Source organism: Copadichromis virginalis, linkage group LG2, assembly GCF_057382275.1.
Source record: "Copadichromis virginalis isolate Kocher_CV1m ecotype Utaka linkage group LG2, C_Virginalis_male_GT1.1, whole genome shotgun sequence".
NCBI classification, from domain to species: Eukaryota; Metazoa; Chordata; class Actinopteri; order Cichliformes; family Cichlidae; genus Copadichromis; species Copadichromis virginalis.
The window spans coordinates 27,958,273-28,030,361 of NC_140619.1; the positions used below are offsets into that span (position 1 = coordinate 27,958,273).

General features: G+C 41.2%; 3 protein-coding genes across 3 annotated transcripts; 1 reads left to right on the plus strand and 2 right to left on the minus strand.

Moving 5' to 3' along the window:
• Positions 1-541: 541 nt before the first annotated feature.
• Positions 542-24,652, minus strand: abcb7 (ATP-binding cassette, sub-family B (MDR/TAP), member 7). Its single transcript, XM_085476894.1, has 16 exons — positions 24,503-24,652; positions 23,136-23,219; positions 22,970-23,047; positions 21,685-21,804; positions 17,892-18,024; positions 15,837-16,105; positions 15,143-15,231; positions 13,834-13,921; positions 11,551-11,725; positions 10,855-11,012; positions 8,625-8,788; positions 8,322-8,451; positions 7,686-7,857; positions 4,173-4,276; positions 3,359-3,466; positions 542-2,032 (listed from the first exon to the last, which is right to left on the minus strand). The coding sequence occupies exons 1-16, from the start codon at positions 24,650-24,652 to the stop codon at positions 1,814-1,816; spliced, it is 2,241 nt and encodes a 746-aa protein (XP_085333020.1). The 3' UTR covers positions 542-1,813.
• An 18-nt stretch (positions 24,653-24,670) lies between these two features.
• Positions 24,671-34,076, plus strand: uprt (uracil phosphoribosyltransferase (FUR1) homolog (S. cerevisiae)). Its single transcript, XM_085476921.1, has 8 exons — positions 24,671-24,735; positions 24,980-25,207; positions 29,404-29,446; positions 29,529-29,598; positions 29,792-29,854; positions 30,771-30,932; positions 31,631-31,729; positions 33,689-34,076. The coding sequence occupies exons 2-8, from the start codon at positions 24,981-24,983 to the stop codon at positions 33,793-33,795; spliced, it is 771 nt and encodes a 256-aa protein (XP_085333047.1). The 5' UTR covers positions 24,671-24,735; position 24,980; the 3' UTR covers positions 33,796-34,076.
• A 1,024-nt stretch (positions 34,077-35,100) lies between these two features.
• zdhhc15b (zDHHC palmitoyltransferase 15b) lies at positions 35,101-40,198 on the minus strand. Its single transcript, XM_085476907.1, has 11 exons — positions 40,024-40,198; positions 39,593-39,619; positions 39,384-39,478; positions 39,178-39,298; positions 38,767-38,836; positions 38,454-38,486; positions 38,245-38,365; positions 37,956-38,088; positions 37,682-37,808; positions 36,998-37,116; positions 35,101-35,987 (listed from the first exon to the last, which is right to left on the minus strand). The coding sequence occupies exons 1-11, from the start codon at positions 40,139-40,141 to the stop codon at positions 35,944-35,946; spliced, it is 1,008 nt and encodes a 335-aa protein (XP_085333033.1). The 5' UTR covers positions 40,142-40,198; the 3' UTR covers positions 35,101-35,943.
• Positions 40,199-72,089: the final 31,891 nt, after the last annotated feature.

Below are 72,089 nucleotides of genomic sequence, written 5' to 3' on the forward strand. Positions count from 1 at the left end.
ATAGCCTGCTTCACTTTCTGGCAGACGAACAAAAAGCCTGAATCCATTTTCTGTCACATTTGTACATGAACGTCGGCTAATCTCAACCCAGCAACACCTTTAATGAGTTTAGACACCTTAGATTTTAATTCATGATCAGATTTTATCAACTCCAGTTTGGTATTGCACTTAGATTCATGTTATGTGTTGCACGACTGAGAACTGGTCTGGCATAAAAACAGCTGCTAAACAAAACATATAACACATGTATATATTTTGTACTAATTAGACAAGACATGCTAATTTGCTGTAGCTTTAAACCACATATGATTTTAAACGTCTCTTCTAAACCTTTTGGGAAACAGGCACATTTCACAACTATTCCTTTAAAAAAGTAAAAATCAATGACTAAGAAATGTGCACTGCTCTGAGTGTCATCTTGTGATCGCTCTTAGACGTGTCAACCCCGATACCATGATAGAAAAAATAAATGCCTATAATCTTGTTTTATACATCGTCATAGCTCTGAAATTAAAAACAGAACAAGCATATGGAGCCGACATCATTGTTATTTAGAGAAAAGCCAACATTTATTAATCTGAATTGTACCAACACACCAACATAGTCCAAAGCACTATGAAGCAGAGTGTGAAAGACACCCAGTGATAAATTTCTTCATTTTTAGATAAATTATAGCAATGGTCCAAACAAAAAAATGCTTCGTAACTAAAGCAACCCTCAGAAAGAGAGGGTGTGTGTGCACTGTCCGTCTTTCCAAATCTACACGTAACCTTCACACGGAAAGAGTCTTTACTTTGGTCATACACTCAAAAAAATATCAATCTTCCCAAATAACTGCATCAGAAGAGGCTTGTCAACCAAGGCTAAGGGATATGATGGTTAAAAAAATGCTTTTAAGATGTCACCTGTAAATGAAGCTCAAATTGTAGTGAGACCCGTCCATGATTTATTAGAGTTCCTTCCTCTTAGTCTCAGTGTTATGCTTACATGAAAGTGACCGTGACATACGAGCAGTTCACGGGGGAGCTGTTCAGTGTTTTTTTGAGTGCCGCCATCTAAATGATGTACAAAGGCCTTGACGTTCCACAAGTCAGTTTTATCGTATAATTGTGTGAACAGGATAATGAACTTGTTTGCACAAAATAACTCGTGCAAACAAGATAAAAAATATACATATATCACCTTCTACTGGGATCAGATCATCTGCACATCTTCACATTTTCAGAATAAATGTCGAGAACAACGTGACGGGCAAACATACTGCAGCACAGCCTGCTGCACGTATACACCCTTTATATATAAAAACCAAACCCAAGTTTCATTCCTTTTGTTTTTAAAAATCATATCAATACAAACTGCATCATTATCAAGGCATATGAAAGTCATTACATGTACGCTCATCTGTTTCCAGAGCAGAGGAAGATGTCAATAAACCTGATGTCAAAAAAAAATAAATGAGGAGGAGGGGGCAACCATGTTGACTAACAGATGTCTTGCACGCACGTATGTGATATAAAAGGTCTCTTATGCTTTGCTTCAGCTGAGACAACTGGCATATAAGCTCTCTCTCTCTGGACATCAGCCAGTGCTAAACACTCTTGCTCCCTGTTCCTCCTGCTCCTCCTCCATTTTGGCGAGCGCTGGCCTTTATTTCCATGGAGAGGAGGAGAGATAGTCATAATAACAGGGTTTTGGCTGGAGTGGGTAGTGGGGTAGTGGGGGATGTACCCGCCTGCCCAATAGCACGCAGACCAGGGATTCCAGTGTAGGCCATCTGTGAGGGATGAACAAACATGGTGGGTGGCAGCTTCTCTCAACAGGAGCAGTTCCCACAGCCTTTCACACTGTTGAGGATCTCCTCCTGCAATTTCTTCCTCTCCTCCTCCTTCTGGGACAGCCGCTCGGCCCGCGGCTCGGCCGAGTTCTTGCTGCTGTTCAGGATTCTGCTGTTCTGAGCGTTCCAGAGGTTTCCGTATAGGCTGCCAGCGGTGCTGAGCAGAGCCTGGTGGGTGCCTCGCTCCGCCACTTTACCCTAAGCAGAGAAAAGGAAACCAAATTATATGGAAAAAATAAAGTCTAAATGGTGGGGTGGGGGGTTTCACAGGACAATAAAAAGGGCTGTTAACACAGAATCATAGCTAGCATCTCTTCACGGCCACTCTCTCTGCAGACACCCCCCCCCCCCCCCCCCCCCTCCAATAAGAATCCCTGCCGCCTCCCCAACAACTGTTGCATTCCTCTTGCAAAACACGCAGACACGCACGCAAATCCACACACATGCCACACAGCCCTCCCACACAGTCACACACAAATGAAAGCACCCCCCTCCCCCCACCGCCCATGAGCATGCAGAGGTGTTGGCATCATCTTTAGTGCACCCAGGATGAACATGTGACTGCTTCCGCTCGTTATTTTAATGAGCACCCCAGGCAGTCCTCTGCTGGTGACACTAGCAAACGCCGTGGCGACATCACACGCAAACATGCCTCCTCGCCACGACCCTCTGATCCCCGCCATCTGACTCGGGAAACACGAACGGCACAGGCTCAACTCGCCGCAGTTCAAAGAGAGCCTCTTCTCATTTTATCCCATCTGACTCGAGCGCTGGCGGAAAATGTCACTTCACCTGTGTTACATTTTATTTGAACTCTTTCTTTCCAGATAATAACTGACTTCACTGTGTTGTGCTCTGCAACGTCTCCGAGCCCAAGCAGCTGGGACAGCTCTGTAATGCAGCACACAATAGCAAAGCACACCAAGTATCGCTGCTCACCTCCACCCTGACTTAAACGCATCTGACCGAAAAACCGCATAAAGCCATTTGTATGGCGAGCGCCGCGGAAAGACATGTTTAGTCGTGGATAGGGCCTCATCAGTGTCTGGGAAGCTGGCCCATACATTATTAGTCACCGAGACAAACAAGACACGCCATCTGACCAAAACACCCAGTTGAGTCTGACTGGTTTAATGAGCCCTTATGGAGAAAATAATACATTCACTTCTACCAACAGTGTCCTGTTGTTGTTGAAATTAATGAGAGAAGCTAAACAAAGCATGTTTTTATCACGTACATTCAAGAAAGGTAAATAAATGAGTGCCAAAAAAAAAAGAAAAAGAAAGGAGAGAGACAGACGACTTGCTAACTTATTTCTAGTTGCTGGCACAAGCGGTGCACTGGGGGTCACGCAGTGCGGGTCATCATCCTTCAATGTAAAATCGTCTAATTGGACTGGCAATTAACACACTGTGTGTTTATACTTGGGCACACTCAGCAGTCGTATGAAATTGCATTACACCTGAAGATGTTAATCAGGGCAGAATGAGATCAAGTAAAAAAAATAAATGGCTGAGTTCTCACCTCATTGAGCACTATAATCTCATCTGCGTCTACGATGGTGGAAAGCCTGTGGGCGATAAACACAGACGTCCTGTCCTTCACCATCTCCTTCATTGAAGTCAGGATGTTCTGGATGCACACAAGGACAAATAACATTACTACACTGTTAAGCTTTACAAGAGTACCCCCGTAATCCAAAGGAAAATATTTCCAAGTTTGCAATAACAAAGGTCTGAAAAGAAAGGGAGGAGGGGGGGAAAAAAGAGAGCATGAATGACAGGAAATATATGAAATGTACTCGCAAACTTTGATTTGAAAGAGAAGCTAAGTCAACACAATATTGCTCAGCAACATCCACCTCCATATGCTTTTTTCTTTGCAGTGTTTACATATGATAATTTAAAAACACCATCATGACGAGAAGCAAGAGAGAGAGGAAATAAAAAACTCAATTAACAACCACGTCTACTGCCCCACTCTTTTCCCTGAAGTTCAGTGAGGGCGTGCTGAACTTTCTCATTAAATGTAACATTTACAAAGACTGTGTGGTTTAAGCTGAGCTGGAGCTTAAGTAGGAGAAAACAGTGGCAGGTGGCAAGGGAGAACATGGGGGTGGTATGCGTGCGTGTGTGTGTGTGTGTGCAGCGGGTGTATGTCGCAGCAGGTATGTGACGCAGGAATGAGCTGAATTATTGTGTACCTACAGCAGGTGACTGAGTGGGTGCTTGTTCTGTTAAATGTGTATGCAGACATGCTAATGTGTGCGTGCAGCCGGGAGCGGGCATTTGTGGGTATATTAGAAATTGGTGCTAGTGTCTGTCACTGTCAGACTGACCTCTTCAGTGATGGAGTCCAGGGAGGAGGTTGCTTCGTCATACAGGAGGATGGGCGGATTCTTTAGTATCGCCCGTGCGATTGCGACCCGTTGCTTCTCCCCTCCTGGAACAAACCAGACGTCATAAATAGCGAGGCGAATGCCAAAACCTTTGAAATACGCGTTACTGCAAGTCTCTGTCTGACCCTTCTCGCTAGATAATTACCTCAAACTGAGGGCCAACACCTAGACTATACCAATGCTACACGTTTCAGTCTGGTAAGAAAAGGAAGAAGAAAAAAAAAAGAAAGGAAAAAAAACCAGACCTGATTTAATTGTGAAGAAAAATCAGCAGGACGCAAAGATTTCTCCCGCTGTGCCTGACTTTGCCTTTATTACATATGAGCCGTGTGCGGCCACTTGAAAGCGAGCGGTGTTCGGGGAGAGTAAATACTGCTGGCAGTGGAGAACAGAAATGAAGAAAGTTAGGAGTCTGAGAGCCCAGACTGCCTCCTTCCTCGTCCCCCACCCCCCACCCCCCACTCCCTTCCTCCTCTCGCAAACTCACAGGCAGCTGTCACGTACAGCCGCAGTGAAATTAATGAGAAGTTAGTCACGTCTTTATTTTGTCCATTCTCTCACTCACTCTGTCACTCCACATAAAGAAATCTGTGCTGCCAGTAATTGCATCTTGAATGCTGAGTGAAAATGCTCACACTATGTGTGTTTACGTGGGCTAAATGAGTTGCACAGTGATGCTAGGAACCTAATACTACACAGTCATGTGTAGATCAAATGAGGGTGACTAACTGTAAGGCAACATGCCATTAAACAAGTTCAGACTCTAAATTGAAGAAAATGTTGAAGTAATGACAGTACAGCGAGAGATTAATCACAATTAAAACTATTTCAAAAAGCCATGCTCAGAGGCGACATGTCAGGAAAGTCAGCTCAGCAGCTATATGATACAATGCTCCTGGTTCATTCATGGTACTTTCATATAAACATACTATGCTGAAACTAATGTTTCTAACAATGTGCTCATTTCATTGAATTTGATAACAAAGACAACAGAATTTATTTGAAAGAAAAGCTACAACATGTGCAACTCTTAAATAACAATGAGAACTTATTGCTTCATCTCTTTATTCTGCCCTACTTCACGGTCAAGATGACCTGCTGAAGTTCAAACTGAGCAGCCGTTACAGTGAACGTGGCATGGCTGTTGGTGTCAAATGGGCTGGTCACAAATTGCTGATATATTGAGAATTTTCCCACATAACCATCTGTACGGTTTATAGAGAATGATCTTAAAAAAGAAAGAGCGAGAGAGAATATCCTGTGTTCTCTGGATGAAAATGTTGATGCCAGAGATAAGAGGGGAATAGTCAGACTGCTCTGAGGCAACGAAGAGAAGAGCAGCACAATCCTGACTCGTATCAACAGTTCAGGCTAGTGATGGGGTGAAATGGTGGCAGATTTTGGGCCTGCTAATACCAACACAGCATGGTTTAAAGCCACCAGTCTACCTGAGTACTGTTGCTGACTAGGGATGGGTACCGGTATCCGGTGCCATCTGACATAAACGGTAACCAGACTGAAAAGCAGCGCACATTTCGGTGCTTTATTTCGGTGCTTTTTTTTTCCTGAGCTGTGATACACTTTAGATTCTAGCCAATCATTTTACGTTTCTGAGGCTAGTAGGCGGGGCCAGGTACGTACGTTCTTTTAGAGCAGAGCTACAGATTAAAAATGACCACGGCAAAGCGGTCAAAAGTCTGGCTGTACTTCACAGCAAAATATGCAAACTCAGCAGCCTGTAACAAGTGCTTTAAGCTGATACTGTGATACTGTCAAAGGAGGTAACACCTCAAATCCGATGAAACACCTGGCGACGCATAGCGTTTTTTTTAAAAGCCGAGAAATGCGCCGTATTTGATAGCTTGCTGTGAGACCTCACACCGAGCTGCGGGTGTGGTGCCTGTTATCGGACCCGGAGTTAGCAACATCCCCCAAAAACACGAAGAGGAGAGTCCTGGCCCCTAGCCCTGCCAGTGTAGCAGAAATGATGACAGATGATGATGGCAGCAGCAGCAGCCGTTCTTCTCTGCGTGAGTAGCTTAATGTTGTTCGTGTGTAATTTACGTTGAGTATGCTAACCACGTTATTACATTAATGCATGTAAGGTGAACTAGCAAACATCATCATAGCTACATGCGGCTGTCTTCTTGTTTGACGGCAGATACTCCCTTCACCCTGGCCAAAAAGGCTAAAATGACCAAAGAAAAAGTGGAAAACAGTTAAACATGAGCGGTTTTTGGATAAAGTTTGTGTTTTTTCCATTGTTTAAGCACTGCTTCCAGCCAAGAGTGATACCATATATGCCCCATAGCTGCAGAAAAGGCTAACATTGTTATCTTTTTACAAAAAAACAGCTGAACATGAGAGGTTTTTGGACCGATTTTGTGTTCTCCATTCTTTAAGCACCGGTTTAAGCACCATTTAAGCACCGGCACCGTTTCAAAAGTACCGGTTTGGGACCGGTATTGGATAAAACCTAAACGATACCCATCCCTATTGTATCCGTATTGTATCCATCCTATGATGGCTGCTTGCAGCAGGATAACATGTGCCATGTCACAAAGCTCAAATCATCCCAGACTGGTTTCTTGAACGCGACAGTGATTCCACTGCACTTAAACAGCCTTCGCAGTCACCAGATCTCAATGCAACAGAGCACCATTGAGATGTGGTAGAGCGAGAGATTCCAATCATGAATGCACAGCTGAAAAATCTTTAGCAGCTGTGAGATCTTTTCATGTCAATATGGACCAAAATAATGTTTCCAGCATGTTTCTGAATCCATCCCATGAAGAAATGAGGCAGTTCTGAGACCAAAAAAAGAGGTCAAAGCTAGTACTAGCAAGGCGTGCCTAATGATGTGGCTTCTAAGTGTATATAGTCAGTTAAACTGTGTTACGTTTATATTTTCATCTTAGAAAAAAATCAATTTTTCGCTATTAATTAAACATTTATAAAGTTATACAATTTACAATCCAGTGAAATAACATAAACAAAAAGTAGTTGATAACTGATTAAGCAAAATAGGGCTCAAAACATGTATTGTTATAACATTTTCCAACAAATGGTTTCAACAATGGTTTTGATTTTGGACTTTTAGCTGTTTGAACATAAATAACTAAATAAGAAGCCCATTTTTTTTCTTCTTCGAAAATTCCATTTGTCATGAATCATTCTTTTTTTGTGTGATTTTAAAATAAATGAATGGAACCAGTGGATACTCCTCAGTGAAAATAATAAAAAGCAAACAAACAAGAGAAACAGCCAGTCTTAGATTTCTGTATAACTACTATATTATAATGTGGAACTATTAGCGCGCAAATTATTAAGAGAATGGGTGTGATTTTCTTTTTTCCAGTGTAGTATACCATCCAGAAAAAAGCAAAACAAGGCTTTTCCGTGGCTTGCATGGAAAGAGCGTACTTAAACAGCAGGCATAATGATGCAGCTAACCTGACAGCTTGAGGCCCCGCTCCCCAACCTGGGTGTCATAGCCATTGGGCATCCTGAGGATAGCGTCATGGAGGCCTGCTAGACGAGCTACTTGATAGACCTCCTCTGGCGTGGCGTTGATTTTCCCGTAATGCAGGTTGTAGAAGATGGTGTTGTGGAACAGAACGGCATCCTGACAGAAACACAGTTAAGAAAAAAATAAGGCTTCAGAGATTATTTTTTTTGGTTTTTTTTAATTGCAGCAGTGAAAGAAACAGAAGACTGCAGTTACAAAGAAGGAGAACGTGAAGGAAGCAAATGACAAAAATATGTGCATGTACCATCTGTTCAGATCAGCCTCTGAGCTCACTGCAGTGAAAACCAAACTGAATTCAGCTCATTTCTGAATGCTATTGTTAATGGTTAATGTTACATTGTTCTTTGCTGCCCCCTTGTTGTGCTTAATCACTAACAATATATTATTACCTTTACCACTTAGAGACAAAAGGTCCATGTGCTTCTTCTGAGGAGGAGAAGGTTCAGACCCCACCACCCCACCCCCGCCAAAAACACAAAATAAAATAAATAAAAATCTCTGTGTGGCTGATAAAAACACTTTTTCATTTCTGTTTATTTCTGTGATGGATTTTCTCATACCTGAGGAACAACCCCCAAAAGCTTCCTCAGGCTGTCAAGGCTGACGTCTCGGATATTCTGCCCCGCTATGTAGATGTTCCCCCGCTGGGGCTCGTAGAAGCGGAACAAAAGCCGCACAATGGTGCTCTTCCTGCAACCAGACATGGAACCAATCGTCAGCATCCTTCTGTCTGTGAGCTGGGGGAGCTACACCCCCCACTCTACTGATGATATGTGATAAGACTGTCTAAGACATGCAAATAAGATGACACGGGCTGGGTTAAAGGTTTAACGTACAGCGCAGATCTCGGAAAGGTTACCTACCCCGACCCGCTGCCGCCAACTATAGCCACCTTCTTCCCAGCAGGTACTTCGAAGGACACTCCGTTTAGGACTTTCTGGCCCTCCAGGTATTCAAAATAGACATCCTCAAAGCGGATGGTGGCCTCCTGTGGTGTGATGGTTAATGGTGGGGCGAGATCCTTCTCCTAGAGCGCACCATCAGAGGGTTAAGACAGGCAAAATGGAAAAAGAAGGAAGGATCCAGAACAGCCACTGGCAGAGAAGGCTTAACATGATGCAACATTACTCCAACACCTTGTAAAGAGGCATACTGCTGGAGCACGGACCCTACATGGACTGCATAAAGCGAGACATTCACAGCAAATTTGAGAGGTCGTTTCAAAAAGGCCGTATGAATCTTCACACGCTGCCCTTCACAGTGATTGAAGGATCAATAGGCGTGAAAACTTTTGGTACATACTGAGCTCAGTCACAGTGCGGCGATGCAGCCAAGGTCAGCAGTGAATAAAACGCTGTCCTTAGCTTCAGAGTAAAAGCATGTTCTGCTCAATGTCTATACCACCTAATAGCAACATAATCACACACTATCCACCTCAGTCAATTAATACAAATAACTCTCAGTCCATTAGTATAAACAGATGATAATTTCACACCCTGCGACATGGGAAAAAAGCCAAAATAATTTGTCTTTTATTTAGTGTTGCAGCTTCAAGAGAGGGAGACTTTTAAATTTTTTTTACATCTACATAATTGGCCAGTGTGTTACCAAAAAAAGACCCCAACAAAACCCCCACATACTCAGACAGTAATGGCCTGCTGGGCAGCGCCATTCCACTGGGAATTACAATGGAGAGGAATATTACTGATGAGAGAAAAGTAACTGGACAGATTCATTTCTCTGACTGTAATTACAGGCTGCAGATGAGAATGGCCTTTGTATTGTTAGGAAGGAGGTGCCCATTTGCACTTAAGTGCACTCTTCTGACGCAACATAGGCTGTCTAAAACAAAGAAAGGAAAACGATCCATACAATGAAACATCCCATGAAATAAGAAAATCAAATAAATATGAGGTTTGCAGATTAGAAATTGTACAAATGTTGGGCATTTTATAATTTAAAGAGCAGGATCTGTCTAAACGTTCCTAATTTCTATAGGATGAAATTGTGCACTGGTGGTAGATTAATCCCACAATTATTTCATTATTTTAGTCATTTTTCAGGAAGTACTGATAGAATTGTTATTTGCACCCTCAGCTGGCAGGGGAACAATAAAGGAGACACTGAGAAAGCTGCACTGCAGGCAGAAGTGGCTTTTGTTAACAACAAAAAAAACATTAACAAGGCAAAAAATTTACTTTAAGAGGCTGCCAGCTTCTTCAACCTCTCCTGTAACCACAGGATGAGACAGACCAATACCGTGCTTTGAAAGCGCACTCAGTAATCACTAATGACCAAAATTATATGAGTGTAGCAATTTTAACAGAAAGCCATTCACTTAAGTGCAGTTTGACCTTTCATTTCTCCCCACTGACACTCCTTTGTTTCTGTCTGTTTTGCTACCACTAGTCATAATCAATAATTGCGCTGGAACACAACACAAATATTAGGCAAGTTAACAAGTTTATCATTTGTGTAGTCCAACAGATAATTGCAACACAACAAATTAACTGAAACACTGGAGTGAAATTAACTATAAAAACAAGGCAAACAAGGCCTAGTTTTTTTGGAGGGGGTTTAAAGAAAGCTTTTAATATACTACAAAACTCAGACTAAATTATGGATGCTCTAATTAAAAAAACACTGAATAAATCACTAAGTAAGCAGCCGATAGATCCACAAGAAATTCCCATGATATCCCCAAACTGATCGCATTAATGCAGCGAGCAATGTCATGCACTACAAGTGGCAATAGACGAGGAAGCACCTGAGTCACATGAAGCACGTAATTACTATGTTTGACTGCAACCTATCATTTTTTTTACAACACGTGCATAGGTTAGTCATGCAGCAATAAGAGAAACTCAGTCTGCTGTTAAAATCTTTTACCGCTCGCTTCTTTTTTTAAAATCTGCTGGAGAAAATGGATGGGTAACAGGCTTCATCACATTTTGGACTTGCCTTTATCTTCAATTTTTAAGATTCAACTCTGTGGAGATTCATTTATTCTGCTCTGATTCACCTATTCCGTTCTCTACCGTCAGGAGGAGAAAAAATAAATGTGAAGAAGCGCGTGACAGGCCGATAAGTTACCTTTATCTTGGTGTCGACGTTGAGCAGAGTGAAAAGAGTGTTCATGTCTATAAGGGCCTGTCTGGTCTCTCTGTACACTGTACCCAGGAAGTTTAAAGGGAGGGAGAGCTGAAAGAGCAGCCCGTTCACCATGACCAGGTCTCCCACCGTCATCGTACCTATAGAAAAGCAACAGAACAGCTTACAGCGATGCACATGCTCTCGCTCTACTGTATCATGTATGCGTCTTTGGATGCAAGATCCAAAAAAATAAATAACAGCCAAACCTTTTTTTCCTCCTTCTCTTTCTTTCAAGCTGAGAAAGTAGACAAACCATCTCCACCCCCTGTGATTTCAATTTCTGCATCAAAGCTATTTTATATCCTATTCATGCCACTTTTTCATGCTTGCTGTGTTTTGTTCTCATTTAGTTTCTATTATGCAGTTCAGGCAGAGTTTACTTTTCTTTTCCAGTTTCATCGGTCCATTTGATTTTGTTTTGAGATGTTTAAACTTATTTATGTCTAAACCCTATTTCCATTGTGTTCTTACCACAAATCATTGGCATGAAGAGTTATATTCAGCTCAAGTCAGTCTAGCAAGTTTTTTGGGGGTTTTTTTACCTTTACACATGGATCCAATTCAATTTATGGCTCAAAAGAAATCGGAAGCCCACAACAGACATTTACGTATCACCTTTCCAAGCTCCACACTCACCTGCTGCAATGCCCTTGCTAGCGAGCAGCATGATGGCGGTGAGGCCGACGCTGAAGATGGCACTCTGACCAAAGTTGAGCATGGCGAGTGTGGACGTGGTTTTTAAAGAGGATGACTCATAGATCTTCAGGAATCCATCATACCTTTCAGCTTCGTACTTTTCATTATTGAAATACTGCAGCAGAGATGAGAAGTATTAAGACACAGAGCACAGGCCACGGAGACAATGAGAACATTCACAAAAGGAATGAAAGAGTAAGTCGAGAGTGAAAGAGGGAGAGACTCAAATATGGTAATGGTTAAAGGTTAAGGAAGCATGGAGAGCCGTGTCGGCCAGATAGACACTTTTGCGCAGCCTGCCTCGAGGCTGCATTTGTTCTCTGTGACCGCTCTGGGCATAGTCTGGGTCTCAGTTGGCCTCTAAAGCACTTTTTCATGTCTCTGTCTCTTAATCTGCTCCCGTTAGATTTTAAAGGATGTGGAAAGCAATACAGCTGCCTTATCTTTGCATGGTGAAGATTTGGCAGTAAAACAGTAATAGCAGAATCACAACAAATGTTACAACTATTCGACAACTGGAACAAGAAAAAAAAGAGAGAGAAAAGCCTAAACATCCCGTGCAAGTTAAACAAGAATTGCTGCAGATTTTTCATCACCGACATTGTCATCATCCTCTGTGTTTACATCTGTAGCAGCTTACACAGACACCTAGATTACTAACGGAGTGCACATAGCTCTTTTAAGTGTTACACCACACAAGCAGCACTAATTCTGATTAAGACATACAGCTATCGTTTAAAGGGGGGGGAAAAAGAAAGCGCCTCAGCCACCAGCACTCTCCTGCACATCTCTTAAATTCGGCACATAAAACAACAATATAATCATAACAATCCTCCTCAACTCTGCTGCCAATTACCTAATATTGTTGCTGCACGGCTGTTTGTTTAGCTTGCATCATTGTTTCTCTGCTCTGGTTAAGTGGGCGATTTGCTTCTCTAGCTAACGGCAGTGGTGCTGTGCGGACACAGACCTGCCACTGATTTGCATATAAGGAAATGCACCAAATAAGCGAGACTAGAAAGTAGCGCATGGAGGACAAACCGAAGCAGTGCAAGGAGCCGTATTCAGGTTCTCATCCAGCCCTTTGTGAAAGTGGAACGGATTTCTGAGTGGGCGGAGATCTAATTACATATGCACACTCACAGCTCAGAGTGATGCTAAATCCGGCCGCATTGACACAGATGACACAAAATAACACAGAACAAAACGTTAAGAAAAACAGGACGCAAAATAATACGGCAAAGAAAATAACATGGTATCCAAAATATATCTGCAACGGCCAACGAAGCAATGAAACGCGACACTGATTATGTTTGTGTTTGTGCTGTGTACTAAAAGATTGCCTAAAAAGAGATTTAAAACTGAACGAGATAGAGTTTTAAGGTAATGTGACCTTGAGAAAAGTTTACAGTAATCTTTACTGATCACATCAGGCAGGTGAGACTCTTTCTCACTCATAAACCACCCAGGACTTCAGATGACATTTCTATTATATTTTTAAAGCCCCCAGTGGCAGATACCTTTCAGTCCAAAACTATAATTGGGACACAATTTGGGCCATTGACTAAACCGTGAAAATAGTCCTGAGTGTCCGGTGATAAATGTCTCATTGTTTGTAGCTACTGAAGTGACATTTACAGAAATGGTGGACAATTTCATACTGAGAAGAAGAGTGCCGCAGAGAATTAAGAGGAAGAAATGAAGACAAAGAAATATGAGAAAAGTAAAAACACAGGAAATTATGCTTTTATAATGTGTTAGAGCTGAAAAGAAAATAGCTGATGGAATAACCAACAGAGAATTAATCAAATATTTTGATATATTCAAGTAGAAATGCAAAAGAATTCCAAGTCTATGAATTGGGATAATTTGAGGTTTTTGTGACAGATAAAAATGATTCTGAAATAATTAATCCATGTTTTACAAACATTCTGACCTTATACATATATACAAAAGCATGCTTTAAATCATTTTCCTGAAATTTCGTCTAACATAATAACAACCATTCTCCAAGCCAAGGTTTGAGTGCTTTTGCAGCGTTTTTCTTATTGCTGGTGTTTGGCCTCTCAGGGCCACTGTATTATAGACCTCAAATAGATAATATAAATATTTAGATGGTGACATACACATTTGTTAATATCGATGTGCCTGGTCAAAGTCAGCTCAAGGAGCAGATTTGGTAGGTGTGTACAGGTGCGTGTGTGTGGGACATTTAAAACTCACCTTAACAGTCTCGTAGTTGAGCAGCGAGTCAATAGCTGCATTGCCTGCTTCGTTGTCTGCTTTGTTCATTTCTATTCTGAAACGAGTCCTGTGTGCACAGACACATGAACAACATGGCAGTCACTTGCATCAGTACAAAAACCCGGGTCATGGACCTTTCCGGACTGTGACACTGGCAGTTGGAGCTCCATTGAAGTAAATATTTGAAATTTATTTGGTTAAGTAATTTACATGCAACAGTATCAATTAAATGTTCACAGGAGTTCTTTCTTAATAGAGTAGAGTCTTGCTGACTCTCTTCCCTGGGAGAAATCTTCCTACTTTGAAATAATAGCTTCAGTGTGACTGGTAATTCCAGTCCTTAATGTGAGTAATGCACAGTTTGTAAATTTGGTCTACTCATTATTGCCACGATGAAGTTGCTTTTGAAAATGAAATGCTATTACATGCATTTCATTATCGACAAACTGAAAATCAAAACAGTGACTGGATTTTTTTTTTTTCCTATCAAAAATGATAGAAAACGGGAGTTTGGTGCAAATTCTGGCGAATCCTTATGTGTAATGGGTTGGTGTTGCCACGGATCAGGCTTGTTTTAATACATCTCATGAGCATTCGAACAGACTGGGCTCTGAGAAGTTTTAAAAAGAGGCTCTTTGTCATGTTCTAGCAGTTAATGAGCAGTTTATCCAACGTGGGTGGACAATGTGAGGCCGTTACTATCAGACAGAGGTGCTGACAAGGAGGCTGTACTTGGCTGGTGGCAAAATTTAGGCAATTTGGGAAACCATCGACTATCGTTTGATGGCTTAGCCTCTTGGAGCAAAGAGCTAATATTTCATAGCTTTCAGTGTAGCCACAAAATATTCCAGTTGTGTGCTCTGGTCTTTGATTACCACTTTGTAGTCAGAGTCCTTTTAACCAACTGAATTTGTGCAGACTTTGTTTGCAAATAGATAAACATTGTCTGACAAACTGGTTGTAATTGGAAATCAAAAAGTTTCTGGTACCAAGAAACATTTTTTAACATATTCATCCAATTTCAAAAACATTCTGTAAGTGGTTGAGACTTTTCTAAGAAACAACCACATCGATGCTAGGACCCAAGGTCTCACAGCAGAACACTGCATTGTAATCAATCTTATGTAATTTGTCGATGGCTTTAATCGTGGCTGATTTGTGGATTTCAAAGTGAGCATTTTTACAATGCAGAGAGCCACAGAAATGTTAACCGAATCTCTTTGAAGCGATTACAAATCTGAACAACAGGCAGACACAGAAAAAAAAGCAGAAAAAACATCAATCCTACCTCCACTGTGTGACGAGAATTGTGAAAATGGTATACGCTGATAAGGTACCCAAGGCCACTGCTGCAAACTGTCCGCCACACTTGTAATACTGCAGAGGAGAAAAGCACAGGCAGGAAGAAGCATCTTTTACATGCTGTAATTCAACAGCACTGTGATAAAAGTCAAGAGACCACATCAGACCAATCTATTAGCGTCACACGGTACTTTCAGAGGGTATTGTTTTTGATCATTCCACTGTGAAAGCAATGGTTACAAATGAATAGGAAAAGACAAGAAGTACTCATGATGACGCTTTAGCTATTTGGCCAGTGGAGTCTGCACTTGTTACAGGCAATCTGATCATCCACAGTGGAGTAATAGCACGAACTAAAAGATGAGCCCATCTTTCAGTGGAAGAAGGGGCATCTGTTTAGGGCACACTCCACAGGAGGACATTAAGATGCAAGAAAGCTTTAGGTTTCATCATTAGCACTAATGGGCCCACCAAAAGTTCACAGGGATTCATATTCCATTTAAAATGTAAATGAGATAGTATCTGTGAAATTAATTTCCGGGAAATCGGCTATGAGGAGTGGCAAGGTGATGTTAACATCAATCACTGAAACAGCAACACCAATAAGAAGTAAAAGCTGAAAAAGAATGCATAAGCACACTGTGTGGTAGTTTGTGTCTTCATTTACACCTATAACTCACCAAAATGGCACTGACGAGGGCCATCTCAAAGACCGTGGGACCGAGATTGAAGACGAGTGCGCTCAAGACAAAAGAGATCCCCCGCGTGCCGCGGTCGATGGCCTTGGACAGCGCCCCTGTCTGTCGGCTGAGATGGAAACCCAGATCCAGATTGTGCAAGTGCAGGAAGACGTTCTTTGCTATGCGTCGGATGGAGCTCTGGGCCACCTTGCCGAACACGGTGTTCCTCAGCTCGTTGAAGAAGGCTGCACAAGCCCGTGAGGCACCATCTGGGATAGCGGAGGAGATGGAGAGTTTAGGACACCTGCTGTGAAAAGCAGGGAGGTTTAAACTGCAGAAAGTGAGAAACTATTGCCATCCTGAGCACGGGAGACTGTTAAAAGGCAGCAAAACAAGAATATGACCCACACTTGTCTTGTCCTATTAAACAGAACGCAGCACATTGAGGCACTTAAGACTAGACAGGTTTTAGGCTCATTGACTACTCTGAGGAGACGGATCGTATGAGGTGGCAAGACAAGTCTTTCGCATCATCTCTGGTCTGCAAGCCCTGCAATGCTACAGCAGCAGTCTCCCCTCTGTAATTACAAAGCAGAATGCTGTCTGAAGCCTCACTACTATAGCGGGCCAGCTCACTGCAGACTGAAGGGAGGGAGGGTATCCGAGTGTTCAGCAAGGCATTGAGCGTGTATACCGACAGAACAGAGCAACAGAGACAAGGTTTTATAAGAATGAAATGTTAAGGTGTGATCAAGTTGTCAATAAACAGGCTTAATTTGAATGCAGCGTCTAGACTTTCAGTGAAGGAGAGAAGTGGAAGCAAGCATGTCTTTATGTTAAAGAAATTATCCAATAATAAGATTTTTTTTTCAAAGGATCATTAATATACAGCAAGAAAACTGAGCTGTTCAGTCCGATAGCAACTCCAATTAAATACTAAAAAGAAAAGTCAGTTCATCTGAGCTCTCACACTGCTCATAAATTGTTTTACAAGCAGATGGCTAGCATGACTGTCACAAATTGATATTAGTCTGTGTTTGAATGACATGTGGTCTTCCTGTGGTGATTTCACTGAGTTGTGTGAATACATGGCACATCTGCTGAGACCAAAGTCAGGGCAATAATCGCTCTGTCTGCCGCTCTTCGTGGGGCTGTAATGTGGCGTTAAATAGAAATGCTCATCTAATGAACAATGTGTCCACATCTGACAAGGTAGGATGAGCACGGTGCACCCTTTTCAGCCAAATTACACCAGACACTGCAACCTACAAGCACTGTGTCCTCTGTGTCACAAAGAAGAATCTTAAAAAAATGAAATCTCCCTTTTGTAACAGCATCCTCATTTTCTTTCCTCATTCATTTTTCTTTGTCACCCCAATTCATCTCATCTTGAGCCCCCGTCATGTGCTTCAACTGTAGTATTAGTGTATAAGACCTAAGTGGGCTTATTAGAACAAGTGGCTACAGGGCTAGCATACAGAGCTTACAAGCTGATCTTAGTGAAGGCCACAGTGACTTACAGTGGTTGTTAGTATTGTCATGTTTATTCATTTTATACTGCTTTCCAGCAGCAGTTCCCAGAAATCCTACGCTAATCAGGAAGGCACGTCACATTCACATCTCACTCCTGACTTTTTTCTTGTACTCACAGAAGCATTTAGACAAAGAGAAGAAAAAGGTGACCCCAAAAAAAGAAGTGAAAGAAGCAACCCTGGCCTCGCCACAGCACGAAAAAAATAACTACCTAACCACTTTCAAAGGACATTGCAATTTCTTCTCCACTGCTTTATAAATCTATTCACCTCTGTTTGCCTTGAGAGCTCACAGGTATCATACATGATCGTCCTCAGCACTCACGAGAGGGTCGTGAGGATTAAAAGGAACTCAGACACAGAACGAAGCTCATAATGTAAATAATGTGAGCGAGTAGCAGAGGTTGTGCCGTGGCATTGATATGAATGTGATGAGAAAGGTCAGCCTGTAGATAATAGGCAGTCCCACAGTCCCATCTGATGAGCGCGGCACCTGCCAGTGCAATACAAGTCTGGGACTTACAGCCAATCAGCACGGCCGTTGCCATGGTAGCCACAGTGCTTGGCGCGTCATTTAGGTTCAGCATGTGTCCCGACATCTGGTTAAGCTCGTCCACTGCATACTTAAACATGAAGGGCACCATCACATTGGTGATCTGGGAAGGGAGAGAGAGAGGGACAAAACACTCAGAGGAGGAAACAGTTTCAAATAGCCTATTAAACTGACATATGTGTCCAGAGTCTTCTTTTTCTGGCTTTCTGTGGTGTCTCTGTGTGTGCAAACCTCACAGGTCTAGAAAGTAAAACTCCACTGTTACAAAGTAAAAACCAAGATTACCATTCAGGTGCATTCAGTTATGTGTATGCATGGTATGGTATGCTGGGTAGTGTGCATGCATGCATATGTTTTCATTGTGACTGGCTGTGCTGGTGCTGGAGAGGAGGCTGGTGCTTCCTGCTAATGGAATTGAAATGGTTATTAGGGCTAATTAAAAGCACAGGGACAGCTGTGTGACTCAGGCTGGGCGGTCCGCTGCGCATTAGGACAGACAGAAAACACGGCATCACAGAGCAAAGCATTTTCATTTTTAAAAACCATTTCATTTGAACATCTCAACCTCTAACACGGGGGTTACTTTATGTTCCTTTACCCCATCGAATTCTGTGGGGTATAAATTTAATAAAATATGACCAGCATATGTGAAATAAACCTGTGCCACCTCTGATGTATGAAGGACACCTAATAATGGCCCATTTAAAGTGCAAAAGCTACATCTCTAGGGTTCCTGCTTAATACTCTTGGGTATTATGCTCAGACAATAGAAGTCCTCTGAGTCCCTCAAGGAAAAACAATATCTGCCACTTTGCTACCAAGACAACAGAACATGACACAAAAATAGCCTGAGCCTATTATCACAGGGCCAAAACATGTCCTCAATTTTACCACTAATACATGATAAGGTTGGATGCGCTCTTCAAATCCATTAACGAGCAATGCTGGAGATTAAATTGACACTATGTCAATCTGTACCTCGCAGTATGTCATCCCATAATAGAGATGCTGTGTCAAGTAGCGGAGAAAGGCTTCGGGCTACAAAGAATTAGCTTAAGCTTATAGCAAGGCATGCAGACAGAGAAGGCTTTCTTTGAGGGCAACAAAAACAAGAGCTAGTATATAATCATTTATTTGAAATGAAAATGTCACCGATAATGTCCCTTGCAGAGGTGTGATGCACTTTAACCGCATAATTATTCTGCTGATTTAAAAATTGCATCCACACTGCTGGTGCTTTTAGTTCAAACAGACATACTGCAGAAATCAAGGTTAACTCCAGCCAAGCAGGAAAAAGGGAGGAGAAGATTGGATTGCATGTATGAGCTCTCTCCTCTTTAGCACACACTAGAGGGAGCCATGCTGAGTGGCAGCAGGACACGGTTATTGAGGAGCTGTGAATTTCTGATTGTTTTCCAGGGTGTAAATTAGAGACCATCAACAAATGAAGAGGGAATGCATCACGCGATGATTGGTGCATGCCATTAATTATTTCATAAGACGCTGTTTTAAATGCATGACTGTTTTAGTTTCACATGGGATCTTTACCAAAAGGTGATCACCCATCGTGAGTACTCATGATGTTTAAACACAGGGTGGTCAGAGCTGAGAGGTTAATTGATTAAGCAAGAACATTTTTTTTTCTTAAAATAAATAAATATATATATGTCAAAAAGATTAGCGTTTTAATATGCTTAATTTGTGTTTCAGTAGCGCTACCTGCTGTGGCGACCCCTTGTGAGTAGCTGAAAGTAGCTTTTAGTACACAACTACAGAGTCACTTGTATCTCGTAACACAGCATCACTGTAGTAAATTCTCAAAAAGTTAAGAAAACAAGCTGATCAAAGCAAAACTTCATCCTAAAAAACTACCAGTACAGCTGTTTGTGTGCCAAAAATGATACAATTTTTTTGAAATCCTAACACTCATTAATTGAATTGCTTCCTGGATGACAGAAAACCAAAAGCAATAAGATATATAAACAGTGACGATACATCAAATTTACACAAAAAAGCATAATTTCCTGCAATAAACTGAGGACCTGTTCAGTGTGTACCCTGCCCCTTGTCGCACGACATCTGCGATAGGCTGTACAGGCTCGACCCGATGACCCTGAACTGGATAAGCAGTTAAGCAAATGAATGGATGTGCAAAATCACTGTATACAAAAGTGAAGCTACAGGTCAACTTTCTGCAAAGTAATGACATGCTGGTATAATTAATGACTAATTGACGCCACCCTTGCAAGAATTACATGTTGTAAATGTTTATTTGTTGGGGTTTGTTTTCATTAAAAATGAATGAAGCAGGTCCTGAATGCAATACTGAACGCCCCAATTTCATCTGTTGGGCTTCAGAGCACTTCACATCCACATTATCAGGCTTTTCACTTCAGTCTCATCCTACAACAACAGTGCCAAAAAAAAAAAGCTGGTGGCAAATAATAAAACCAAGCATTTCCTAACACAGAGTTTGTTAGACCTATTCAAATGACTTGGCTTGACACTGGCATTTTTTCATGACACTTGCTTCACAGATCTTACATTTTTGCACGTACTGAATTTCAAAAATTCAATTTTTCTGGAAATCTGTGAACGTTTTTTAGTTTAATGACAGCATAACTTTTCAAAAAGAAAGTGTGGATATGGCACGTTTACCCTTGTGCCCTCTCTTAAGCCTGAAATCAGCAGGAAATCTACAGTGTAACTGGTAACCCCTCTTAACCTGATGCCATAACGCTCCAGGCCAATCAGAATGTTCAAGCATTGCTGTAACACCAATAACATTGGTTTAAAAACAAAGGGCTTTTCAACACTGGTTTTGCACACAGATTTCCCCAGGTTCTGTTAATATTTTAATATCAAATATTTTGGATTTTATATATTGAGAAAAAAATTTTTTTTTTAAACTTCTTGCTTGAACTGCTGTCAAAAAGCCAAATTAGTATTTGTGTGAATTATTTTTAGCATTCATTCAAGTTTTTGCCCATGTTTTTATACATTATATTGAAAAAAGACACATGCATGCATAACAAAACAAACACAATTTCTCACTTTTTAAAACTGATTTCTTGTCTTTAGCATTTTTAATTAAACAGAGCTGAAATTATTTGCAAATTCGATTAATCTTTTTTTTTTTGGTAAAATATAATACACATTTTTATGATGACTGTTATAACTAATAATGGTGGATTTAACTGAACCCAGTGGTAACCTTGGATTATAACCTCTCTTCGTCACTGTGTTTCACTGTGAAAAGCCATGTACATGATTTACCGAATTGTTTCTTAACATACTGATGATGTCCTTGCCTAAAACATCTACCAGGGGAGAAATTAATAATCCTCATTTCCAATTACCAATTCTCTAAAATGCATCTCTTTTGAAAACAGTAACAAATTAAAATGAGCAGCAACATGCAAGAATGACTCTGAAGCTGTGGGAATATATGATGAGTGAAGACTGCAGGGGTTTTGTGCTAGTTAACAACTCTGTCTACAATCAGCTGAATTTATTTTGTCAAAGTATCTTGCTTTCATCTAAGAATATCTGGCTCCTAATGTCACAAGGGAGGGCATTAGCTGTTAGCTAACCTTCTTCTTCAGGGTGGAACAAATCCACAAAGCATAAAGCAGAAGTAATGTGATAAAAATATCAGTTGTTGTTAGGTAAGTCCAAGTAATGTGGCTAATCACCAGTCAAACTAATTAAATTCTCTTTATATGATATGTATAAAAATAAATAAAAGAGAAATTAAGCTTACCTTGGATCCAGCGAGCAGGCCCAGAGAGAGTGCAACACGGGCTCGCAGGTCGGGTCTATCCTTCGGCCACACGTAAGACAGCATCGCAGACAGGATTTGAGCTGAATTCACCTCCTTCAGCTGTGTAAAAGACACAGCAGCAAACTTTATTTATTCAATAGAACACCTTGTAAAATATGTGGGATAACTGCTATGTTAACAGTCTAATGTGCCTCACTGGGCAATACTGGCAAACACCATACATTTAGCATTCAGTGTTGACAATCCCAGTAACCTAAAGATGGCTCTCTGGGCACGCACGTAGAACATCAAATGTCAACAGGAGTCCCCAAGGAGATATGGCAGCCACGATGACAGCAGAGTCTCCAGGTGGACTTGGGGATCCAGTCTGACACTACAAGTCCCACGAGATACCTGGGCTGTCATCCCAGCTGAGGCCGAGAGCCCACTGGTGCCAGCATAGCTGTTTACCCACGCTCCAACACACATCTGCCACAGGGACTCTCCACAGGCCGGAGAATATGCAGTAATTCCTCTAATCCACTCAATATGGTGGCACCATGTTACGACGCTGCTGTATGGCAGCACCTCCTAACAAATTACAGTGAAAGTGCGCCCAGCACCTGCTTTTAATCAAATACAATCAGCAATGTGTGACACTGCTGAGGGAGGATTAAAATGAACAGTTTAATGCACTACTGAAGTTTCTGTAAGGCCCAACTTCGTTACAGTTACTCGTTTTATCTGGAAATATTAAATGTAACTCAGCTTTCAGTTAAACTCTTCAATGTGGAGTTAATATTAATACCTAACCCAAGTTCTTGTAAAACGAATGTCTCTTTTATTCAAGTCACATAACATATGTGAAATTCTCAGGAGTCTTATTTTAGCGTTTCGCCCATTAGGCAATGAAGCCATTAAGAGTTTAAGAGTTCAGCCCCCTAACCCAATTTGACAGAGAAAACTCATTTGACCAGCAATAAGACAGTCTGTGTCAACGCAACATGCGGTTACATTTCCAGGTAGGTGTACATTAGATTACGGCATAAGGTTTCAGAGGGATTTGCAATTATGATGTAACTACAGCGTAGATTCAATGCAGCAGTTTAAATCAGCTTTAAGGCTGCGTAACACCAAACTGATTCACAGATATGACACTGTTTAGTTTTGTCATCTTAAGAATAACAATGGTCAGCATTTTCAAACAAAAAAAATTAAAGGTTTCATGTCATCCAAGCATGAAAAGTTTCACTAAGTAATCATTAAAACACGGTACCGTACTCACCACATTTTTTGGGTCTGCGCTTAGTCCCCCGCCTGCATTTCCGTGCCAACATGTCCGTTTGTCTGTCACCTGTAAGTGCTGTGGAAGGGGAATTCACTGTTACCCTATATTAATTAATTTGAATAACAGGACGCCAATATGTGATTATTTCTTAATACACACTTACTTTTGCAGCTTCCAAAATCTGACGACTTTTTTCGCTCCTGTTGGTGCTCCATGTTGCCGTTCGTAGGTGTGGAGGTGAACTTGACTGAAACACACAAGAGCACTGATTTTACCAATGTTCCTAAATGTTTCAATAATCATGTTTACCACACAGAGAGAAAGTGTAAAGCAGTAAATAAAAGCAAGTAAAATTTAATAACCCAAAATTCACATCATGTAAAACAAAGAGCAGCTGTGCATGTTTGATTTGTCACAGTTTTTACTCCGGATGCACTTCCCTTCTATATTCGATTCCTCCCAGAATCAAATGGAGGATTTTTTACCTCTTTAGGCAAATGGGTAAACCACTACGCTCACATCATTTAAACAAATAAGTACTAAATATTTAATTCATTGTGTGATTTCAGCAAATTTTTTAAGCATTCATAGTCGGAGTTCAAAGGTTATGCAAACCAAACAAACAGAAGAGAAGTTGCCTAAACTGGTTTTTAAATAAAGGTTTGGTAAACGTTTTGAAACACCGAGAACAGGATATACCACACTGAAGCACAGTAATGGATCAAGCAGGACCTGAGTGCTTAAAAACACAGCATCTGTATGGTTCATTTAAGATCAAACTGAGCGTAAACCTACCCTGTAATAAGACTCCAGTGACTATGAGTGAAATAGGTTAACATGTTTGATACTTTCATTTCCTATAAGACACAGCACGACTGTAAACATCCCTCTTATCTGTTTTGACCTGCCATGTGAAGATGACAGATGAACGGCATACTTAACATGAGGTGAGAGTGAACCGTTCTAGTGTCAGACACATTAAATGGGAATGTGACAACTTGGAAGAGTTGGAGCTAAGAATGAATAACTTCTAAAAACAGTAAATGTGCCAAATAATTTATGACAGCGCGTTTACGTGACATGACAGTTACCCTAGGTTTGACAGGGTGGGACGGTCTTATCTAAGTTTTCAGTAAAGACCGATAACACGTGACTGGGACCTTTGACAGGCGTCAGACTTTGCACGCGCACACACACACACATATTGAACTGTATTTTTAAGAAGCCTGTTTGACTTTGACGTGATTTCCGTTCAGCTGACATACATTCAAAACTAATAACGACGTTATGACATAACATGAGTAACCTAAGTCGTTAAGTTAATGCAGGGTTAGCTACTTAGCCAGCTACTTAAAGCAAACCCAAACGGCTCTTTTAACAGATGACAACCGCCTGTTTCTCTAACAAACCAGAAAACAAATCATCTATCTAGGTATCATTCCTGAAAGTTACTTAGAAAGACTTTTTCTCTGCCCTTGCCTGGTGGCTAAAAGCACCGTGTCCTCTCTGACCAGCCCCGTCCTCACTCACCGGATATGTGCTTTGGCGTGCATGGCCAGCCCCCGGCTCATTACGACTTTTATTCCATACATGATACGAGCTCGTCTGCCGAATGAGAAGCGCTAGTTTTCGTTTTTGAAAGTGAATGCCGCATTTCAGCGGTGCCAACATCAGCGCCATGTTGTATGAGGAAGGAGGGCAGTTAGGCAACACGCCGGGTACGTCATATCCGGCCTTCTTTAACGTCGTGTCAAAGCTAGCAGGCAAGCAGGTTTTCTAATCGCTGCGTTTTGGCAAGGAATTGTTTTTAACACGACCTGTTTCGGTGTCTGTACATCTGCGAGTGAAGTCCTAACGCGGGTGTCTGTGCAGTAGCTACTCGAAGTTTAAGAGTTGAAGCTAACGGCAGAGCACGTTGTGTTCCTTGTGACACACCGTTAGTACGTGTGTGGCGCGGCGGAAAGAAGCTAGCTGACTTTAGCATAGATATCTCTTGCTTTTACTCAGGATGCCATGCCACAATCAGCAGCTGAACAATGTGAGCAGTGGCCAGGAGCACCCAATGAAGCAAGTTCGGTTTGCAAACAGTAACAGCAGCGTGCCTGCAGTAGTATCCAACTCCGAACCAAGTGATGCCACAACACAGCCTGACAGCCAGGACAACCTGGGACCCCAGCTTAAGCTGCTTCCTCTGAATGACCAGATCCGTGAATTACAGACAATAATCAGAGACAAGTGAGTCCCCCGCTCTTGTTTACTGACACACAGGCCATATGCATAGTGGTTGTGGTACAAAAGCAAGTAACGAGCCTTATATAAAATATAGACTTGTGTTTATGGTCTCTGTAGAAAACTATAATTAGTAAATGGAAAAACGTAGCTGTTCTTCATTTCACTGAACTGGAACTATAATAGAAAACCAGGAAGGTATGTAATTTAAAGGATGCCACTAATCCTAAAAAAGGCAGCTTACCAAAAATTTAATGGAATGTAAATTTCCAGGGGAAGTCAAAGAGTTTGCAGTGATATTAGATAGGTCAGGCAAACGTATAGCACATCTCAGATCTTGATGTAATATTAGAAAAACAAAGCGTGAGGTTTAAATAACTCACTCTTTAAACATATGTCAAATGACCAAATGGTAAATGGCCTGTATTTATACAGCGCTTTACTAGTCCCTAAGGACCCAAAAGCGCTTTACATATCCAGTCATCCACCCATTCACACACACATTCACACACTGGTGATGGCAGCTACATTGTAGCCACAGCCACCCTGGGGCGCACAGAGAAATGCTTTCAGCCTGACCATCTCCAATTTCCTTTCAAATGTTAGAAGGGGGGGCACGCTTCTTATTAAAGAAACTGCAACATTTTACCTCTATATTGTTATAAGTTTACTCATAAAATAGATATTTTTTCATATAAATATTTTTTTTTTTTAAATGTGTGTGTATATATATATATATATATATATATATATATAGATAGATAGATAGATAGATAGATAGATAGATATATATATAGATAGATAGATATTTTGTGACTATCTATATATATATATCTATCTATCTATCTAAGTTGGGGGCATTTTCAACCAGCTATATCTACAGAGCTACTTAAATTATGTAAATCATATTTTTTTAGGCCAAATATCTCCGACCTTCACTTTATGTAGCAAATTTGAGTTCATGATCACCCTGGGAATTTTTCAGGCTGGGATTTTTTTCCAGATTTAGTCAGTTGATATGAAATGACCCATATAGCTTCAATGATGACTCAACATGGTGAAAGAAACTACAGTATGTGCAATATTGTCCATGCCTGTGACTAGGGCTGGGCCATATTATACCGTTCACGGTAATACCAGTATAATGTTAGGCAACGATAGGAAAATGAAATATCGCGATAGAATATGAGTAAAACGCGCATGCGCAGTGGCTTTGTTTTCATACGCACATGGCCGATTGTTGAGTGAAACAAATGAACCAGAATTGGTTTGTAAAAATGGTGCAACTTCAGTGATGTGGAACTGGTTTGGTGTTTGTCCGTCAGATACACGACAAAGCACATTTTTTTGCAGAACATGCAAGCGGCCGTCGTTATTGTCGGACTAAGATGCTCTTAAATCTGGGAGTAATCTGGGTCCTAAACTCCATAACCTTCAGGTCAAACGAACACTGCAGCATCACTGAGAGTTAAAAACTGTCTAAATTCTTTCATCTTTAATAAAACGATCAGCATTGCTGCTTTACCAGGTGTAACTATGAAGTTTAACTTCCAGGCATCCATGAAAACAAAATTTATTACATTTAACGGAGTTAGAAGTTAGCAGGAAGCTAGCGGAAGCTAGCTCGCTAGTTTCGCTAGCATGTTCTGACTGAGAGACTGAGAGATTTCTGAAAAAAATCAAACGTACAGCTCTGCTATCACTTCCAACATAAATGAAGACAGGAAACTAAACAGCAGTGACGTTTATAGTGTTGTGTGTGTGTGTGGGGGGGGGGGAGTTGTGTGTGTGTGTTTCTTGTCTTGTTTTTATGGACATGTAGTCTGCCAATAAAGATTGAATTGAATTGAATTGAAAAAAATAGGGTTACTGAAGTTGGGCTAGCTGGTATTTAATGATGTGCTACGTGATCGCTAGCAACACAGCTATGTTAGCATAATATAAACAGTGAAGCTGGAGGACAAACACTAACACTTTTCCACTTAAAAAAGTTAACGTTAAGGTTTCTGATAGTTAGAGACAAATGCAATCGCATGGCAGGATGCTGTAAACGGACCAAACTTCAGTCAGAAGAACAACTGAGATAATCCATCCACAATACGAGGTTAGTCATTAATATACTGCAACAACATGGGAACAGAGCAGCTGTGATAGAATACAGCATTAATGAATCAATGGTACAGAAGTGGAGGAAGCAAGAAGAATGAGTTTAATAAAGTTTGATTTATCTGACTGCTTTGTTTCGCTTAATGTGCCTTATAATCCCGTGCACCTTATGGTCCGAAAAATACGTACTGCACACTGCAGTTTAATGTTGCAAAGCACCTCTTTTTAACTTCAGTGGATATTATACATGGTTATGCTCAGGATATGTCAGCCCATTTCTACTGGAAATGCCTTTTGGTTAAACTTTCAGCAAGGCATTTGCATTTGCACTGTTACATTTTTATAAAGCTTTAATGTACATAAAAACCAGCTTCTTGTTTAAGTGAAAATAAATGGAAGGTTGTCTTTTTGCGCTAGTAATGTTGTGGAGTTGTATTTTGTCTCGCATCAATTATATCGTCAGTTATATCGTTATCGCAAATTTTCAAATATATATCGTGATAAATATTTTTGGCCATATCGCCCTGCTCTACCTGTGACTAAAACAAGTGATGCTTCTTCAAGGAAACGTCATAGTAACTATCATAACAGGTTCAGCTACAACATTTTTTAAGCCTTTCAAGGAGAGAATAATTTATTGTATCAAAAGAACCAACATATCTTACAGTTGTTAAGATGTCTTGTGTAGTTATAACCTTGTATTACTTTACCTGATACAAACAGGAATAGTTGTCGTCTGTTCACACAAAAAGAGATGAAATTGAAGCAGTAATAAGATTATTTGAATCAGAGCAGTGCTGAGTATCAACCAGCTCAGAGACGCATGTATCTTAAAAAATAGATCATTAGGAACTATAAATGCAACAAAAATGATATTATTGTAATGAAAACGAAAAGTTAAAATACTAATTATGAATAGCCCACTTTAAAGTAGTCACATGTAGTAAAAGATTTGCATTTTTACTGTTATTGGTATTTTGATGGGCAAACATCCAAATAATAGTTGGTGCCTTCTTCATTAACACATGATAAGAATTAAAAAATGACATGCATACAGTCATGTAAAAAAGAGTTTCCACAGGACTATGCAGTGCTGATAGTCTGATCATCATCAACTGTCAGGATCTTTGTAAAAGCAGACATTTTGGCAATTTGCTGGTCTGGAGCATTCAGGTGTGTGTTAACAACCATGCAATGCTCAGATAATCTGTAAAAACTCCCAAGAGCTGCATCTCAGACTCTACAGGCCTCAGTTAGTATGATAAAACTCATGACAGTACAATCAGAAAAAGACTGAACAAGTCTGGTTTGCTTGGAAGGGTTGCCAGGAGAATACATCTTCTCTTTAAAAATAACCTAGCAGAGGGGGTTGTTTCAAAGTTGATCTGAACAAACCACAAAATGTTGGGCCAGGGTTCACATTTCCGAAAAACAAAACACAGCACATCAGCACAAATACCTCATACCAGCTGTAAAGCATGGTGGAGAAGGGGTGATGATTTAAGCTTATTTTGCAGCTATATACCTAAGCATATTGCAGTCACTTAGTCGACCATATGCCAAAGTATTTTACAGTGAAATGTCAGGCCATGGGCTAAAGCTTGATGTCACACAACAGGACAATGATCTCCAACAGAATGACTGAAAAAGAGAAGAATAAAGATGTTGCAGCAGTCCAGTCAAAGTCCAGACCTCAGCCTTAATTAAATTCTGTGGCAGGACCTTAAAAATATTGTGCATATATGAATGCCTGCAAACCTCAATGAACAAATAGCACTGTAAGTGCGCCACAAGTGAGCGACAATTCCTCCACAATGATGTGAGAGACTTAAAACGCCATACAGAAAACAATTACTGCTAAATAATAAACTATTGAATCATGGGGTATCCTTTAAGTTTTCAAAGAAGTACATATTGTCATGGGGAAACTTACTTTTTCACATGACTGTATAACAAATGGCTTAAATAAATAGGCATTGCAAATATCAGATGTTCTTTACAGGTTAAGAATTGCTTGAAAATGACCCTTTTCATAGTAAAAGTTTGCCAACCCCTGATCTAAAATGATCTAATCAAACTCATATTTACATTTTCAGGACAACCAGCAGAGGAGATTTTGTGTTTTGTGCAGACCGACTGGTAAGATCATGACTTTAATACAGTATGCTGTAAGAGTGTGAAGATTTTATAAATAAAGTCTGTTTGTGTTGTAAAAAACCAGATCAGGCTTGTAGTTGAAGAGGGCTTGAACCAGCTCCCCTACTCTGAGTGCACAGTGACCACACCGACAGGTGAGGAGGATCTCTCTGTAATAACAAAGTCGTTATTCAGGTGTAAAGTCTAGGTTAGACAAAAACAGAGTTCTGAATTCTGACCAGTGGGCTCCAGTGTTTGAGTGTTTTAACTCCCAGCATTATATGACTGTGTGGGCTTTTTCTGAACAGCTACATTTTGTGACTGTTTCTGCTTCATTTTTTCCCTCAGGGTACAAGTATGAGGGTGTCAAGTTTGAAAGAGGCAACTGTGGAGTCAGCATTATGAGGAGTGGTAAGTTAAACCTTCTCTAGCACACCTATCAAAACAAATTTGTGTCTTTCCTAGGTACACATAAGTCTTCCATGAAACCGTGTACTCATACTGTGCATCTGTTTTGCTCTTGCTCGGTTATCGTTTGCGCTGGATCATAGACTAACTACTCTCTTGTTTGAATACTACGTTGTGTAAACGTTATGTTAGGCATTTGAGACAGCTATTTGTCTTTAGTTTTGTAGAGAGCACAGTCTCTGAAGGCTTCGCTGTCAGCAGACCACACAACCAGAAGTGACACTTGTTATCTATCCTTTTGGTTTAATGAGACTGTTACCATAGCTGTCTGCAAAGCCTGTTTTGCCTTTTTGACAGTCATGCTAGAATAAAACACAGGAAGTATAAAACTCAAACACTGTACCTTAAAGGTAACACATCAGCTAAGTCAAAACACCGGTTCTATTGTTTTCCATACCACAGTCATGTCTTGACATCCTCGTGGGTTGACTTTGAGCATGTCATGGTAGAGCGCTGTAATGTAATGAAGACTGAATGCTTTACAGTGTGACCAGTGTGTGAACTTTTCTATGTGGTTGTGGAGGAAAGCGGGCAATTCTGCATTTATATATAGCATTGTTTGTTTGCTTGTTTTTTAAATGGCACCAGCCATGTCTTTATATTTCTTTAATATTTTTAGGTGACTTTGGGTTTAGGAAAATCCGGAATGTATTTTTATGATTAGCGCTGCTGATAATTATTCTTGTAATTTCAAACAAACCGATATGGCGTGAGCGTGTCTTACTGGAGAAATGAGACGCAACACACATGTAGGTGCAGGTCTGCTGGAAATCCCCGCTGATGAAGACAAAACTAACCCTAAGCAACAAATATATTTCAACCTTTCAACCACAGTTGCATTTCACGTGCTTTCTCACAGGTGAGGCCATGGAGCAGGGTCTCCGTGATTGCTGCCGCTCTATCCGCATTGGCAAGATCCTCATACAGAGTGACGAAGAGACACAGAAAGCCAAGGTCTACTATGCCAAGTTCCCCCCAGATGTGTATAGAAGAAAAGTGCTGCTCATGTACCCCATTCTCAGTAAGTAACAAGATGGCTGAGCTCGTTTTTTCTTGCTGGTGACTCCAGTTTGTCACCTTCAGTAGCACGTAAATGTCAAGAGATGTTCAATTCTGTGCAAGTGTAAAAAGAAAAAAAGTTTTTTGTATTTATTCATTTTGGAAAATCTCCCTTGAGTTGACCTTCACCACCAAGTCTGCATTTCCACATCACGCCGGCCCATTCACACTGCTCTGATAATTATAGTTCTCATGGGGCTAATTATACATTGCCTGGGAGATAGCCACCAGGCTGCTGAATAACATAATGAGTGCCAACAAAAATAGTATCTTAATAGCCCCGGTTTCCCTGTGTCACAAAGCAGCATTTTTCTGTTCTCAGCTTTAAAAAAAAAAAGTGACCAAGCTAGGCTCAAGGTATATTTTATAATGTCAGAATGATGGAACATATGGTTTCATTGATGCATGCTAACTGGATGTGAAATTAAAGCCTGTCAATTGTCCAGACTCATGGGCACATCAATCAGCACACAATCACTTTCCTTTCCTTTTAAGATGCTCATAATGCATGAGTTGGATATATTTGAATTGGGAAAAATGCAATTATGTAGTTTGTGTTGGGAATCTGTTACGACTTGTCACATATTCTTGAGATGAGTCAGCAAATTTGTCATTATAAGCAGGAATGTGAAGCAAACCTTATTTGTTCTGTGTCTGCAGGTACAGGGAACACCGTGATTGAGGCTGTGAGGGTGCTGAAAGAGCACAGGGTCCAACCCAAACATATTATCCTACTCAGCCTCTTCTCCACACCTCATGGTAAGCCAGACAGCTCAACACAAGTGCAGTCGCCACCAGCTCGGTTTTGTTTACCTCCCAGATCACACACTTTGTCCTCTATTGCTCCTCCACTCATGTTTCTGCTGCATCAGTGTCTATATAAAAAATACTGTTGCCAACAACAATGAGGTTCTGTGGCGCTGCTGATCTGAAGTCTTGCTCAGCAGTCATCAGTAAACTATGGTAACTTCTGCACGTTTATAGTTTTCTCTACTTTAGCTTGGGCCAGATTGTTTTGATGTTTAATGGATTTATTCCACTTAAATATATGAAACGTTGATATATTAAGCACATGTTGCCATTAAAATATAAAAAGCTATTTAATCCTCTGAAGGGGATGAAGCCTTTTTAAAGACATTTCCTTTTACCAGGTAATCAAACCCTGGTCTACACTATATACAGAAGTGGTCGCTTTATTAGGTACAGGTGCTCAACTCACAGGTACGAGTATGTAATCAGCTAATCACGTCACCAACCCAATGCATGTAGACATGTCAAGTTGGGCAAGAAAGGTGATGTAAGTGAACATTCCATGGTTGTTGGTGTCAAGGAGGTTGGTCTAAGTGTTTTAGAAATTGCTGATCTATTGGGATTTTCCACACGATCATCTCTAGAGTTTCAGAGAATGTTCTAAAAAGGTAATAAATCCAGTCAGCAGGCGTTCTATGGGTTAAAATGCCTTGTTGATGTCAAAAGTCAGACTGCTTTAAGCTGAGAGGAAGGAACCACCAACTCAAAAAAAAAGACATTTTAGAACCAAGGTATGCAGAAGAGCATCTTTGAATGTGCAACACATCAAAACTTGTAGCAGATAGGCTACAGCAGCAGAAGACCACACTGGGTGCCACTCCTGTCTGCTAAGGACAGAAAACAGAGGCTACAGTTCACACAAGTTCACAAAAAATGGATAATAGAAGTCTGAGAAAAACATCACCTGGTCTAATGTCTCTATTTTTGCAGCGACATTTGGATGGTAGTGTCAGCATTTTCCATCCATTTATAAGCGCAGTGTGCACATGTTCTGGTGGCTGCTTCCAGCAGGATAACACAGCAGGAGCTCAAAGCTCAAGTCATCTCAAGCTGGTTAGAGACAGTGATAGTGAGTTAGCTGTACTCCAATCTCTGATGAATTTTTCCAGCACCTTATGCAAAAGCGGCTCCAACTTAATACTAGCAAAATGTACCTAATAATAAAGTAGATGATTCAAGTGATTCCTGGACACCAATGTTGGTAATCTTATTGTCATGTGGAATGAGACCATTGTGTGTTACCATTACATTATTTTTAATAATCTATAATTAGTATTTTTTATACTAACAGTGTATCTGACAGTGCTAAAGGAGTTGTAATGAACTGACAGGATCCCCTGCAGCTCTGCTTAGTCAGTACTTTATAGTGAGTTTCAGTTCATTGTTTAGTGTTTGTTCATTCTCAATCCATTTGCAGCTACAGCAGACAACTGCCTTTAATAAAAAAGCACTTAAAAGCCACAGTAGGTAGCAAGTGGAGTAGCTGATGAACATAGTGGACTTAAAGGTAGATTATTCCCCTCGGGGGTTGGTAGAAACAAAAACAGTGCCAAATGCCAGATAAATAATAATTTTGTTTTGGAACAGGTGAACATGTAAATATGCATCTACTTTTTAATGTTTGCTGTATAAACCTAAAAAGTGAGAATATGTCAGTGTTGTTGCTTCTTAAGCTTTAGGCCCCTTTATCAGCTTACCTGAGCTGTTCTTAACCTCACCACAGTACAGCTGAAGATGGTGGGAAATAAGATGGTTGCTTTTTTCCATCCTGGTCATGAACTGGCATTGCATAGCAGTCTTACCTCAGAAAAGCTTCAGGTTTTGGCTGCTAGTTGCTTTTGTTTATTCAGCACATCAGTGGCTTAGATTTCAGACAGAAAGTGAACCAACTGTACATTTTTCTTCTAGGAGCAAAATCTATAATCCAGGAGTTCCCAGATATCACAATTCTGACCACAGAAGTCCACCCGGTGGCTCCAACACATTTCGGACAGAGGTACTTTGGCACCGACTAAATGGAGGACAACCCGAGGAACATGATCTGCAAATAGTTTTGGTTTTTAATATATTTTGCAATGTATTTGTCATGTTCTCCTCATTGTGCGAAGTACTGCTTCTCATTTACAAAGTTCAAAAACTGATATCAAATTAATCAAATGTATATATTATTCTATGCTGTGTATAGTCATACTATAAAAAGACTACACAGAACCATGTAAAGAGTTCAACTTGGATCATTTTATTCTGCATGTTACAACATCTGCTGGATCAATAAAGAATATTTGTTTACAAAGAACAGCAAATGAAACTATTGGTAGTTTTGACGTGATGGAAAAAGGGAAGCACCACAATCACATACTCCAAAGACGGGTTAAAGAGGGGACCACATGTGCTCTAGCAACATTGAACTCCTGCCTTCTCAAGTTGTAAATGTTCTGTTTGATTAAAGTATGTTACTTCAATAGTTCACTTACCGGTAATAGAACAAAATATACAGACACTGCCTGCAGCAGGTATGGTTCAAACTCGATACACGAGAGAAAAAAAAAGGCAGACTTTTATAACAATAAATAGACAAAAGACTAAATGATACACTCAACAGCCATATCCTTCTCAATGTTTTTATACAAGCTTTCACATATCCCTGATAAATAACCTACAGTTTCAGTAGAATGAACAGAAGCCTTTCTCAGATATGAGCAGCATTTAGTTTAGGTCACTCAACTTGGGAAAAAACTGATCTGACAAAAAGTTTAAGCTTCAACATACAACTGTACACACATCTGGTGAAAACCCAACTTCTTATGCATGACTGAATAAATGGGTTTACTTTGTTAAAGAAGTGGTTTCCTGCCAGGTGCGCTGTCTAAATACACAAAAGCAGTCTGAATAAGATTAGCTTTCATTGGTATTAAAATACATAAACACAGGTAAAAAAAATAATAATAATCAGAACATTATATTGCAGAAGATCACTGCCCTCTACCAACCTGTTGATGAGGATCAGTTAATATGTACAGTGTATTTATCTAAAAAGATCAAAAACAGACATAGAAGACCCTATGCCCTCTCATATGCATGTTTGTGTCTATAACAAAAGCAACTTTTAATCCCCTGCATCCAAAGTGTTATCTTCCCAGGGATAGCTAATGATAAAAAAAGACTGATTAGATTAAAAAAAAAAAAGTCTCAGTAAATCTCATGCTCAAACCCCAGACATAAATCTAACCAATCACTGCATCCTTCTTAATCAATGTAGCAAACAGCTTTTAAGCCATGATATACAGTCTATTCAGAATATGACTCCACTGATAGATAGATAGACATATCAAGTTTGCCATAATACTCAGATGTAACATGTAATCAGGTCTAACTATGACCAAATTTATGCTTGTCTTATTGTTACAGTCACCATTGTGATTAGACACTGAGCTAATGACATTCGAACTGCAACAGGGAGGATAAAACACTCCATAATGGGGGAAGAAGTGCCCAAGATGTTGGTGCAAAGTACTCAAAAGGATGATGAGGAGCAGGAGGATACATTCCGAGGAGATACTGACTCCAAAAGCAGGAATACTTGTTAGTAAGGCTCAGGTTAAGTTAGCTTTTTAATAATATGTTTAAGTCAAATCTTATGTTTAAATGCTGTAAACCTCAAACTTGTAGACAACTCAGTCACTATGAGACTTCTGGAGCCTGACAAGTGCGAGTTCCCTTCCCGTCCCCCACCAAAGAAACCATAAGGTGCAACACTGTAAGCTTAACTCTCAAACAGAAACCTGTAAAATTGCACACTGCCAGACAGAAGCTGTAAAGGTTTAGTGCTCTGTCAAGAATAACAAATACAGGCAAAATATTTTCTCTGTAATTAAAAAAAAGAAATCAGTTGCTTTTCTGTAAAACAGGAAACACTTGACTTGCCCCGAAAATAAAATTTTATGATGACATGAGAGGCGATGCTTCCACTGGTCATCCAATGAGTTCCTTTTTTCATCAGTATGTGAAGCATCGGGGTAGAGTTGGCAACGACAGTCCAAACGCAGGTCTTAATCCTTTTGTTTGGGCCCCTTCGGTGTGTCTGAACGTCCTTGTGATTTGGAATGATTTACCTCTCAATACACAGTGTGTGCGATACAAGTCCAGGTCTCCACCAGTGTAAATTATTCCTCCATCTCTATGGTAACAGAGGGGTCCACATCCTCTGCTGGAATGATTAAAAAAAAAAAAAAAAAATCAGCATGTAAATTAATTTTTTCTGTGGTTTTGTTGTAAACGATGCATCTGGTAGTGAACAGTGTGGTTCATGTGACCAGCAGGTGGTAGCAAAATATAAACACAGCAGCAGTTTATAGTGAAGCCTTCAGGTCATTTCAACTGAACAAATATTGAACTAATCTGCCGTTGCATGGTGTCGTTACTGTGTCCCATCCCCTCCGCCGTTAGCCCAAGGTTACAAACCTTGCCCATCTTATTGCTCCTACTGTGTGACCTCCAACAACGTTTGTTTTTGGATGTTTCAGTGCAGGGATTCCATATTTGGAAAGTCAAGTTACGGAAAAGTCGGGGTCTCTGAATGGATATTTTCTCTGTCACTACACTCGAGCAATAAATATGACTTTCATAGGAATAAAAAACATAAATAAGAGACAGGCACAAATAACTTATAAAGCACAAGTATTCACTGGACACTATTACTTGTTTTTGTAAGACCTGAAGGTGATAGAGTAGGTAAAATATTTGTTTAGAAAATACAGTAAAAGTCACCGGATGCCTGCAAGCATTTGCCTGTGACTCGCATGACTCACCCTTTATTTTTGTTTTTAAATTTCACAGTGCAAAGCAACTACAAAGGTCAAAATGACACAAAGGATAACTGTAATTAGATACTAACAGATTCTGGAAAAAACTCAAGCATTAAGTCTCTTAAGAGGTTTTTAATGGATTAAAAAAATGCAAAAGTATTAGAGCCAATTATTTTTGGAAGGAAGCTACTTGTGTCTTTAGCACCAGCAATCTCATCTAGAGTAAATAGAAGCCAAGAGCCATATATTTCATGGATCAGGTGCTACTGTGAAGATATGTTGACCAGCAGGTCATGACAGCTGTCCTGGATGATATAAGTTGAATAGGATATACAGTATATTGGGCATTAATGAGAAAAAGGCGTTTTCAGCTCTGTGTATTTTAAATATGACAGAATTTAAATAAACTCACCCAAGCTTCCCTCCTCAGACCCATCATCAGACTCTTCCCACATGTCCTCGTTAGCTAATAAGGGGTTCTGGGATTCAGAGCTCCGGTTCTTCAAAGCAAAGTAGTGGCCATTCCCTTGGCTGACATATAAGAGGTACAGAAACAGATGGAAGCTTGTTAAAGATCCAGTTAACTATTAAATAAGTTCCAACCATTGATCAAATTCTTCACTATGCATGTTATTCATTAGCTCCACTGCAGCTTGATGTAAAAACTACTCTGTATTCTGAAGTCAATGTCATATTGTTCCCCATCAATTATTCATATCCCTTATACTTCAAATATTCAGTGTACTACTTAAATCATTATACTGATCTCTAACTCTTCCTCCACCATGGCAGTAAGCTGAGGTACAGACACTTGCTCAGCCTCTTTGTCCACAACATTATGCAAGAACTAACAGGCCAAATTCCATGAACCTGGTGGAGAAGTGGTGGTGAACAGAGGAAGTATCCATTAGCTTTTAGTGAGGATCCAGATCATGTTCTGTGAGCACTGGCTTTGGCACACGTTGCACTCTGAATTAATTCTGTGTATTTCAACACTCTGTTGCAAACTATAGGGCCAAGACTTCAGTGTAAAGATGCCAAAATGCCATCACCTCATTATAGAAATCAACGAGTTGCCTCCTGACAACAAACTCACCTCGTAAAGACGGGGATGAACCACAATCTCCGATTCTCTCCAAATACCTGCTCCAGATTTCTGTGCGTGCCGACGTTAAAGCCGTTTTTGTCTGGTCCGTTGGCAAAAACCGGAGCTGAGAAGGCCTCTAAAAAACAGATATGAAACTAGTTAGGTTTCCCCTGTCAACCTTTCAATTCTCCATACCATATTTAATGTGTGCTTAATGTATTAAATAAATGAGATCAATTTCTTAAGGAGGAGGGTTTAATCAGTAAATGCGTCAAATTCTCACCTAATGTGGATCTGTTCTTGGCCACAAGCCAACAGTGGTAGCCAAAGAGGAACATGAGACTGACAAAGAACATGAGAGCCACAAACATGAGGAAGAGGACGTGGAACTTTGCAGGCCCGTTTGGCAAGACCCCCTGGGAAAGAGCGAAATGAGAGTGCTAGAAACCTGAGAATAAACTATGACAGAATGCTTGAATCTTGCGGAAATACAATACTGCTGACTATAAGGACTTCAAAATGACATTATGACAACTTGTGAATATGAGTCATAAAGCAAGAATGACACTCACTTCCCAGAATTTGAGGAAATACTGAAAGACTGTTGCCGCAATGAATATACAGTACACCATAGAGTAGGCAAGGAAAAGGAGAAAAAACTTGTAGTTGGAAAAACCAACACAGTTGTTCACCCTTAAAAGGAAAAAGACATTCTGGTTTTAGAACAAAACATTTATTTCACCATTTAAACACTGACGAAGAGGAAGAGATTACAACTTACCAGGGACAGTGATGGTCCATCTTTAAGACACACCTTAAAAGCAAGACAAGGTTTCTATATCATTTTAATGGCATTTGTTTCATGTTAGGCAAGCTTTTCTTACAGCTTTCTTTAACATGTACACTGGCAGCTATCGGCTCGTTCCCTTTGCTAAACCTCTGCACTGATTGATCTTTGGAATAATGTCTTCAAGACATGACATGGCAAACAAAAGCAACATCCTCTAATTATCACAACAGTCCCTGGCCAACAAATATCTAATTGCCTCTCTCCATCTCCAGATGAAGAGATTGGGGAGGAAAGGGTGTCTTACATTTCACAGACGGAGCAGTGGTGACAGCGGTCAGGCTTCAGCACCTGGCAGCGGTCGCAGAACCTGATAGCTGGAGACAAGAGGATGGCGAGTTGAATGGACGACATTTGAGCTGAGCTTGCCCTTCAAATACTTCCTGCAGCCCAGAACTTAAGTCTTACCAATCAGCATTAATGAAAGAGATATACTGGCTGATTACTCTGGATGAAGATGCTCCGGAGTGCACACAAAGCTAATTGCCCTCACCCATTTCCTTTCACCAAACACAGATTATGTGTGAGATGATGGATTGCGGCTAATATACCTGTATTGTTAGTGCTGCCCCCCACAACTCTATATCAAATAAGGTGGACAAAGAAAATTAGAAGAAAAAAAACATTTCACATGATTTCACATGCTTTCACTGCTTACCTCCAGATTGGGCTCGAGTGAAAATAGGCAGCTTCTTTGCAATCTCAACCAGGATTTGCTTCTGAGCATCTGGTCTGTCCTCCATTTCGTACCTTTGCTTGTCTGAGTATGACAGCTGAAACTAAAGCAGACAGACAGATATTTGCATACAACATATTCAGCATAGGCCACAGTTAATTGGTGATATTCAGGTTAGCTCTCCAGACCTTTTTGCATGGAGACGCAGGAGGGGTGAATATTGACTTCCAGTAGGTCCAGGAGAACATCACAAAGCAAACATGAAATAAAAGCAAATAGGCCACTGCAAGCACAAGAAATAATCACCATAATACATAATATATCAGAAACAAGCCCGGTGTTATTCTAGTTCATGGTTCAACAGTGCACATTACACTGAGACGAGAGGGTAGCTTACCTTTTTCCAGTGTATTGGTGATTGTAACTGTTAAAACAAGAACATGATTTCAGAAATACACCCAAGTTGGCTGACTGACAACAGTCTAGCTAACTGTTTTGGCTAACACTAGTTTGTTTATTGTTTACTGAAACAGCATTTACCGGCTAACACGACTAGCCAGACTGTCAGGTTGTACTTAGCTAAGAGGAATAACAGCACAACAGTTTTGGTATAAAACCAGGAATTACCACTGAGCTTGTAGGGGAAGATGGGAAATTAGTTTAGGTTTAAGGAGAATCTGATTGTATATTAAGTAAATGAACGCACACACCCGAAGCCACTTCCTGCTCTTTCTATAACGTTATGTCAACACCGCTGTGCGGTAGTCTGCGGTGTCTGTAACTAAACGATCAAAGTCGCGGGAAACCAACACAGTTTGCCATACTTACAAAGACATAGTTCAAAGACATAGGCGTAATACGACCACAAGACAACGGCGGTGATAATAAGAACAGGTATCCACGAGAAAACCCTCTGACAGCATCTCAAACCTCTGGAGAGAGCCATATTCCATCTGAGCTCCGCTCTCTTCCGCGTTCGACTACTATTCCTGGGATTTATCCATCAGTTGCATCGGGGAGCGATTCACTGCACTGAAGTTACCGTTTGGCTAGTGTTCCTTCTTTCTTTTTCTTTTTTTAAGATAAATATTACTTTTACTGTTGTAGAGTTACTCAAATATGCTTGATGGGCACATTAACATGTTTTTTGTTTTGTTTTGTTTTTTAGGAAGGAACAGCTGTTGTACATGGTGAATTCCAGTCAACTCAGGGTTAGGTTTGGTTTATTGGCACTGTTTTACAATAATTAAAGAACATAAAGCCTATTATAAGAAGCCGCATTAAAAAGCAAAAATACAAAAGAGCACACATTTTAATGGATACCCTCGGAAAAAAAAAACCCGGCCCAGCTGAAAACAGTAAAAATTAATGATGAAACAATTGTGTCTTGTTGTCTCGGTTCCAGGGCCCTTTTGTTGTTAATGTTATCAGTAACATCTGGACTTTTACTTCTGTCACAGGTCAGAGTGTCTGGAAAGGTCTAAATTTTCTGCAAGCAAGCAAAGAACTAAGCTCAAAATAGCACACTTCAGAAAACCTGGGAAAAATACATAACCATGTATTTTCCTTATGTATCCTGTCAAAGTACCCTCAGGTACAGTCTTGGTAAGAAGACAGCTATGTCAATTCTAAGGTTTCACATTAATAATAAAAAAAATAACAATTAAAAAAAAAACATCTGTAGCTTAACCGGGTCTTAAAATGAGATAAATGGAACCTGAGCTGGACAACAACATGTGACGTGACACTGTACCATTTTGTTTCAAATTAAACAAAGTTGTGGAAAACTCAGTAAACCCAATGACTCAGTAGCTCATAGAATCACTTTTAGCAGCACTTACTTAAATTAATCATTTTCTGTATGGCTTCATCGATGTCTCACTTTGTTTTGGAAAAGATGTTCCCGCACTCCTTTACACCATTGTTTCAGCCCATTGAGGTTTGTGGACATTTGTTTGAGCACAGGTTTCTTAAGCTCCCACCACAGCATTTCACTCAGGTTGCTGCCTGGACGTTGACTGTACTATTGCAGTACATTGATTCTCTTCTTTTTTGTTCATATCCTGCACCTGCAAAACAAATCCAAATCATCACCACCGTGCTTCACAGCTGGTGTCAGCTATTTGTGCTAATATGCTGTGGTTGTTTTTCACCAAATGTGGTGCTTTGTGTCATACGGACATATCTCCACTTTGGTCCACGAGGGACATTATCACAGAAGTCTTGGGATTTGTTTAGATATGGTTTGCGAACCTAAGCCATGACGCTGTGTCCTCATAACCCTTCCCAGACTATTGGGTTGGAAAAGTTGCCTCATTAAGATCAGTCCTGGTGTCTTTCCTCTTTGGCATTTTTTAACACACGCCTTAATGCTCCAGATCAGACTAGAGTTTCTTACACTTGCTGATAATCAATTACGTTAGATTAGCAACACCTTCTTACATTCTTAATTCATATGGAAGCAGCAAGGGTGAGTTTTTCACCCACTGCTTTGGCTTAAATAATGTTGGCTTAATTTAAATAAATAACAACATGCTGTAATATGTCACATTTTGTAGTTCATCTGAGGCTTTCTTTACATCAGATGACTTAGGACCTCATGTCCTGATATGAAAACCTTAAAAATGAAAGCCAGTATGCTTTTAACCTTTATTTATTTAACCTTTGTCTTCATCAGAAAATCAGTTTATTAATACTACTCAGAAAACACCTCCAGGATGTAGGATGATTTTACACTTTTCTTTTCCCCCTGATTTGAAATTAGGTCATAGAAGCTGATGTAGAAATGAAGGGAGTGAAGTGTGCGATGACACACACCACAGGTCCCCAGCTGGACCTCACCTTAGGAATGACTTAACATTAACGGAGCACTTTCTTCCAATTTAGCCCCCTTGTTACTCCGAAGTGTTTCAATTATAGGGTGTAGAACAGCTGTATCTTTGTCAGAATAACTGCAGGCCTCACACATGCTTACACGAAATTACTTAGGCTAATTGTTTTGACCTGCCAAGGCCGAGTCAGCCTGCATTGTTTGAAGGTAAGACCTGACTGCTGCTGCAATTCATTAGCTTTTAACATAAAGAATAATGTTCGCCTTCTCTGCTAAACAAGGCTCAGTGAATGACTTCTTCTCCTGCTGTTTCTTATTAATGTGTTGCTTAAAGTGTTAACTTTCACATAAAATAAAGCTGAAAGTCGTGTCGTGTATTTTTGGAAATCATCCGAGGAGTATTCCAGTAAATACGAGCCCGCTGATCTCCCCCTGGTTGCCTCGGTGTGCGGCCATTAAGTCATAATTTAGTTTCCTGTTACACAATCAAGGTACGAGGTGGAAGTTGTAAGGGTTTACTGCGTTGGCTTCTCACAGAGGAGGTTAAAAAGGATTGTCTCCAGGGGTTTCAGGTTTAGCCCTGTAAGAGCCAGCCTTTCCACTGCTTTGTTTATCCCACTGGTCTCTCTTTACTGGTGCAGTTGATGGGCACAGGCTGCTGTTTTATAGTTTTATTAGCTGGACAGGAGTGTGGCATCTCCAGCTTTCTCGAGGTGTTGACAGATGTCCGGTGTTTTTTCTGTTTTGGAATTAAGTACTTACAGCTTCTTCATCACATTCTTGCAGTGAAACCAAAATAAAAGATAATGCAGTGTATTGGAGGCAGAAACCTGCTGCACCTCATCTGTTTGGGCTTTTATTTATTAGCATTGTATCTGTGATTGGTTGTTGCAATACTCTGAAATATATGCAAGACACAGAAAATAAAGGTGAGGTTTTCAATTCAAATGGGACAAAAGCACCAAACACCACATGCACTTTGCAGGAGTGCCCAATAGGAGGCACTGCACGACTACTTTAAAACTGCAGACATAACATGTGTGTTTTACTACACTACAACTTTTAGTGATTGCTCTATTTACAAGCTCAAATTTGCATATAGTAAAATGTTGGTTTAATGGGAGCTCATTAGTCGTGTTCATCGACTGCAGGTCTTGGCATCAAAGGGCACTAAAGCTTTATAATGAATGACTGTGGGTGAACATCAAGGAATCCAATTATACCAGGAATTAAACTTGTTTGAACATAGATTTGTGTTTTTAGGCTCATCGTTGTGAGATATGAAAATAAGAAAGAAAGTTCTGCAGAAACTGATGTCTGTTTATGAGTGTGCGAGTCTCATCTACTCCTCTTCATCCACCCCATCACAGAGATGCTGCTTCAGCCCTTTACGCCTTTTCGCCTCAGGTTTTATGGCATGCCGTCATCTTCTGACGTGTCAGATCAGCACAATGCGTAATTGTCTCCCCATTTTCACCATGTTATGGGACCCCCAGATGACTGGAGCATTTAACTGTGGACCAAAAGCCACAGCAGGACTGCGTAGACAGTACCACCTGCTTTCCCCCCTTTTACGTAATGCAGACTCCCTCTCTGCAGTGCCTTCTGGGATTGGGGTGTGAGGTGAGCTGCACCCAATACTGACCTCTTCTGTTCCATCCCACATGATCTTCCCCCTCTCTCTTTTTCAAGGCCTACATCTTCTCCTTCCCCTAAATTTCTTCGCACATCGTCCTTAGCCGGCTCTCCATCTAACTCCTGCTCTCTTTGCCCCCCCCCCCCACACACACACACACACACACACTACCCCGCCCTCCTCTCAGTTCAAGCAACAGCGTCGGCAGCCCGGTGATGACAGCTCCTCTCTGATTCAACCGCTCACTGGAGGCAGGGAGCGGCCATCCATCCGTCAGCACGGCAGCAAACCCCTCCACTACAAAGTCATTGTGACTAGCAAAATAGTAACGACCTTTTAATCAAAACATTTACCCCTGTGTAAAAGTTACAACAAAAAAAACCCCAGCTCATATCAGCAAGTCGAAGCAGACTCCTCATCTAAGGATGTGTGCGAGCAGATCGTATTGGAAGTGCATTCCTTGCCGCCCTGGTGGTAGTCTACATAAACAGACAGTAGGGGCTGGAGAAGAGCCCATTTGGGGAGAAGTCATGCATGGCTGGAGAAAAGTGCTAAAGGACCACGCTTCACAATGAGCCACCATGCAGGCTTATTAAGTGGCGAGAGGAGCACAATGGCTGACACAATCCAGCGTTATTCGAGTTCGCTCTTGAGCCGCTGCTCACTGTTATGCCTTGAAGATGAAGTGGCACTTAGAGTGTGCATTTCATTTGACCCCTGAGACTCTCATGTCATGCAGTTGTGCTCTGCAGTCACGGCTGATTCAGGGAATGCTGATGATGCTAAGCACTTGGGAGGGTGATTCATTTGGGAGGTGTGTGTTTCCATGTGTATGTGAGGGAGCAACAGAGCTTGCATATATGCGTGTGTGTGGAAGAGCGAGAAAGAGGAATGGTGGTATTATTAGTTTTGTGTGTTTGCAGGCTTCATGTCTGTCTCGGTTTTTAAAACGCGACGAGATGATGCAGTATTGAGTTTGATTTCCATTTCATTCCCTGCATGCTTCAGCGTCTGGACGGGGAGTTCATCATGTGTGCATCCGCACACTGGAAAGTCTGCATTCATCTTGACATATTGTCATTGGTGTGCGTCCAGGTGATTGAAGAGTTGTTGGTTTGAGTTGCCCACATTCAGACAAAAGGTATGTGTGCAAAAGTCAGCCATGAGCACAGGAGTAATTAGGGAGACAGACCAGTACAAGAAAACACAGCTATGACTTCACAGAACATGGTCATGCACGTCATCTGCAATTTAGTTTAACACAACCCAGAAAAGGACTTAATCCAGTCCACTATTAGCCTATTAACACCAAAGCACTGCAGTGAAGAATGTCTAGAAACTTGTTCTGATGCATTATGCATGTATGAATAAGCCAGGTTGGAATCGGGGAGAATAATGCACGCCGTTTCTGCATTTTGACATCAGACTCAGAGGACAACTGCACAGCCTCAAGGTCTCGTTCTCACCCCACCGATGGCTCAGACGTCTGGAAAGCTGTTGAGTTGGTGTGACATCAGCAAACGGCACTCAGCGGAGCAGGAGAAGCCCTCAAAACAGGGCTATACTTCTGCCTGGCCTCTGCTCATATTCACACTTAACAGCAGAACAAACAATGACAGGGCAGGGAGGAATTGCAGACACCTCACCCAGCATGTGTGAAAATAAATCTGCTCAAGGGTGGAGACCTCTGTGTCTTTAACAATCATGGAAATTTCAGTGGCCACGCCACAAAGGAGGACCGCATGCGTTTTAATAAAGGCATTTCATTACACACCGTGTGCCTTGAAGTCGTCTGTGGAGCTCTTTTCATTGCCTTGATGCTGGCAGGATTTAAACAAAGACTGTTTTTCACCATTATCATTGTTCGTGATCTCCGTGCCTGTCATCAAACCAATTAATTGAATTTCATCAAGTGATAAAATAACACAGCGTGTTTAACCACACGGTAATATTGGCTGGGGAAATCAAAGGGGCACTGAAGCAGCTCTGTTACTTTGAAGTGCCCTTTTTTTTGGAAGCAGTCAGTGTAAATGTAAACACCTCTACGCCACTGAAAGTGGAAAGTCTGATGGGGTCCTCTTAGATAGTGAGAACAAAAGGCAAGCCTCTTATATCTAAGCTCATTTTCATCACCTAAGGTTAACTTTCCATAATGACAATAGATTGTATCAATATGTTTTATTTGACTGAGTGAAAGGGAAGCGGTTGTTAAGTGCCACCAGTGAGATACAAACAGAGAAAACAAAGTACTGCACTGGACACCGAGGCCAGCTGGAAAGTCTATCATCTCTCAGGGTTAGAAGCTGTTTGCTCTGCATTGTATGCCCACCTTTCCATGCGGCGCACAGTCACAACATACATAATACAAGGAAAAATGTACTCATTAATACGTTCCCCTTTTGGATGTTTTGTATCCGCTTGTTTCAGATTCCGGGCGTGCGGTGAGAACGCATGAGAGCAATAGCAAGAACATCTCCCGCCCCCCTCAGAAAACAGATTACTCACTAATGGTGCAGCAGGGAATAGTTTGAGGTAGACAGTGGAAGGCCTCATTGGGTTCTGATGATCCAGTCCTACTGATGCAACTACGTCAGGTTCACATGGGACTGAATCAGTCTTCTTCCACCATTGGTGTCTGTCACTCATCCTAATGAATAAACACTGCTCTTCCCATATATACACAGACAGAGGGAGAGAGTGACTACTCTCTGAATTAATGATATGGAACTATTCATAAGCTTTACAGACTCCTTGCCTACTGTATAAAAGGCAGCAATGAAAAATCCAGGTGGCACTTGGCAACAATGAAGAAAATCTGATTTATCATCTCTCTGACAAGCTAGTCGCTGTCTGTGCTCACCTAAGAGTCTGCTTGGAAGGTCATCTCAAGTGTCTCAAGCAGTCTGGTACCAGATGTGCTCAGATCCATCCGAGCCAGATCCTGCAAGGAACGGATCTCAGGCAGAGCAGTAATGTGGCATAAAAAGAAAATCTGGGTGACAACAGCTCATCTGTCTCCTCTGTAGAAGTAATTTATGAGTACCCCCATTTGAACCCTTCACAAATGAATTCTATCCAAAATTATATGCTCGTAAATATTCCGATGAACGTCGCGAGTAAAGAGGTGACACCGTCTAAATTTTCAGCAATTTACATTTCAAAATAGTCAAGGAAAGTCTCAAACTGGAGACTCGAATTTGAGTTCGGGCTGACTGTTTTTCCCAGCTCTGCATGGAAAGGGTCTGGAGTTATCATCGTGTAGGAGATTCCAGAGTAGGTACTTAAGGGAATCTGTTTCCATGCTCCAATTTAACACACGGGGACAGAGAGGCAGACTGTGAGAGTGGAATAAATAGAACAGACAGGGATGAATGTGGGAGAGAGATGAAAAAAGGACAAGATGGCTGAGGAGCAACGAGAGCGCGGAGCAGACAGGAGGGTAAACAAAGCATAGGTGAAAGAGATTTAGAAGATACATGAGCGTCGGGGCGCTGACAAAGAAAGATCCAGGTACAAGGAGCAAATCGAAAGCATATGGGAGTGGAAAGGGGCTTATTGATTTAGTAATGCAGTCAGAGCTCCCAGCTCAGCAAGAGAAGGCAGCCAAAGGTGGTACAGTTACTGAGTTGTAAATGGCATTAAGTAATCCCAACCTTTTGCATTTAAAGCCTCCCGATGTAGGCACTAATGTGTTTCATGTTACGGGTTACCAAAACAGACTCGGTGACCGTGTTTTGTTCTGTTTCGCAAGGAATGTAACAGATGCAGTCTGGAGCCGCAGGGGGCTGGTTAGCAGTCATAGCACATGTTGTTGACCTTGTCTGCACCCCCAAGAAACCTGGACCGGTCGCTCTATCTGATACATACATGCCTTTGAAGTGGAGACAGACAGAAAGACAGGCAGGCAGGCGCAGAAAATGGACCCGTGTGCCATTTCAAATCACTGCCTGTGCCAGGAGGAACACTTCATTAGCTGACATTGCTTTTAAAAATAGAACATAATACATAAGCCATGTGTCTTGGAAGTTACTCATATTGCTAAGAAATTTCCTCTCAGTTTGTACAATGCAGCTTCATGCCTGAGGGTTCACACTGTTGTAATCAGCTGTAGCCACCACCAACAAAAATCTGCATGATGCCAACAGCAGCTAAATTTTTCATTAGTCGAGTTTATTTGTGTAATAGCTTTAAAAACAGCAGATGTAGACCAAAGGGCTGTGCAGCCGGTAGAATCAAAAAACACAAAAATATGTCGATTTTTTTAAAAATAGAGACATACAGTGAGAAAACACGAATAAAATAAAAACAGAGTCTGGTTTAAAAACCAAAGAATAAAAATGGGGTTTCGAATGGGTTTTTAAAGTGTCTGATGTTGGAGAGGACCTGATGTGGAGGTGCAGTTTGTTCCACAGATTAGGAGCAGCTACTGCCAAGGCGTTGGGACAGCTAGGAGCATTTGCTCTGCAGACCTCTCTTGTCTAGAGGGAGTGTGCAAAGTTAAAAGATCAGAGAGGTAGGGAGGCGCCAACCCATGCAATGCCCTACGAGCAAACAATAAAATCACTCCTGACTAGCAGCCAGTATAAGGATGCCAGTATGGGGGATATGTGGTCTTGAGTGCATGTGCCAGCCATGCTGTAGACTTTTGGACCAGCTGCACTCGACTAAGCAACGGCAGACTAACACCTGCATTTTTGACGTTTAGGTGTATGTGCAACTAATATTTAATAACTAATAATTTCCTCTGGGATTAATAAAGTGTTCTGATTCTGATTGATTCTGATACCTGTCAGCCAAAAGTTTAGGTTTAAGGGTTTAAGATTGGTTGAACATTCAGCTTTGGACAGTTTTTTATTCCGTGTTTGGATCTGTTATTACAGAGGGGACATGGAAAAAAAAGTTTGGTTATGCTGTTTAAATAATGTTTAGTTGGTGCTAAGGGGTTCAAAGTGTGCCAAGAAAATTTCCCCCACACCATTACACCACGACCAGCAGCCTGAACCATGGATCCAAGACAGGATAGGTCCTTTCTTTCTGAATATCACAGCAGAAATCAAATCAATTTTGGTGAGCCTGTTTTTATCTGACAGATGAGACATCCGGCGTGGTCTTCTGCTGCTGCAGTCCGTCTATTTATGCGATCAGAGACGCTCTTCTGCACACCTTGGTTGTAACAAATGGTTGTTGAGTTACCGTTGCCTTCCTATTACCTCAAAGCAGTCTGACCATTCTCCTCTGACCTCTGACATCAGCAAGGCATTTTCACACAGAGAACTGTCACTCACTAGATGTTTTCTCTTTTTCAGAGAACAACCTGTGCAGGTAAATTCCAGTAGTTTCTGAAATACTCAGACAAGCCCGTCTGGCACCAACAAACCAACGCCACATTTAAGATCCCTTAAACAACCTCTTTCCCCCCATTCTGATGCTCAGTTTGAACTTTACCACATCAGCTTGACCCTCTGATCATCCCTAAATGTGATTGGCTGATGAAATATTTTCATTAGTGAGCAGTTGGACACATATAGTAGCCTGTGAGTGTAAATATAGCTGGAAAAAGAATGCTTGCATTTTACTGCAATCATTTCAATAGCTGTTGAGATATTTCAGGCTGGGCTAAATTAATAGACAAAGGACTTAATCAAAGCATGGCAATTATATTATTTTATTAATTAATCTATTTTATAAATACCACTTGTCTCGCCTCTAATTTTGCCTAGCATTGCCACAGGAAAGCCATTAATCAATGAGAAATTTATAGCGATGTTTTATTGCAAAGTGCCAAGAGCTTGTTTTGTTTGCAGGTTTTTTCAGCACCTTTTATCAGTAGGGAAAGCTGGTTTTACTGCTGGTCTTTCCACTGATGTATTTTATTTTAAATGCTCCATCTTTCCATTGGCAGTGTCATGTAAACCCTGGCAGCTGCAAATGTCTCCCCTGTACTGGATCCAGTGTTACAGTCCCACTGCTGTCAGGAGCCACCGGCCAGACCGACAGCTGCCTGGAGAGAGATTCTCGCGGGTCCAAACAGAACCTTTGTTGGGATCCTCCGAGTCTCGGCATGGTTGTAAATCCTCATCTAGTTGGTGAAGTCCAAAATATTCCCGTTGCTCATAGATGCACACATTGCAGACTATACCTACTGTAACCCTAATGCCGCCTATGGCATGCCATTCCGAAACGCTATTATAAATTTGACAACATAAGTAATTACTGTCAAAAGAGTGCAAACACAAATTCCTCGTAATGTGTGTGTGATTCATTGATGGAAAACAGTAACTCAGCGGGTAGAAACATGTTTCTCTTGGATCATCTTGTAAGCCTAATATTCTGAGCAACTGTTGTACGTCTGGCTTGGATTGAATTCAGGCTACCAAGAGTGGCACGACTGCTGTTTTCCTTAACTTATCTCCACTTTGCGTTTGTCAGTTATTGTTTTAGCGATAAGCTCCTGATGTGAAGCATTTGTGCAAAATTCAAGCCGTGAGGCTTGCGTGTAAAGTCCCACCAGGCTTTGCTGTCCTGTGGCCAGAGATATGCGTTGTATATACTCCAGTGTTTCTGTCTCCAGGACAACAAATTCAACTTGCTCACATGTCATCAGGTGGCTGATAATGAACGTGTCTTGGAGTGATGATGTCACTACCTCCATACAAAGGACAGCTCTAGCATTAGTTAGAGTGTGGAAGAGACTTCTCATTCGCAAAAGAGCTCTGTGTTAAGTTAGGGATTAGGGGGGGAAATTAGAGTGCCAGTGTCACCTTCAAATAGTTCCTCCATCTTTTAAAGTCACATAAAAGCTAAATCTATGCACTTGGGCAGCGGCGAGAACTTTGTTACATTGGATTTTCCATTTGGATTCAATAGCCAAGAAAAATATGGCACAACCAGCAGTGCTACATCAAAGTCGGAGACTGCAAACAGGGGGGAGGAAAGAGAAAGCGACACAGAAAGGAGGGGTATGGTTCATGCTGCTCCTGTGTACCCTCAATCCCTCGCCCCACCCTCTGGCAAGTAGCAAGCATCCAGTGCAACAGTGCAACAGGACTGAGTCCAGGAGCTGGGACAGCAGCCGAAATATTTAGATTTTTAGCCATACATCCATCACACTTGACACTTCTCCCTGCAGTCCCTCAACACATTTGCATAACAAACTTTCCACTTGAGGTAGTCCTTTTTTAGTAAAGCAGGGTGTGTGAAGAATGTCTGTTTTCTGATTAATGGCTGTATAGGACAGCAGTGATGATCAGAACTGTATGTGACACAGGAGGCCAGGCTGCCTTTGTGCTAATGAAGGCTATCATAAAAACAAAAAAAGCTCAGAGCAGCGATCTGTGGAGCTTTTTATGCTTTTCATTCTCGGTGCTGAGTAAATTGATTATTAAAGCTGCTTTAATAATCATTTGAATCCAAAGAAATTATGAACCTGAACTCACCTGAACTTCAGCTCTGTGGAGATTTTTAGCAAAAAAAAAAGCCTGTTGCTGGATAAGGAAGCAGAACTTCGCATTTTTAATTTTTTGGTTGATTTTGGTTTTTTTGAGCATGGCTTTGTTTAGCTACAAGAGTATAATTTATAAAAGCTCCTGATTTCAGCTACAGCTTTGAGCCTTTTTGTATAGCTTGAAACTGAAACTGTGGAGTTTTCTTTCAGTATGCTGGCTTCCTCCCACAGCTGAACAACCTGCGTGGGGACTGGTTAAACTGACCTTAGGTGTGAATGGCTGTTTGTCTCTATATGTTAGTCCTGTGACAGCCTAATGACCCATCCAAGCTGTATCCTGTTTCTCACCCTATACTTAGGTGATGAAGATGAAACAGCACCAAACTTTGAGCCTTATTCCCATCAGTATCTACTGTACAGTCACCATCATGATGGGGCAAAATTTCTCCAAAGCTGTCTTCTGGGGAAATGTCATTTTTTTGCACTTTGGCATCATTTTGCAGAAAAAGTAATTAGATTACTGTTACTTTCCTGTAAGCACACTGCATTACCATGTTACTAAACCGTGATTTTGTTTGTGTGTCTCATGACACTCCACGGCAGCAACAGACGTGTGTAGGTCAACAATGGATAATATGGAGTGCGGGAGAGAGTACGACCATGCAGCGTTTAAAGCTTTGAGTTTGATTCTGTAAAAAGTGTCAAAAACATTAATGTCCGCTGTACTCTCTGTGTGGGAAGAAAACATCTTTCTAGAGCGAAAAATAAACCTCAAATTAGAGCAAGCATCAAGCGCGCTGCCACGGGAATGTGAACTTCATAGAGAATCCCCCGGATCCCCCCACTGACATGACCACTTCCTTGGAGAAGTAATCAGTAATTAGTAACTAATTACTATTTCCAAGTAACTTGACCAACACTGTTGGTTACAAACATGCTAAATCTTGTTTTGTATCTATCAGATGGAAACTGTTTGCTAAGGTAACGTCATAATTACGTCAGTGTTCATGTGTGCTTCCCCCAAGTAGTTATATTAGCAAACATAGGCTTAGTGAACTTTGTGTGGTGACCAAATGTCATACTCATAATGACCCCACTGACAAAAAGAAAAAAAAGGAAGTGGAAAAGTGCAGCACTCACAGCTGTCGAGACGGCCTTGTTCAAAGGAAGGATGATTACTCGTGTTTTAAATCAGATAGAGGCTTATATCATCACCCTTCAGAGTGAGCACTACTGTTGTGTCTAAAGCATTTAAAGAATGCCCAGGACATATCAAGCAGAGTAGAAACAGCATCCCTGCGTCACACCGAGCTCTCACAGACGCCCTCAGCTTTACAGTTGCACCTGTAGGTGCTCTGCTGCAACCTTGACAGACAGAGATGAGGCCGTGTTATTTTGTTCTTTTGGGTGACTGGTGACCGTGGTTTGTGTGAACTCTTCTGCATGCTCCGCTCTGAACCCGTGTGTTTGGTCGTGTTGAGGACAGCTGGGGTCATAACGCTGCTCAGATAATCCCCATCTTTGACGTCTGTGTTCGGCCTCTAATAGAAAACAGACACCATTAATAGCAGATTCCAGTCTGTGATTAATGATATTGCTTCAGTTTTCCAAGCCTGTGTTTTTCTTCTTCTCTCCGTCTGAAATATCTCATCAGTGTTGCCATGGCCAATTAGTCTGATTGCTCCGCACGGGCATCAAAGCCGGTCGAGAGAACGGGCCTGATAGGTCCTGGGCTGAGTGTTTGACATGCACCAGTACTGGAAAACAAGCCCGATGTCTCTTATTAGAACCTTTCTCACATAATCAAACAAGACATGTCAGCTATTTCAGCTATGCTTTGCTTCTGCTTACACAAACGGTTACAAGGACTAAAATCTACACTAAATAGCCTTCAGGGGGGTTGGTATAGGTAACTCAGAGAGACAAAGGAAGGGGATAAGAGGCCCGTCAACCTGTTCAAATCACCTTTTATTACGCAAATTCAAATGCACTGTTCATTGTGCAACACTATCACTGGGGAGATTAAAGTGGAAATCTTTTCATAATGAAATCCCTCATGAGGAAATGTCATTCAAAAAGAAAATGTCATTCAGCGGGGGATTTATGATGCATCACCACAAGGGCAAGTGGAAACAATCAGAAACCAGGAAAAGAATGACGACCAATAAACCACAAACACCTACAGCATTCTTCTGCTTTTAGCCTTCACATTAGGCTGAGACGCATGACTGGCCGCACCTTAGGCCACGTGATGCAGATACAAACCCTCTGTTCAGCGTACAATTTTCCTATTTCATTTAGCTTTAAATGCGTCATACTCACAAATGTTATTAAAACACGATACCCTGAGTTGAGGAAACATGACCACGGTAAATGATTTCATGGCCTTGCTCAATGCTCAGTGACCATTGCTCTGTTGTTTTTTCTAATTTGTCACACACTGTATGAAAGCATCATAACTAAATAAGGCAGGTGTTATGTATAGTTGTGATTAGAAGTTTTCTAATGTAATTTCGGGGCTTTTAGCAATTTCTTTGAATTGTTCTTTTTCCAGACTGGAACGATTGTACAGCATACATCTTTAAAGACTGAAGAATTGGGTGTAAAAATGTGGATTTTAAGTATTCATACAGGCTCAAATATACAAAAACGCTCACTTGAATCTTTTAATAAGTGGTGCTGATGATGCTACAATATCTTTTAACTTGTCAAGGTCAAAGCCTACACTGGAAGGGAAAAAATTATATTATCCCCCACTGAATTTGGGAGTTTGCTCACTTACAAAGAAAAGAACAGCCTCTAATTTTATGGTAGTTTCGTTTTAATAGAGAGGCACAGAATCCAGAAAAAAACACAATGCTTTACAAGCTATTCAGTGGATTAAGTATTTGATTCCCAAGCAAAACATGACTTAGTACTTGGTGGGGAACCAATCATCCTGATTGAGGTTGTCATAATTCATGCATGAAATGGTTAATAAGCTCCGCCAATATAGTTTTGGGATGATCCACCACCTTTCTCTAAATCATCCTCACCTCACATAAGCTCTTGCACAGAGCTCCAGACTGAAGGCGATTGATGATGATTTTATATTTATTTCATTTCCAAATAATTGCACCAGCTGTTATCGCCTCCTTACCAAGTTTCTTGCTCACGCTGGTGTTGCTCATTCCAACCATATGCAGGTCTACAATATTGTTCCTGGCATTTTTTGACAGCTCTTTGGTCTCATCCATGGTGGTGGAGTTGCTGTAGGGGAAGATGTGCCTGCTACACATAAGGAGTTGATATCAGGAGTGACTGTGATTCACCGATTGATTGTAATCTTTGTGTCACAATTTGTAGGAGTCAGATATCTGACTGGGTTGTAGGGGATCAAATACTTATTTCACTTAGTGACATGCAAATCAGCTTATAACTTTTACATATGTGTTGTTTGTTTGTTTTTTTATTCTGTGTCTTTCCATTAAAATGAAACTAGCATAAAAAATGAGACAGACTTTTTTGTAAGTGAGCAAACTTACAAAGTTAGCAGAGGATGAAACAATTATTTGCCCCACTATATTTGAACCTGTTTGTATACGTTTGACCCTTTGTGGATAAGATAAAATCCTAAATAAATTCCAAATTATGCAACCAATTCTTGATTTTAAAGTTATCAAAGATGTACACTTTACACTCGTTCCAGCAAAGAAAAAGAACAGTTTAAAAAAATTACTAAAAGCTCAAAATTACTATGACATTAATTCCAGTGAGTGTCTGTAAACTTCTGACCACAGCTGACCCTGCAGCTGTCTTCAGAAGTTTTAGTATCTTTCAGTAAATTGTTCTGGTCTTACTTTCCATATTCGTACTGTTTTTGTTTACTCTACTGTAGGCTGTAAAGAAAGATGTAAACAGCCAGTGTAAAATCTCACACAAGGGTTTGTGAACTCATGGTCGACAGTTTAATATTATAGCTACAGTCGTGTTTTGATTTTGGAGGCAGGAATGATTTATTTGGATTATTTTGAGTACTCTGCTTTCAACTAAAGCAAGCTTGGAAAAGAAGGCCATCCATAATATAAAAATACTAGAATTTTACTCAAAAATGGAGCACAACATTTTAGCATAATGAACAGAAAATCATATTATCTGAGTCTGATCTCATGTCTGATCTATCTGCGTTTATAAGTCGGACGGCGATTATTTTCAAACCTTGGCCAGCCTGTCCGAGAACGATTGCACTCAGTCTGCATTGTTTAGAGGCAGACAACCTGTGAAACCAACTTACCATCAACAGGGTCACGACAACTACTCGTAGTCAGTAGCTGAATGTACAAAAAATTTGATGCAATCACCAGACAGCCACCAATTTTTCCCAGTCACAGGGAGGTTGATGTTCTCTTTGTACTCTAGGTAACCAAGTTATTAAGAGGTCACCTGTGGAAAGGAAGTTGTTGGCACTTTTTCCCTGCCTACATTTTTCAACACCAGGGATTGCTGCTTTCTCTAAATGCTGATGCCAGCTTCCTTCTCAGCAGCCACAAGCTCCTATGAACATGCTGAGAGAAAGCTGACGGCTAACTGGTGAACACAGCAGAACACTTAGGTGCTAGATAATTCCTTTAGGAGCTGGATAGGGACAGAAATGATGGTGTGAAGAGACATTCTTGATATTCATAAACATGCTATTGTTGTTTTATGATTATGACAGTAAGAATAAACAGTGGTAGTGCATTATGGGGCAAATAATACTGTACTAATACTGGAGTTTTCCTAATTGTATTATCTTTAAGCACATATTAAGGTAACACATCCTTGCTTAAATATGCGATATATGATCAGAGGCGCTTCTGTGCAGATGCTGGCCTCGCAGTTCAGCTCATAAAGATCTTAACCAGAACACTGTTGCCAGAACGTTGCTATTTTAGACACACAGTGCAAATACAGGACACCAGCAATTCTCATTACTTAACATGACTTCACAGAAATTGTCATTAGAGATTTTGCTTCTGTAATGTGCGACCAGTTACACACTGAATTAGCCTAGCATATGCAGAGTATGGGTCTTGAGTTGTTTCCACTGAATTTGCTGAATGACTCTGGAAATATTCCTCAGAGATTTTGGTCCATATTGACTTGATAGCATCACAGCTGCTGTAGTTTTGTTGGCTGCACATCCTTGATGCTAATGTTCCACCGCATCCCAAAGGTGCTCTAATGGATTGAAATCTGGTGACTATGGAGGCTATTTAGATAGAGTGAACTTATTGTCATATTCAAGAAACCAGTTTCCTTTTACTGACAGGAGTGCCACCTGGTGTGATCTTCTGCTGTTCTGTTGTGCTTTCCGAGATGCTCTTCTGCATACTTTGGTTGTAACAAGTGGATATTTGAGTTGCTATTGCTTTCTGGTCAGTGTGGCCATTCTCCTTTGACCACTGACATCAATGAGCCATTTTCACCCAGAGAACCACCGGTCACTGGATGTTTTCCCTTTTTCACACAGTTCTCTATAAACCTTAGAGATGGAAAAATCCCAGCAGATCAACAGTTTCTCAGATACTCAGAGCAACCCAACATTACTTAAATCACCTTTTTTTCCTCATTTTGAGTGCTTGGTTTGAACTTCAGTAGGTCATCTTGACCATGTCCATGTTCCTAAATCCATTGAGACATTTGTATTAAACAGCAGCTGGACAGATTTACAGATTTACCTAATGCAGTGGCAAGTAAGTGTTTTTCTCTCATCGTTGATTTATTAAATAGTTCCAAAATACTGAAGATATCTAAATTTCCTCCTTCCTGCCAAAGTGATCCGTGCTTTATAGCCTACATGGCTCTAAATCAGAGGACTGTAAAAATTTGTGCAGCATTTGGTTCACATGTAACATGCCAGGACCAGGAGCGAGCATGCAGCAGAGAGGAAAACAGGCGTTTTCTGAAAGAAAAATGTCACATGATCGTGTTCCAGTGGCTCCTTCTCGACATATATCTTAACCGAGAGATGTGCATTTGTTGCACACCGTGCGTCCAAACATGCTAACGACGCTTTATCAATTCAGCAATGACATTCTCGTTCACTCCGTCTCCACGGGGTGCCCCACCCTAACTCAATCCAGATGAGCTCCATCATGTCATACTTGGAGGGGAACCAATCTTACATGACAGAAGTGGGTGGGTATTTCTGTACTTCTGATAAAAATGGGGGAGAGTAGGAAAAACATTTCTAAAGGGACACTCTATTAAAGAAAAGGCATGAGGCCTTTTCCACAGCTGTTTTGCACATTGGCCTGAGTCGAGCAGCACGGCTGGTAATGGAGTGATAGGCAGTGTGAAGGCTTGTTCCACTGAGGGCCATTTTATGGTTTTCAGGGTGTTGAAGAAGTACACTGGGAGGACCGCACACACTCACAACCTTTTATATTTGTTTCTCACACAAACCTACACATGCCAAGAGGCATGTCAAATAATAAAAAAATAAATAAAATAGTGTATGTATGAATAAAGAGAGCCAAACAGAGTGTAATCACAAAGTTCCACTATTATTCTCATACAAAGCAAAAACAAAAACCAAATATTGCCTGATTTAAATTTGGCTGATGTCCTTTCAAAGGTCCAGCGTCCAGATCCCACTGGGTTAGCGCTATTTTGATGGCATGAGAAGTTTCGAGGCAATAGTAGCCAGGTGGTTTTAATGTTGTGGCAAACCATGCATCAGCAATCTGGTCTGAGCAGCAGCAGCAGAACCTTGAACAGTCCAGCTCACAAACACCTCAAACAGCCACTCACTTAGATGATCTCTGTCCACCAGTTCCCACAGTTTAACTGCCTGGCATGTAAGAAAAACTCATTACGTGAATGCACACTTCAAAGTTCATTTGGATTTGTGAGCATCACGCACACTGATTGCCTCACTTGTACATTAGAGTCAAGAGCAATACTAAAACAGGCTGTAAAATTACAATGGGACTGTAATGTTTAATGCAGTTTCTGATGTTTGCTGCATGCTGCAAGACTTAATGTTTCCTTTCCACACAGCCAAGCCTTATTTCAAAGCCTGCTCCAGTAATCGCTTTGCATTTTGGTCCAAAGGCAGGTTGCACATTGAGAATCATCTTTGTCACATATAATTATGTGAGCAGATGGAAAAAAATTATGTCAATTTTCCTCCATATGTTAAGAAATAAAGAATAACATGTGAAAACAGATCCAACGACATAAAAAAACTATCCAGGTAAAAGCAGCAAAGAGCTGTTGAATCTAAGTAACCGCAGTAAATACCAAAAGCTTTATGTCTTCTGTAATGCCCAAAGCCCATTGACTATAAAAGATGTAAGGGCATAGCAGCTGTACTATGTCACCCACTGGTTTATGGACTACACATTTTGCTATCTTCCACTTTATGGCTGTTGATATCTTGATTTTCTGGAGCCAGAAATGACTATATTTAGATCAGAGGCTGGAGTGTTAACTCATCAGCTACTGCTGGTGTGACTGGTGTGTTTCTGCATTGTAGCTGACAAAGAAAGGTAAAAGAAAGAAAGACCTCCAAGTAAATAACTTGCTCGCTCCAGCTCCTCTCCCACAGGGGAATTGTAGAAAAGGGGCAAGGCCAAAGGGGTAAACTGTATTTATGTGGTTGCACCAAAGAAGAAGAAGAACAATGCTCTAACTGATAATGAATATAACTACAGGCTTGAAGTTCCTAACAGTCCGGTATAAAGAACACATTTTGTGTAATTATAACAATATGTAATTTATGGCCAGGTTACACTGGCAAGTTTAGTTTGAAAACTGAATCCAGGATACAATTTGAAAAAATTTAAAATGTAAAAAAAAACAGTGAGGGCTTTTTCAGGAATATAATTCAGGAACCAGAGAACTCTTATATACTCTGAAATGTGTTAGAGTAGGCTGTTTGTTACTGCTGTCAATATAAGATTTAGAGAATGACTATAAACTTTGACCAAACAAGTTTAGAACTTAAGCAGTTTAAAAACTAATATGTGAGGGGTTTTCACTTTCATACTTTCATGTTTTAAATATTGCAGAATTAAAGCCACTGCCTATTTATCTCTATTTAGCAAGCTGTGAAACATGCAAGGTCACTTAGTTGAAACATCTCTAAAAATATGACACTATGCATCTTTTTCATTTGTCTTTTATTTAGCTAGCAATAGTTTTCATGCTGAAACAGCAATGACTGATGGCATAATGTAATGCTGGGAAAAGAATGGGATCCAGATCATTACCTTCTGCGCTGTGTCGTCTCTACTGATGCGAGATTACGAGTGCTGAAAGTGAAAGTCCATCAACCCATCATAGAAATCAGAGGGAGGTATAAGATTTTATGCCCATTCCAGTTCAGTAAAAACAAAAAGAGTACAGCTGTGCTTTTTAAAGTCATGTGAAAGGACGAATGCAGGAAGAGGATCCTCCAACTTGGCAAACTAAAGGTTCTTGTTAGAAATTTCTAAAAGGTTACAAGATAATTTATTAACCATCTATATAAACATGAGTTAACTCGTAGCAGTAACTTCTTAGAAGGCGCCAATTTTATTTTATTATTTTATTTGTCGATAATTGATTGGGTTTGACAAAAGTGATTCACTGGTTTTTAACCATTTTTATACATAATCCCCATTTTTAAAGTCTCAAAAGTAAAAATTTTACTGGCAAAAAGTTTCATGACCTCGTGATCTTTCTTCATCATGACAAATGAACAGAGGAGGGGAAAGTACAGACTTTCTTTACTTAAGTAGAAGTACAGATACTTGGGTTAAAATGTACTCCAGTAAAAGCTGAAGTAATGAGCCAACTTTTTTACTCAAGTAAAGTGAAAAAGCTTCATCGGGTGAGGGCCTCCAGCTCGCACTGGAACAGTTCGCAGCCGAGTGTGAAGCAGCGGGAATGAGGATCAGCACCTCCAAATCTGAGGCCATGGTTCTCAGCCGGAAAAGGGTGGAGTGCCCACTCTGGGTCGGGGATGAGTTCCTGCCCCAAGTGGAGGAGTTCAAGTATCTCGGGGTCTTGTTCGCGAGTGATGGGAGAAGGGAGCCGGAGATCGACAGACGGATTGGGGCTGCAGCTGCAGTAATGCGGACGCTGCACCGGTCCGTCGTGGTGAAGAGGGAGCTGAGTGTAAAAGCGAAGCTCTCAATTTACCGGTCGATCTACGTCCCTACCCTCACCTATGGCCACGAGCTGTGGGTAGTGACCGAAAGAACGAGATCACGGATACAAGCGGCAGAAATGAGCTTCCTCGGAAGGGTGGCTGGCCTCTCCCTTAGAGATAGGGTGAGAAGTTCGGCCATCCGGTAGGGGCTCAGAGTAGAGCAGCTGCTGCTCCACATCGAAAGGAGCCAGCTGAGGTGGTTCGGGCATCTGACAAGGATGCCCCCTGGGCGCCTCCTGGGTGAGGTGTTCCAGGCATGTCCCACCGGGAGGAGGCCCCGGGGCAGACCCAGGACACGCTGGAGAGATTATATCTCTCGGCTGGCCTGGGAACGCCTTGGTATTCCCCCGGATAAGCTGGAGGAGGTGGCTGGGGAGAGGGAGGTCTGGGCCTCTTTGCTTAGGCTGCTGCCCCCGCGACCCGGCCTCGGATAAAGCGGATGAAGATGGATGGATGGATGGATGGATGGATGGATGGATGGATGGATGGATGGATGGAAGTGAAAAAGTACAAGCTCTGAAATGTACTCAAAGTAAGAAAGTAAAAAGTAACTCCTAAAGGACAATTCTAAACATTACTTTTTACAAAGGTAACTGAACCTTATGCTATGTTAATATAATGTTACACTCAACAACCAGAAGGCCAGATTAGACTTTGCCAGAAAACATCCAAAAAAACCAAAACCCTACGCTCTTTTAGTATAAATCTTTGGACAAACTTGTACCAGAATGGTAGTAAGAGAAAAGCACGGAGAAAGAGACAAACAGCTCATGATCTAAAAAATACCACATATCTCTCAATCATGGTGAAGGTATTGTTATGTCATAGGCTTGATCGGCTGTCAGTGGACCCAGGTCACTACTGCTTATTGATGATGTGACCGCTAATAGAAGTAGTCGATGAATTTTGAAGTTTACAGAGCCATGCTCTCTTTTCAGATTCAGCCATATGCTGCAAATGTAGTTAGAAATCTTTTTACAATGCAAATAAATAATGACCAAATCGTCCTACACAGAGTTTCACAAACAAGCAGCAACTGAAGGTGGCTGCAGTTAAGACAGAACGTCTCAAGAAAGGAAGTTGTATGTGAACAAAGAGAAAAAGAATCAGCCGTGAAAGTGTCAGTGTGGAGTTTGTGACGCATTGTCGATTCAGGGTTTGCCTTCTCATGCAAATGGGTCTCAGGGGCTCTTTATTTTTTAAGCTTGACTGCAATTTGGATAAGCGAGCCAGTGGTCCCAGGGAAAGAGACGCCAACCCTGACAAGCTGCTGGAGGAGCCGTCCACAGGGTCACAGAGGCAACCCCATCTCCTACGACACTAGAAGACACCTTATGCACGTGCACACACTCGCTCGGCACACATGGTGCACACACACTACATGTCCTCGTGAGCAGGGGAGCTCATCAGTGTGTGGTTGTTTACTGTGTATTATTTCCACTACACTTATTTCTGTCTTATTCACTCCTCCACCATAACAAAAACCCCATCTTAAGCCATGGAACGCAGCTGCAAGACAACTTCAAACGAATGATTTTCCAACTATTATCCCGTTCAAGTGTATTCACAGAGACACAAAAATTGTTTCCCTCATACTGGACAATGCATGGACTAATTGTCAGGCTGGTACTTCATGTAATGTAATGAGGGCAGCGAATGTTTTGATCAGGAAATTCCATTATAACTGCAAAGGTTAAGCCTCCAAAGTCTGGCTGCAGACTGGTTGATGGGATTAGAGAATACATAATTATTTGCCAGTCACATGTGTCATAAAAAGACATGCCAAACCCTTTGTAATGAGGATTATGTGTCTTTTCCATGGATTCATTTCTCCACTCCGTGACATTATTGTGTGAGCTGTGGGGGCCTGTATCTCTCCCATCCTAACTGTCTTTCTCTGAATGCACACGCGGGCCAACTACCTTGACTTTCCACTGTGCACTCTGTTTTTTACTGGTCAATGCAGATAAAGAGCACCACTGGCCAAAACCTGTAAAACTAGCACAAGCATGTTTCATAGCACTACAAGGTGTGAACTAAGAGAGTCTTTGAGTTTGGCAGCAGAGAAACCTTGAAGCGAATCCTTGGACCTTGACTAATAATTGTCTGTTATTTAGCTTTTACTCAGGAAAAGTCACGATGGTTTATGACGAAGGACACTGGAGGAATTTTCTGTTAAATACACGTGTGAAGCTGTTTATTGCTCGGTATATTAATTGACTGTAAGTGCTCCCACAGGCGCCATAAAGTCAAATTAAATAGCCACAGTTGTATAAATTCTCCATCAGAAGGTGAATACAAAAACAAAAAGAAACCTCAAATAATCAAACAGACAGAGAGATGGGAGGAGATGGTAAGAGAAGCAGACATGGATATGAATAGGAATGGATTATTTAATGTTAAATGGTGTAAAGATGAAGAAATGAAAGCTCAGTTCACTCAAAAATAACTCACTGTGGACACACTAACATCATTTTAAATGTAAGGATTGGTTTTTAATACTTGGATGAAAACCCTGCTCTGCCTGGCTGTTGCTTCAGCCGTCTTCAGTTGCTGCTTGTTTGTGGACTTTCTGCCTTCAGTTTGGTTTCAGTAACTGAGAAGCTTGCTCTTGTGAGTTTAGATCAGGTTGACTGACTTGTCTTTGAAGAATATCCAATTTATTTGCCTTGAGAAACTCTTGGTTGCTCTTGCAGATTGCTTTGGGTCTTAATCGATTTGCACCATGAAGCGTTGACCAATCACATCATCAATAAACACTATTGGCCCATTTCCACTGGTAGCCATACAATAACACTGCCTCTACTATGTCTGCAGATAGTGTCATATGCTTTTTATCATAAGTTGTTTCTCTGATTATCCATAGTTTTCACTTCCTATCCTCCATCTTGGTTTCATCTGTCCAACGCATGTTTTCTTGGGTTTTTTTAGAACTACGCAAGTGCTTTTATATGTTTTCTGGCAAAGTCTGGCTTCTTGGCTTTCTTGTTACCGAGTGTAACCAGTGGTTTGCACCCTGTTGTCTTGTTTCCACTCGAGAAGAAGTCCGTGTTTTGACTTGGTTAGATAAGTTGTTTTTCTTAACCATGAAAAAAGTTCCATCATCATCCGCTTTAGTTCCCATCTGTTGTCTTTCAGGACTTTTGGTGTTGGCCAGCGTATTCCATCTTTTCAAGAATGAACCAGATTGCCGATTTGGCTGTTCCTAGCGTTTTTCCTGTCTCTCTGGTGGGTTTATTTTGATTTTTCAGCCTAACGATGACCTCGCTTACATCAACATCTCTTTTGCCTCATATCGAAAGTTCCAGTGAAGAGCAATGAAATTCAAGTTCAATCAACTCCAGATCTTTTTGTAACAAGGGACCAGGCCTGAACTAGCTGTGAAACTTCTTGTCGGTCAATTGTCAAATTATCTTTAAACCTCTGAAGATGAGGAACTGCACATAAAAATTCAACAAGCAGCGAATGAAAGCTTAAAGTCTTCACTCCAATTACATGTTTATTGATTGATTTAAAACCCAGTATGGTAGTATAGAGAGGCAAAATACAAAATAAATGTATGAATATGGACTGAACTGCACTTGTCTGCTTTGACCTTTTGAGAATTTTCACAATTGTATCCTGTCCCCCCTCCCTGTTTCTGTTTTTTTCTCCCACTTCTCTGCCCATTATAGCCTACTCCTTTTTTCTCCTCACAGTCTGTTGTGTTGTTTTTCTGTTTCTCACTCCTGATTTCTATGGTGACACTGCACTTCCCAGGAATAATGGAGGCTGGGGGATTGGAAGGCGTGAAGGCGGATGGATGGCTTTCTCATAAAAAAGGTAAAGAAACTCCAGGAGCTAGATGGATGGGATCAGCAGATGTGTGACATGAGCTCAGGCTTCTAATTGGAGACTTTTCCTCCACTCTGAGGCACAGGAAACCAGGAAACATTTTCACAGGAGAAAGACAGACACCTACCTTCATGACATCTTGTCTAAACTAAGAGGCCACTCTGTAACACCACTTTATCCCTGTCATAACCAAACACGAGCAATACACACACCGAATGCGCATGTACACATCCCCATGTGCTCCAGCAGGTAATGACATCATCAGATGCCACTTGCAGGTTTCATCACAGGGAGGCTGCATGCTGACAGGATCCCATCCAGCACTGTTCCAAATGTTATACGAACCGCGCACACACACTCACACTGCAAAAACCTCAAGTCAAAACACATCAAATAACTCTCTCACACACACAGAGGCAGCAGGCAGGACAGGAGGCTGAACAGAAAAAAAAAACTGGGCATGTTTAAAATCCAATTTGACTTTTCGGTGTGAGGAATTCGGGCTATTGGAGAATTTGTATGGATGTTTCACTGCACTGTGCAATAAATCTTAAACAGTGTGAAAAAAAGGAGTTGAATTTGTGGTTATGTCAAAGGAAATGCCAACTTCTGTGGTGTAACACTACTGGCCTTTAGAAAGTGAGAGGCAGAGACAGTGTAGCTGCTGTGTGTGTGTTACTTAGAGAAGGTTTGTGTGCTTGAGAGCCTAAAACATCCAGTGGCTGCTGTGCTCCATATTTGCCTGACCGCGGTAACCACAGGCGAGCCACAGCTAAGCCTCCAAAGCCAGTTAAAATGTTATGAAGTGCAGTTCGCTTTATTTATTTATTTATTCCTCCTGGCGGTGGAAACAGCCAGACAGTTATTGTAGCTACACAAAACTGGCTGTGAGCATCAGATCTCCACCTCCTCCCGCCGCCTGTGGGAAACCTGCGAGTGGAGGTCCCTCTGAGGTCTGGCTGGACACACCAAACCTCCAGAATTTTTGAACAGGCCGTCAGACAGAGTTACAGCAGAGAGGGGAAGGCGTGTGGAACTGGTTGCCGTGAAGCAGACATCAGACAGAGGCCACAGGAAAGGCCTTCTCGCTGCTCTGAGACTTGCCTGCTCTCTGCATACCGAACATATTGCGCAGTGACGCATGTGGCATTGACCAGTAACCCTGCGCCATCAGAACTAAAGCCTGTAAGCACCTGTGTGTGTGTGTGTTTGAACATTAAAGGAAGAGATCGCCTCCCTTACAAAAACATCCTGCAGGTCCAGCTGAACCCATAGAAGGGTCCCCAGCAGCTCACAGCTCCACACACCGCACTGCGCTGGCAAACACACACACCCCCCAACCCTCGTCTCCAACTCGCCCAAGGGAACCTCAACCACACTTTTCCCAGGCTGTGCTCACTTTGTGTGTCACAGGTGTTTGAGTGCAGAAACAGTGGCGAAGCCTCAAAAATAGTCCCGCCGCACACGCCGTCGCAGGCGTGAGAGAACATGCTTGATATTGCCTTGGCAACATCTTTATTTCTTTGCTGTTTTACCTTCGCCCCGACAAAATGCTTCTCACCTAAGTCCATGTACAACACCAACACCCTGCAGATGACAAGGCATCACCTGAAGTAATACCCAAGTCCTGATGTAATCCACCTGGCCTCGCTCTGCAGCACAAGTATGCCTCTTCTGCTTGTGTGTGTGTGTGTGTGTGTGTGTGTGTGTGTGTAGGTGTGGAAATGAAGAGCTCTTATTTCTCTCTTTCTCTCTCTGAGTTTGACAGTGTGTCTGTGTGTGATAGGCACCACAATCAGAGGGATTACACCTGATTGTGTCCACTATCTTGCTCACTGTGAACTCCTTTATCTCCTTGTTCCCTGTCTCTCTCCCTCTGTCATTCACACACACACACACACACACACACACACACACACACACACACACACACACACACACACACACACACACACAATCCCTCAGGGCTCCTCCACCTCCTGATTGAGGAATGTTTTTCTCGCTCAGCCATCAACATAGGGGGGAAATTGTTTGTGCATGTGCCCATGTGCACAGGCTCAAGAGAGACAGCTCGTAGAATGCCTAAGTATTAGCAGCAAGACAGTGTCTCATGTCTTTGCAGGTCGAGGAGACAAAGTAAACAGCAAGCAAGCACAGTGGGAACATGACATACTGTGCCTCGATCAGGCGGAAAGTTCCACTGCGCACGCATTGTTTTCCGTCCGTAATTGTGCTATCAGAATAGATCACATTTGACTCATTATCGTTCCGTTTGATATGTAAGATGCATAGCATGAGAAAATCAGCTGCAAACCAAATTACAGAATGGAAAAACCTTCTTTTTTCTTCTTCTTCTCCGTATAATGGCTGAGAAGACATCTTTCATCTTTTAAATCACATGTCAAATTGTTTTTTCTAGTAACCACTTGAGGCTGTCATTTGCTCGGAAGGACAATTTGTCAAAACAAAATACAAACGCCCAGTGGATGAGGTTATGAGAAGGATGCTCTGAAAGGAATGAAGGAATTCAGATTGCATGTTCTGAAAGAGAAAGAGATCCAGCTCTGTCCGTCGCTTGGATGAAGAATGATGATGTTAATGGTGCTCTTGTGGGATGATGAATGTGTAAAGACTTGTGTTTCTCCAGCGCCCGAGAGGTGTGCTTCCTCGCTTTCCGAAACCTTTGATATCACAACTTCCCTGCAGCGTGTCCGACCCTGGCAGGAACACCAACACTTATCCTCCCCTCTGGAAGGAGTGGGAATATTTGTATTTGTCAAAATGGTAGGAAAAAAAACTTTGCAAGCCAGAGAAAGACTTTTCCCACAGATCTGAGGTGCAACCTGGAAGCAGCCCTGCAGCAGCTAAAACTGGACACAATGGTGCATGTGTAATTGTGTGTCAATAAAGATATAACAGATGAAAACCAGTTAGCGTCTGTGGAAAAGTCAAAACAAATCCTGACGACTGTAAAAGTGTCTGAAAAAGAAGGGAGTTCCTTGGGCTTTGGGAGAAATTCTAAGATTCCCAAGTCCTCCAAAAACAGCTAAGTGTATGATCCAGGAAATACCACAAAGACATAAAGTTGTGTGAGGAGTTGAGAGGCTTCATGTGTAATTAGCTCTGCCTGTCCACGCTCCACTTTTGAGTTCAAGTTCTTGGATGTATGCACCAATTCTCAAACAAGAGGTAAATATTTCAGTGTGACCGTAGAGCCAAACCTTACATCTGACTTATTTCACATAAATAAAGATACTCAAGCAAACGAGATCGATCAGATCTCCGTTTTTCACATTTATCAAAGCTGGTTGAACGCAAGTTGGATTCATATCTAGAAACGTCTTTGATTCGCTTTTAGTAAAAGAAAACATTTTTTCCCTTTGCTTTAAAAACAAACAGTGGCATTCTTTCCAATCGAGTCTACCGTATGTGCAGGCGCATATTTCTTTCCCCTTTCTCTCCCCTCCCCCCACCAATTCCAATCAATTCCTGATGGAATTACAGCATTATTCCATGGAAACTGCCTAACATGAGCAGGTGTTTCAGACTCTCGAGCTGATTGCCAGGCAGAGCAGGCCGGGGTGCAGCTGACTGTTAGCGCTAATGTGAAGTGACAGGGCCTCTGAAGCTGGGAATGGATTCATTGTGCTTTCCAGAGCCGCTCTTAGAGTTATCAGGTTAACCACAGGTTAAATCGGAGAAAACACTTAGATCCAACGTTGGTATTTTTTTCTGCCTGACAAGCCAAACTGCAGTTGATTAAACATCAGTGTATTTCATTGCTAAATGCACTTTAAACACTTGATGCTGTGCTAAATCATAAAGAGATGAAAGTAAAGAAGTCTTGGTCAGGACTGCCAGAATAAAGCAAAAGGATTTATTAATGATATTTTCATCTTAGGAGTGTATTCAAGTGAATCATTTTTCACGATAATACTTTTCGTTGCATACAAATTAATGATGGATTCTGTTTCTACTTCAATTATAACGCAGCATCTATGACACACATTTGTCTGTTTTATGAGGATTAAAAAATACCCATAAATCACACGCTGAACAAAAGCAGTTTTTCTTTCCGCATGTCTTTCCATCCCCTTTTTAATTTTTTTTGCGTCTGGCTTTCTTCTGTACGGCAACGCCAAAGACACGAGAGTATCAACTTTGATTTGACATCCGCAGCAGGTGATTTGAAAGCACAGACACACTCCATAAATCCAATGAAGAACATGTTCACAGGCAAACAAAATGTCATCAATTCGACCAACCACCAGGTTTTCGATCGAAAACAGAAACCAGCAAGAATCTTGCTCACATCTGTTTTTTGTGACGCCAGTCCGACAACAGACATGAAATCACTCGCTAGAGAGGCGGAGTGGGTTGGAGGGAGAAAGAGAAAGTCAAGGTGGTTCTAATAAGAGAGCTATAGATAAACCTTCATTTATCTGAGACTAGGCCTCAAAGAATGTTAAATTCACACCACTGGTGAAAAGAGTCTTCTTTAATGAAAGCTGATACGTCTATCAGTCCTGGGCATCATCATCAGCTGTAGGCTGTTTTTAGCCAGCCATGCAGACAGCATTAAGGGTAAACACATGCAAAGCCTGAACCTGCACTCCCTGCACTGAACCCCTGAAAGGGAATAACTGAACAACTGCCATGGCAGCCTGGACGAGGAACAGAGACGGACCACATCTGTTAGGCTCATGACTGCACCGACTGCAGCCTGTGCCCCTGCGCAGAGAGAACAAAGTTTAAAAGCGAAAAGTCACATCCACCTTCAGACTTCTTCCACTTCGCCCCCTCATCGAAGCCCATCCAGCTCAAATAAACCCGCAGTTCATCCCCCAAAACATGATATCCCCAATAAAGACCATGCTGTTTTGAAATCCGACTGTCGGGACAATAGTATACTGCAAAGATGACAGCACCTCTCAGTTTAAACTTCTTGTCAGCATTTAATATCGCAAGGCAGAGGGCGTATGACTGAAACCTTATGGGCCAGGTGCATCCGCAGGACAGTGTCACACTCTGATTGAGGCACAGGCAGAGGAGGCAGACAAAAAAATGGGCTTTTGTGAGGACAATGAAAAAGCCATGTGTCTGTGGGTAGCTGCAGATCCCAAGGGTCAGAGATGTAAAATTTCATAATGTGGAGATCACTCTGCAAAACCTAAACAAGGCAGATTTTAACCTTAGTGCTCTCCTCTGGAAAATGCTTCATGTCTGGACCTCTGGAATGTGTTTATGGAGGGCTGTCCACCTGACAAAACCATCGCCAGATATATGAACTACTGTCACAACTCACTTCAAAGGTTATGCTTATATCTTCCGAAGAAGCTACCGCTGTGTGTGTTCTGTCTCCATCATCCTAACATTAAAGTCGACAGAAGGAAATGTACTTATCACCACAAATAGAAACCACCAGGCCATTGTCTCTGTTTCCCACAGCCTGGTAAAGTCATCACTGTTTATTAGTATTTTAGGATAACTAGTAAAGTTACTTAGCATCACTGCTAACAATAAGGGGCACATCATTGACCAACATTATGTTTGGGTTACAGGCTATGTGTGGGTAAAAAAAAAAATGTGATCACGACTACACTGCTAGATATTTATTGGCAGACTAGCTCTGTCCTGATCTTTAATGAATTTTGGAAAATTTTACACTCCAGGTTATCATTATTATTATTATTATTATGTAACTTGTAAACCCTTTATAAACCGGAACACGTAGTAATACTAACTGCAAGGATTACCTACAGTGGAATATACAATCACTTTATAAGGTACAGCTGTTCAGCTGTTCATTAACACAAACATCTAGTCAGTCAATCACAAGTGGCACTCACTCAAGTCAGATGAGAATGGATCAGAATCAGAATCAGAATCAGAAAGGGGTTTATTGCCAAATGTTGAGCAGGTTTACAACATTAGGAAATTGCTGCGGTGCTTCAGTGCAAACATAGTGTCATAAATAGCACTTAAATAGACATGAAAAAATAAAAGTAGGGATAAGAATTAAAAGTGCTACGTAGAAAGATATGTGCATGAGATATACATGAGATATATACATGAGAATAAGAATTAAGAGTGCTACGTTGAAAGATATATACATGAGTGCAGGTGGTGATCAGTGCCAAACATGGAATGATGCAGTGATAGACTTTTAGAAATGATAGGAAGACAATGGTAATCATTCATTGCAACCAAGGTATGCAGAAGAGCATCTTTGAACACAAAAACAAATTGAATCTCGAAGCAAATGGGCTACAGCAGCAGAAGACAACACTGGGTACCACTTCTGTCCGCAGGAATGATGGAAAAGGAGGCTACAGTTTACACCAGCTCACCAAAACTGGACAATAGACGTTGCCAGGTCTAATAAGTCTCAATTTCTGCTGCAAGATTCAGATGGTAGAGTCTCACTTTGGTATAAACAACAGGAAAGCATCGATCCATCCCACCAAAAGTATCAGACCATGTAATAGCACCTATTTAAGTAACTGGATAGTGTACATGGAGAAGCTGTCTCTTTGTTTTAATGTTACATTGTTTTCACTGCTAAATGTTAGTGTATTGCACCAATGGGTATTGATAGTGTATTGCTTCCCATTCAAGTCCATAATTTGAGCTACAGTGGGTACCATAGGGCAAATATGTTTTAGTCAGCAAAGAAAGATCAAAAACATTAAATTTAGACACACTCTTTTATCCTATATCTGTGAAAAACTGTCAGTCCACTGTTTACCTCAGCTGTCAATGCCAGGTAAGAAATGTCACCTTTATTTACTCTTGTTTACTCTTTACTCTTATTTATTCTTGAGGAGGCTGTACTTCGTGAAAGGAAACAGAGATGCTCACTTCTAAACAATGACACACTTTGACATTTGATATCCTCAAATGTCAGGAAGTGCTGCTGTTTTTGCCGCTGTTAGCTTATGTTTGTTTCTGTTAACTAGCCCCTGTTTGCTACTGTTAGCTGGGGTTAGTGAAACTGTCTTTGAAGTGGATGTAGTTTTGTTGGACCAGAATGTAACCAAACTGTTTGTCACAGGGAAAGTTTGATTTTTCGTACACTCAAGCCTAAGAATAATGTTAGCTTATAACTAGCTATTAGTTTTTAGCTAGCTTGCTGTCAGCTGTCCGGAGATGTTGCATGTCTAATCTGCTGACAATAAATAAATGCAAAAATGAACAAAGGAACAAATGAGCATGTAAATACATGTTTTCATGTGTTAGAGACCTGAGTTCAAAGCTCAAAGATGGCACCTGCTCACTTCAATAAAAGTTGTGCTAAAATGGTTTGTCTTCTAGGTTTCCTTTCATTGACTGAATAAGAAAATCAGAATAAAAACCATAAAGCCCACAATGTTTTGTAGTTGCTTTCTATGGTGCAAAAACTCATTATAAGATAGCTTTGTTAACTCAATTAGCTAACTAGCTACTGAACTAGAAAAAATCCTACCAGGTCTAAGTGATCCAATTAACTCTGTACCCTCACACACCCATGCATACATTTACTTTGCTCTTTTCTTCAGTTGCCTGAGCTCTCTGATGAAACGGCATTTTGTGAGTAACACATCACTCTGAGGCACAAAGGTCTATTTCTGTCTCTCTCTTTATATACAAAGCTGCCTGCTGCCTCTATGAAATGCAGCTGTTGCCTTTACTAGAGCTGAGGGACCATGATAATTAATAACCTCACTTGTGCCTCACACGCAAAAGCCAATACGAGCAAGTTTAAAGTCAAAATACACACAATGCCATGACAAATTGTTCCATTTTTCACCCATGAAGTTGCTGTTTTGGTTTGCAATAGCCAGCAGTGTCTCGTATTCACTATGGAGAGCTTGGCATGGAGTTGATGTTGTGTACTCTGTGTTGATTTGTTTGAGGTTTTTGGAAACGCAAAAGAAAGTTCATGATATCAGAGGATTTTACAGGGATGCTGTCAGACTTTCAGAACAAGTGAAGGATGGAGAGAGACCAA

Excerpts from the sequence above, each read along its gene's own strand:
- abcb7 (XM_085476894.1), bottom strand. The coding sequence starts at position 24,652 with ATGGCGCTGATGTTGGCACCGCTGAAATGCGGCATTCACTTTCAAAAA. Across the intron at positions 23,048-23,135 it reads AGATTTTGGAAGCTGCAAAA|CACTTACAGGTGACAGACAA; the intron begins GTAAGTGTGTAT and ends CCCCTTCCACAG. Across the intron at positions 8,452-8,624 it reads GTTGGCGGCAGCGGGTCGGG|GAAGAGCACCATTGTGCGGC; the intron begins GTAGGTAACCTT and ends GTCTGGTTGCAG.
- zdhhc15b (XM_085476907.1), bottom strand. The coding sequence starts at position 40,141 with ATGGCTCTCTCCAGAGGTTTGAGATGCTGTCAGAGGGTTTTCTCGTGG. Across the intron at positions 38,089-38,244 it reads ATTTCCTCAAATTCTGGGAA|GGGGTCTTGCCAAACGGGCC; the intron begins GTGAGTGTCATT and ends GCTCTTTCCCAG. Across the intron at positions 35,988-36,997 it reads GTCTGAGGAGGGAAGCTTGG|CAGAGGATGTGGACCCCTCT; the intron begins GTGAGTTTATTT and ends TAATCATTCCAG.
- uprt (XM_085476921.1), top strand. The coding sequence starts at position 24,981 with ATGCCATGCCACAATCAGCAGCTGAACAATGTGAGCAGTGGCCAGGAG. Across the intron at positions 25,208-29,403 it reads CAGACAATAATCAGAGACAA|GACAACCAGCAGAGGAGATT; the intron begins GTGAGTCCCCCG and ends TTACATTTTCAG. Across the intron at positions 29,855-30,770 it reads AGTCAGCATTATGAGGAGTG|GTGAGGCCATGGAGCAGGGT; the intron begins GTAAGTTAAACC and ends GCTTTCTCACAG.